This window comes from Budorcas taxicolor, chromosome 20 (genome assembly GCF_023091745.1).
Source record: "Budorcas taxicolor isolate Tak-1 chromosome 20, Takin1.1, whole genome shotgun sequence".
NCBI classification, from domain to species: domain Eukaryota; kingdom Metazoa; phylum Chordata; class Mammalia; order Artiodactyla; family Bovidae; genus Budorcas; species Budorcas taxicolor.
In genome coordinates, this window is record NC_068929.1 from 35,008,078 (window position 1) to 35,080,166 (window position 72,089).

Sequence of the window (72,089 nt, forward strand, 5' to 3'; positions counted from 1 at the left end):
GCCCTCGCTTACCTTGGTGGCGAGCTCCGCTCGCGGGCTCGGCTGCGCGGCGCCCGGCCGGGCTCTCTGGGTGGTGGGCGCGGGCGGTGCGTGGGTGTCAGAGCGCAGTGGCCGCGCCAAAGGCTCGGGAGCTGTCAGGGGCGGCAGTGGCAGACCCCGCCCACCGGCCGGGTCCGGGCTCCGCGGACGGGACTCAGGCGCCCCGCAGCGTTTCCCGAAGGACCAATCCCGAGCGGGGGGCTGGCCCGGGGGAGGGGGGAAGGGGCGGCCGGAGGGGCACCAGGACGAGGTCCTGGACCTCGTAGGCCGGTTTCTATGGCAGCCGGAAGGGAGGGGCTGAAAGGAGGTGGGGGCGGGGGGGCGCGCGGCGCGGGGACACCCATCGTACACACTGGAGCAGGGGGGGTTGGCCCTGCCGCAGAGAGGAGCGCTCCTGGAGCAAGGATGGCAAGAGGCGACACGGCTCCCATCAACTCCCGCTGCGTGCCGAGTCGCTCCAGCCTCTTGATAAAAAGGGTTTCCGTGTCCTTGAGAGACCCAGTAATCTTCCTAACGGAACGGGGTTTTCTAGCAAACCACCGTGACAGCTCCTTCAGGTGAGTCTGGGAGCGTTTAGGCTTTGCAGAAATAAGTGCTAACGCCACCCTCAGCCTGGATTCCTCGAATACATTAGGCCTAGTTCCCTGGGTGCCCCTTGGGCAGTGGATCCCCAGTGTCCTGTGTACTCCCCGGCTCATGGTGGGGGCCAAATGTTCTTCCAGTTTACAAGCAAGGAAAGAACGCGATTCACTGAATACTAAAGAATAAAGATGATTTATTGAAGCTCACGTCCTTCATTTTACAGAGGAAGAAATTGAAGTCGGAGAAGTCAGTTAACAAGGGCCACGGGGCTGGTTAATGGCAAGCCCTGACTGGGGGCCCTAAGTCACAGCTCTGTGAACAATCTTTCCACCTCCTCATGTGGCTGAATCCTCCATAATTGCTAGGGTGTATTTACAAAAGCGAAAGAGCTAAGGGGAAAATAAACTGAGTTTAAAGCCCTTTTATGGTAGAAATTAGGGAATCCAAAGATTCCTTATTTTGCTACTTGCCAGTAACTGTTATAAATACTTTCACAGAATGACTGGTTAAATCCTCACATTAACCTTTTCAGTTAGGTGCTCTGATTACCACCCCTGTTTTGACAGAAGAGGGAACTGAGGCCCAGAAATTTACTTGGCTTGCTCAAGGTCACACAGCTGTCCAGTACTGATGCTGGGACTCAGACCTGAGGGTCTGGCTCAAGTCTGGTGCTCTTCCTCAGTAGCCTGTGCTGCCTCTTTGTGTGATGATTAAAGGGGCCAGAACAGGAAGGGCAAGAAATAAAACCTTGGACAGCTCCACAGACTGACCACTGGGATTGGCAGGAAAACCAAGAGAACCTGGAAAAAGTGCTTTCTTGTTTTATAAGAGTGGTTATAAAGATTCTCTGTGAGAAAAGTGTGTCTTTAAAGGGAGGCCTTCTTCTCAAAGACAAAAGGACTTTTTTTTTTTTAAAGGAGTAATCTTAAAATAGTACATGCCATCAGTCTTTCTAAAACAATGAAATACAGGATAAATCATTGCATATTTTAAATACAAAAGACTCCTTGAATTCTACGACATGACAATCCACAGAACAAGAATTCATAAAGAAACAGCCCAGAAACTTCCCAGGTGACGCATACTCTGACATAGGTCATCCCATGGTGCCCCTGTAGAGCAATGCTTGGCAAAGCCAATCCTGGATTCTGAAGAATTAAGAGGTTACTGAAAACTTTAGGCTACCGTAGAAAAGGAAAACTTAAAAGTCAGCTTCAGAAACCACTTCTAAAGTCCAGTAGCCAGACTTTTTTCCAGGAGTCACCCGCAGTCCTCTTGCAGAGACTGCTAGGGCCTGCTCCGTTTCAAAATATAAACCCTTCCTTCATGCCTTCCTTTCCCTTGGGGGTCCTGGGATACTCAGCCATACAGGACTGACCTCACACTGAATTTCCTTCACTTGAAAAAAATGTTTTTCTCCTAGACAGGGTCATTCCACAATAGGCTAATTACAATGTAACAGTATATAGAAAAGTTAACATTTTTGTTTTGAATAGTATGGGGAAATACTTTCAACATGTTAAGTGAAAGCAAAAGTTGCAAAACAGAATGATACAAATTTGTGATATGTATAACTGGAAGGAAATATATCAGACATTAGAAATACTTTTTCATTATCTTGTGGAACCTCAGGTGATCTAAACAATGTTAATATTTTCCAGTGTTGTTTGCATTTTCTACAATGGGAATATATGTCAGAAAAAAATTTTAATGTCAGAAAAATATTATTTTCCAAAAGAATTGATGAAACTAAAAACTATAAAGACAGTATAGTTTCACGTTATTGGAGAGCTCATTAAAATTTAGTGTATTAAACCCTGCTCCCTTTTGTTAGCAGTAGCCAAGTACATTCTTAGAAACAACTAACTATTAATAGAAGAACTGACTCTAAAGCAGGAGGTCCTGTTCTATACTTTAAGAAGTACCGACAGTGGCTAAAAGTTTAGAGTTTTGACTCATAAAGCTACACCCTGCCTCTTAGCTCTGTTCTTTACTAATTACATGACACTCTGGTTTCATGTACCTTCATCTGTTCTCTCATCTGTAATCGGGGAGTTGTGAAAATTAATGAGACAAAGTTTCTGGTAAACAATGAGCTAGGTTTTCTTAACCTGGAGTCCCATGGGCTTGGATGATTGGCAGGAGGCTCCCCCATCAACAATGTATTTGTCTACTCCTTTCTTCACAGTCTCTAAGTAGTTGGGGCCCAAATGTCAGAACCCCCTAGATAAATGCTTAATAAATGGTAGCATTATTATTTCAAGTTCTGACATATCTTCCCACCTTTAGTGCTGTTCTAGGGAATATAGGCACATTCTACTCTAATTTTAAGTTACCTGATACAGAACTTCCCTATTGAATGTGAACCTGGGCTATTCGTGAGGTTTTCCTACCTCTGCTTTTCTTCTTCCTCTTCCACTAGCCACTGGCTAGTGGAACGGAGGGATATTTGGAGGGATATGGAAGGGATATTTGACAAACGTCAGGGAGAGGACACAGAGCAAAAGTTTTTAAGACTGTATTGCTGCAGAGTTGAATCTATAACTCAAAAGGCATATCCTGTTCCAGGAAATTTTATTTATGCTGTTTAGATTCTAAATGCTACCTCAATCTGAGACTTCATGTCTTTGAGACAATTCAGAAACATTCTCAGACAATATCTCTTTGACTATGATCCCTGTTCCATGTTTATCTTTCGGAAATTCCAGTTGAACATTATGTGTCAGACCTTCTCATTTTATCTCGTCTTTCTTGTGTTTTCCAGATTTTTATCTTCTATTTACGTTCTTTCACATTCTGGTTAGTTTCTTCAGATCTATCTATTTCACAGATTCTCTCTTGTACTCCAGTTAATCAGCTGTTTAATCGGCACACTAACCTCACGAGACTTGACAATGCAAGTATAATTAGAACACCAAATTGAATCACAACAATTAGGATTTATTAAAATCTTTTTCCTTAATTTTATAGGCACTTTTAAAGAACCAGCAGGAAAGAAACATTTATTTGAGGTTTACCCATGTATTGTTTCCCTTATTTCTATTAATTTCAAGCAATATTAAACCAAAAGAACTAAGACTAGTATGGTAATTGTTTTTAAAAGTTTTCTCTCATGTGTATGTGTATGGAGAGATATTCATGTAATATTAGCCGTAATTATTTCATTAATGAGCTTTGAACTGTGGTGTTGGAGAAGACTCTTGAGAGTCCCTTGGACTACAAGATCAAACCAGTCAATCCTAAAGGAAATAAATTCTGAATATTCATTGGAAGGGCTAATGCTGAAGCTGAAGCTGCAATACTTTGGCCACCTGATGCAAAGAGCTGACTCATTAGAAAAGACCCTGATGCTGGGAAAGATTGAAAGCAGGAGGTGAAGGGGACAACAGAGGACGAGATGGTTGGATGTCATCACCAACTCAATGGACATGAGTTTGAGTAAGCTCCAGGATATGGTGAAGGACAGGGAAGCCTGGCATGCTGCAGTCCATGGGGTCGAAAAGATTCGGACACAATTGAGTGAGTGAACAACAAATGAGTCTTGGAGTGGCTTTTAACTTTCTTATTTTTCTAAAATGCATGAATCTTTTTTGTTGAGCAAGTATAATTTAACAACAAAAACAACAAAGTAGAAAAAAAGGTTGTACATTTCAGTGACTGGGTAAAGTGCCGCTACTTCCCCTACCAAGTCAGCTTAAATTCTGTTGATATTCTGGGTACTTTAATTCACTTTAGACATTCCTGCCTCATCATTCAGTCGTTAGTGTTCAATACTTAGCTTTCTTCCTAAAGGTAAAGTACAATGAATAGAGGGGGTAAAAAAGAGAAAATAACCCAAATTGTAATCTTGAGACACTTTCATTATAAAAGTAATTTTCATTATTAAATTTGAGTTATTACCTGAGATTCCCACGATAATATTAATAGCAACTGTACTCCAAACTTTTCTTGAGTATGTAGCCAAGTATAGCAATGTGCTGTGCGGTGGTTAGTCACCCAGTCATGTCCGACTCTTTGGAACCCACCCCATGGACTGCAGCCCTCCAGGCTCCTCTGTCCACTGGGATTCTCCAGGCAATATTGGAGTGGGTTGCCATGCCCTTCTCATGGGGATCTTCGAACTCAGGTCTCCTGCATTGCAGGGGGATTCTTTACTGTCTGAGCCACCGGGGAAGCCCAAGTATAGCAATAAGTGTGATATTTTCTTAATAATCAGCACTTGGGTATGATCTACAGTTGAACAATGAACAGATGAAGGCTCTGGGCCCATTTATTCTTTGCCGAAATTATCTCATGAAAAGTTTTAAGAATCAAATAGTTACTTTTGTTTGATTTTTATCTTCAGTTTTTAATAAGCACCATTTCAACTGGACTAGGGTTCTGAATCTGTTATTCCCTCCATAATGTTTCATAGCTGTATCTAACAGATAACTATTATTTCACAGGATACAGTTACTGCTCTAATACACCTCCAATAAAGTGGTCTACCAGGCCACAGAGTTAATGATCAGCTCTTCTCTTAGGTGAGTTCATACACTGACATTTGCTCCTCAGCTGATATAAGCCATCGTTTTGTCTCTAAAGTGTATTTGAGTTACCCAGTGGAAGCAAAAGTATTCAATTATTCTGATTTTCCAGTTTTTATTTTACTATTCTCTAACAGATGATGTCTTTGTGGCATTTTCATTTCAGAAAGATAAAAGCAATTCATTACTGAGAATCAGTAGAATGTTCTTGATTAATATGAAAAAACAAGACCATTGTCTTAGTCCAGTGACTTACATGAATAGTCAACATGGACAATAAATAACAAGATATTTTGAAAGTAGCACCTGACTACCTCTAAAAAAAAGAGACCCTCAAAATGTTCACACCAACTGGTTAGTCATCTGTGCTTCCCATAAGTACTCGATGTCAGCCATTCTCCAGGTGTGGCTCCAGGACTATCAGTATTTTACCTGGGAATGTCAGGAATGCAAATTCTCAGGTCCTAATACTAACCCAGACCAACTGAATTGTGTTTTAGCAAAATGCTGTTGCACGCTGTTGTTGAACCATTGCCTAGACGGTGTGGTCTCTAGGCAAGGAGCTATCAGAAGGCAATTTGCTGTGAATCTCTTGCTATCTTTTCTGATCTACTGTTCCCCGCCACCCCAAACTCATCAAGGGCTGAGGTAAATTTCAGAAGGAAAATGGCTGTTTTGCTTATGCTCTGTATAAGCCAACGCTGTCAGCCACAAAGATCTCATACAGAGGTGACTGGAGTCTGTGAAGTCAAGCTCTCTGGTTTCACTTTCCACCAGCTATTTCTCATCTCCTCGTCTTAGTTTCCTCTATTTGTAAAATGACAGCTAATAACGTAATTACTTCAGGAGGTCATTCAGATTAAACGTAAAGTGCTTGGCATAAATGTGATTCATAAATGATGCTATCATGTTACAAGGTTCCTCTCCTGCGCTGTACTTTGGTACAAGTATCAAGGTGGGCATCACTTCAGTTGTATAATTACATTATATTTAGTGTCATATTAGGTGGGAAAGTTAAGAAAACAATTATGAATTCACATGCTGCCTTCCTACATCATGTCAATAAAATTAAGGAAGTAACGTTTATAGAACATGCAGTAGTTAACATTCAGCTTAGGTTTCCCTCTCCTGATGTAACAAAAGTTGTGTTAAATTCAAACCTGCTATCTCCAACAGAATCAGGCTGAACTTTGAAGGTCATTTACTTGTAATTTTACATGATGATTATAAAACTGTTTCCATGTGAACACTGTCATGACCATCTGATCGTTTAACACAGTAACAAATGTTGAAGATGTGCATTAAAATCCACTCAATTTACCAGTGGACATTTTATCACATTCAGGCCAGTCAATGCTGTTCACTTACTCAAAGTATAAAGTGGGTAATTAGCCTAGAAGAGTCTCATAGACTTTTTAAATCTTGAAATATTACTTCAAAATTTAATGTAGTAGGATCAGAAGCACTTACCTCTCCATGAAAGTATTTCTACTTTCAATATTAGGAAGAGAATTGCAGCCTATTTTTAATGGTAGGACTGTAAGATCCTTGTTTTTGTACATGTTCAAGATTTCTAGGTTTTAAATTTATTGACATTGGGGTGCAATTAGTTTCCCTTTGAATCCCAGATGATACATGTGGTATAATAAAAAAAATAAGTATCTGCTTCCTGGCAATGAGCTCTTAAAACACTTGCAATTTCCTGAGTGATATCTTTTGTTATTCCTAACAAGCCTCTACCTGAGTTTATGTAATGCAGTGACTCTTAGCTCCAGTCACTAGTCATCAACCATATGGATTAGAGGGCTAGAACTATCAGCCAACCCCCAAGGGAAGTAAGTAAACAAGGTTAAGGGAGCATCTGGGTAAACACATCCACGTGCTGGGAGGGTGGAGCACCAGGCTGGGACAGGGATGTGCTGTGCACCCCCATCCCCACCTCACCCCTTTGCCCTATGGATCTCTGTCTCTTCCTGGTTTGTATCCTTTACAATAAACTACACTCCATAGTGCTTTCCTGAGTTCCAGATCATTCCACTGAATTATTTAACCTGGGAGGGAGTGGGAACACCTAATTTGTAGTTAACCAGGCAGAAGTGTGGGTACCCTGGGGACTCTTGGTGTCTGAAGTGGGGGCAGTATCATGGACGTTCAGTTGCCAAGTTGTGACCCTATGGACTGTAGCATGCCAGGCCCCTCGGTCCTCCACTATCTCCTGAAGTCTCAAATTCATGTTCATTGAGCTGGTAATGTTATCGAGCCATCTCATTCTCTGCTATCCCCTTCTCCTTTAGCCTTCAATCTTTCCCAGCATCAGGGTCTTTCCCAATGAGTCAGCTTTTCTCATCCGGTGGCCAAAGTATTGGAGCTTCAACTTCAGCAACAGTCATTCCAATAAATATTCAGGGTTGATTTCCTTTAGGATTGACTAGTTTGATCTCCCTTCTCACTTTCTGGAATCTATGTTAATTCCAGGTACTGTCAGAATTGAAGGTCAGCCAGTTGCTGTTTAGGAATCAAACTGCTGTTGAACAGTGTAGGGTAGATAGGAGAGGCTCTCCTATCATTTTCCAGTGCTCCTGGGATTCCTGTGGGTGACCAACATCTGGTAGTACCACCCATCTGTCACACTGTAGACCTAGCTCAATACTCCAGGAGTAAAGCGAGAACAAAATATCCAGTTCAGTACTTTAATATACATTATCATTCCCTGGTGGCTCAACGGTAAAGAATTCACCTGCCAATGCAGGAGACTTGGGTTCAATCCCTGGGTTAGGAAGACTCCCCTGAAGAAGGAAATGCCAACCCACTCCAGTATTCTTGCCTGGGAAATCCCACGGACAAGGAAGCCTGGTGGACAAAGAAGTCTGTGAGGTTGCAAGGATCGTGCAAAAAGAACATGACTTAGTGACTAAATAATAACATGCAAAATGCTTTAGGAACTGCAAGGTTTACTACCAGCGGTACCTTTCCTTGTCTTCTGTGATAATCTAATTCACTGGCATTTGGAGCACACATAGCCTTCAAATCTTTGGGGAAAAGTAAATGAACTATATCTGTCCCTCAAACCTGCTTTGAAAGGCCTTGCCAAATCTGAAAACTTAAATGATAATTTTAATGCTTTGCTGTGCCTTTGTGCCTGATCTCTACATTGCAGTCAGGGCTCTTGAAAAATTATGTTTAAAAATAAACCTTGTTTCATACCTTGGCTTAAGGGCACAGCTTGAGTTATTTTCAGCATTCAAAATTCACTAGATACTAACTAGTAATTTATATGCTTGAGACCACTGTCAGGAATTTAAACATTTTTAAAACTATAACTCAGGAACATGGACATCTTAAGGCAAACTGAAAATTTCAGTTAATTCTATCATCAGTATTTTCCGACTTCAAAGAAAAAAAATATGTCTATATATATAAAACATAATTATGCCTTGTAGCATTATGCTTTATAGCATATACCCAACTATCAAAGAGAACAGACTTGGAAATGTTCATACACCTTGATTTAAAATAAAGACAGTCTCCTAATTCCTCTTATCTCTAAATCCATGACTTCTCCAGTTATGGAAAGCCATTCTCTTCAATATACTTCATAAATGTTATAACCATTTAACATCAGGGTTACCAAAATGTGTTACGTGGAACTGACCTTTTAAATTTAACACACTAGTAAGTGCAGAAAGGATTTTTAAAATAGGCTCTACTAAAATTCCACTGGTTACTGTGTCCCACACCATGTAAAACAGCAAATATCAACCTCTCCTTACTTTCTTTTGAATTGATTTTTGAGGATTGGAGATATATACTGAGAATGTTATATCTCAACTCATGTATCAGTCATATTTGTACAGATTAGAAGACACCTCTGATCGCAAACCAAATTAAACACTGGTTAAATTGAAAAAAAAGAGTCAAACACATAATTTTAAAGTTTACTTTAAAAATGTAAATATCTCCCAATATTTAACAGGTAAAGAAAATAGCATATTGGTTTATTTTCTGTTTTTGTTATATTTTATTTACCAAGTAATACTGATTAAAAATATTTACACACCTACTTTAAAGTCCACAGTTTAGCACTCTTATTTGTATGGCTTTAAAAGTTATAGCACAAGATCTTTACATTAAGGACTGGGGGAAAAGATTCATTCAAAACAAAGCCTGATATATTATATACATGTTTTTCTCTGTACTTTATTTTAAATACATTAATTTTTAAATGATGCTCATCTTGCTTTCATCTGGTGGTAAAATATTAGTGCAACTTTTCATCAAAATAAAGTTTACCACAGATATAAATGAATTTTCCCAATTGAAAATGGCCCTTCAGCTGCCATTAAATGAAATTTCTCAACCTAAGTGAAAAAGAATTGGTAGCTGTCATTATAAGAAAAAATATATAAAGTACTACAGCATCACCTACACTGCTTACAACACAAATTTTAAAAGAACTAGAGATGCTTTATAGGAGTTTAGTTGGTTTTGAAAAGGCACATGGGTGTGTGTGTGTGTTTTTAAACATTCTAGCAATTTGCCACCACCACTGTTTCTGTTGCAGAGATGACGTCTATGACCATCAATCAGGGCAGACAAGAATGTTGTTCGAACTAAAGGAAGCCAGAAGCCAAAATTTAACTGCACAGTAACAATGCACTTTTCTTCATGCAGTCTTGTTTCCTATATATTCAAATTTTCTAACATGCATCAGAATACATCAACTTGTATTCTAATGATTTTATGTTTGATTTTACAACATGGGGGGGCGGGGAACTTGAGGAAGGACATGACCAGGGAAAGAGAGTAAGAACTCTTACCACAATGAAAATATACATTCGTACCCAACTATATAGTAAGAATATAATCCATTTAAGTTTTCCAGAAATATACTTCTCAAAGCTTCCCATTCACTTCTGGGAAAGATCCCTCCTCTGTGGCAAGTGGGGGGAAATCAGTCTGTTTCCACAGAAACAGTTCAGCACAACAAGAAAGAGTTTAACTTTGGTCCACACGTCTGTTAGCATAAGGACAGTCACACTGCCCATCATCAGTTCAAAAACCCAACACATAAATTTAAAAATATATGCATTTGTTATTTCATTCTAAAACTGGCACAGGTGTTCTGTTCTCATTTCCTGCCTTTTCAGCTTGGGAATCCACTGTTGATTTGGTCTCTAAATCCTCAGCATCTTCGTGTTCTTCTATAGCAGCCTCGGCAGCATCTGCTTGGGTAGGCTCTCTCTCCTCTTGGTTCATGATTTCAGGGGTCACTTGATCCAAGTCTGCTTCTAGAAGCTCAGTTTGTACTTCCACTGGCATCTGATTTACCCGTCCAACATGCAGCTCCTCTACATGGACTTCAGTACCTTCTTCAGTCTGAATTCGCCCCACTTCTAGATAACTTACCTGGACCTGCTCTGGAAGCTCACTCATGTGTGACTCGTGCACTTGGCTGTCTTGGAGCAGATCTGGATGGACCTGTTCCACAGTTACTTGTGCTGAATCCACCTGAACCTGGAGCAGTGGTAACACATGCACCTTCCCAACCTGTTCTATAATAGTCATTGACGTCACAGGTTCAGTTTGCACACGTGTTTCTACTGAAAGAACTTCTTCAGTTACCAGGCGCTCTGAAATATTGTGAGTATCACTGAGATGCCTCCTTAATTCATTTCCTTGCATAAACCACAAGTCACACAGAGTACAATGGTTGGGTTTATCTCCAGTGTGTATCACCAGGTGATCTTTGAACTGGTCCCAGCTGTTAAACACACTATTACAGACCTGAAACAACCAATTAGTTAAGTGTTAACAATTACATTCAAACTGAAAGAAATATGGGATGCATTTAATCTGTGTAAGGAAAAAGTTGCAGATTTTTCTGAATATGTTATAAATATAACATCTGTAATATAGTCTAAGGGATTTCATAAATCTTTTGTTTATTTGACCTTTTAGCTGTTGTAGTTAACAACTTAAATCCTTTTTGGGAAACATTTTAATATTTCCTTCATTGTTTAAATGTCATAAATTCTAGGAATATAAACGTAACACTATTATACTTTCTTATATAATATCAACATTAAGAATAATCTCACCATTTGGAATAAAAACACTAACCAAGGAGGAAGAGCCCATTACAGCTGGTCTGCCTCTTTCACCCTACTCCAGAATTCCAATGACAGCTCTATGGTTAAGAATAACCATAGTTTCACACTACTTGTTACTTAGGACATAATGTTAAGAACATTGGTATCATCTAGGATTGGGTAAAAACAACAGTTTCCCTTATAAAAGCAAGACAATTATGTTCTTTACTCTTATCTCTTTCTGAACTGTCAGCGCCATACTTTTGGTCTAGGCTTGTTACTTGTCACTTCTAACAATTTCCAACACAGACTTCTTTGCTCAGGACAGGGTACACCACATCCACACATACCTGACATTCATAAAGCTTCTTTCTCCCCTTTTTTGCTCCCACTCCAGTCTGGCATGCAGTCAAGTGACATTTGAGGGTACTATTTCTAGCAAATCGTTCATGACAATTTGGACATTCAAAAGGTTTTTCACCTGTTAGAATACAAAAAAATATTGACAAGTCAAGAAAAACAGAAAATGCAAACCGTCCTTTTCTTTTTAGGTAATTCTGATAGGACTGTCTTGAATGGAGGAGCAGAATTTATAACTTGGATGTTTCCACCACATCTAAAAGACTATTCTAAGAGGTGGAAATACAAGTCTTTAATGATTCTTATAACTGTGCTCTGGCAAAGAAATAAAAATTTGGATCTGAATGTTGTTCCATGCCTTTGCATTTCTTAAAACACTGTCTATTTTCCCTTAGATAAAAATCAAAGTCAAATTCCTTTTCGGGGACATGCAGCCCTCTCCATTCCACAGCAATTTTTGAGCACTTATTGTATTGTCAAACCATGTGCTAGGTAATGAAGATAAATTGTCTTTATTTTTAAAAGTTTCATATCATAGGCCACGGTATTTCAGGAAGGTGAAATACATGGACATAAACAAATGAAATATACCACAGAAAGCCTGTTACAGAGAAGAGGGCAATGAGAAATGGGCTGTAGTAGCACAGAGGAGTGATGAATTCTGCCTAAAATGGACTAAGAGAAGTTCAGCAAAGAAAGTTTATTCCAGGAGGAGGCACAGAGGTGTAAACAGTATGGCGGGTGAGGAGTAAGACGGGAGGTATCATACTGACTCCCAGATCGCTGGTTTAGAACACCAACCAGAATAAAGAACAGAGATGTTTAAGGAGGTGTGGAGTAGGGTATGCTGGGGAAGATTATAAATTCAGTTTTGAGTCTGGTGAGCTTGAGGTACTCAGAGAAAAGTGGCAAAATCTGGTAGACAGAAAAACACTAAGGAAAATTAAGGAAGAATTTTCAGGAAGATGAGGTAGTAAACCGTGCTGAACCAGACAGAAACGACAGGTAGGGTACCAACAGGGGTTTGAGGTATGCTAGCAAGAACACTGAGTGGTATGGGGCAATCAGGAGCCACACTACAGTGGGGGTAAGGGAGAGTGAGTGAGGAAGTCAATGAAAACAGTCAGTACAGAAATTCTTTCAAGAAGGCTTGGAAGTAAAGAGAAGTGGCTCAATGGGGACAGGTCAATAAGAGGTTCCTTGAGCCAGAAAAGAATCATTACTTATTTGCTAAGGGAGAAGGAACCAGTGGAGAAGGAGAGAGCAGTAGGAATGACAGGTGAAACATGGTTTTGGAGGAGAAATTGAGATGTGGGATTTAGGATTGGCCTTGAAAAACAGGAAAATATCTTTCTCTGTAATAAGAGAAGGAGACCATGAAGGAACCACACAGATTTCTCCACAGCTAAGCTGGGATGTGGACAGGGGCTCAAGCACTGCACTGAAGGTCTAGAATGGCAATTAGGAAAGGAAAGATATAAACCAGAAACCAAAAGGCCTAACTTACTGGTAAGAATTTTTGCCAGAAGTGCTCAGCAGGGAGCAGAAGTAAATGACTACAATAATTCCAGGATGTAGGGTTCAAAAGCCAAGGAAATGTGCTTAGAGTACAAGAAAAAGTGACTCAGGAAGTATACGATGAGGATAAGATGAAGTCAAAAACAGGGCAACAAATGAGGTTTAAAGGATACAGAAGGACACGGCGGCTAAATGAGGTTAAATGAGGTAGAGTCCCACAGCCAAAGGAAGGAAAGCAGAAGAGAAGTCAAGAGAAAGGATGATGCCTGGAGCAAACAAGACTAAGATTTCAGAGGTGGAGCCTCAGTGATGACCAGGTCCCAGACGTGACCCTCATACTCACGTGGACCTGACACAGTCAAGGAATAACTCTGAGTGTGTTTTTTCCCTGAAAAAACAACTATAGCTTATTTTTTATATAATTTTCATAAGATGAAAAAATTAATGAGAGAAAAGACCTAATCACCTAGAATTACTGTTGGTATAGAAACTCTTTTACAACTCCGCAAATGGTGGACTATTGCTAACTAGAACGGTTTTAATAGTGTATAATTTTTCACTATAAAATGAAGCCTACAAAAATTGTTAACTTCTTTAAAGGGCAATTTGATAATATTTGCCAAGATTTACAATGCACATATCCTTTGACTTGGCAACTCTGTCAAAAATTGAGTTACTTAAACATGTACACAAAAATTATGTACAGGTATGTTTACTGCAGCACAGTTTGTCATGAATGGCAAAAGACTAGCAACAACCTAAAACTGTATCATCATGAGTGATGAAGTAAATTAGGGCATGCCTGTAACTGAAATCCCATGTAGTCACAGTGGAAAAAAAAAGTACATTTATGAATGTTTCACATATTTAAAAAATTTCAAAATAAATGGTGTAACACTGTACTGTATGCTCCTGTTTGTCTTTCTTAGTCTAGAAACAGTAACAGATTAATTATACTTTAGATGTGTAAAAAGTACAATCTTCAAAGTGCTTTCGATTTCTCTTATTTGTCACAACCCTGTACAGTAGGTGTCATTATTCTTATTTACACAGATAAGGAGAGAGATCCAAGGATAAAGAGACAAGTCAAGTTCATCAGGCTGACAAATGTCAGAAATGGAGCCTGGGAATTCCCTGGCAGTCCAGTGCTTATGACTGTGCTTTCACTGTGGGACCTGAGAGTCAATCCCTGGTCAGGGAACTAAGATCCCACAAGCTGCACAGTCAGGCCAAAACAAATAAACAAAAAAAACCTGGAGCCTGAATCTAACTCTGGTTTCCCAAACCCACATTTTTTCCTAGAATTCCATATTACCTCCTTGGAAAACTAGGCAACAATCATTTGAAAACATGGCTACAGGTCATCTTTAGGTTGTCTTTCACACTGGGTACAGGTACAGCTGTCAGTATATCTGCTCTCTCCCCTCATCCCCCAATTTTACCCTTCTCTATTTTTCTAACTTAATAAACTTTTGATCACTAAGCCACCCAAATCAGAAAGCTGGGATTCACCTTCTCTTTTACCCCTTACTTGCTCAGTCATGTCCGACTCTTTGTGATCCCATGAACTGCAGCCCACCAGGTTCCTCTGTCCAAGGGATTCTCCAGGCAAGAATACTGGAGCAGATTGCCATTCCCTTCTCCAGGGGATCTTCCCGACCCAGGGATTGAACCCAGTCTCCTGCATTGGCAGGCAGATTCTTTACTGTCTGAGCCACCAAGGAAGCCCCTCTTTTACCTCCACGTCTCACCAATCACCAAACCCTGTTGACTCTGCTTACTTCACATTACACCTTCAAGCCTTTACTGTATTACTGCCTTTATTCAACCCCTCATCCTTGTTTAGATTACTCAAACAACTTCCTAACTAGAGTCAGTAGGCTTCACCCACTCCAATCCTGCCAGTTCTCTGTCTCTAAAGCATAAATTTAATCAGAAATTTCCCTGGGTTAAATTTCTTAAAAGTGACCCAGTCTTCCAAGATAAAATCTAACTCATTTAGCGCATTTATCTAAGATAACTACATGATCTTAGCCTCATCTCCCATCACTTTCTCTCTCCTGTCCTTGAACCACTGGCAGATGATCCATGATGCCAAAGTGCATATCATTCAGTCAGCCCCAAAACTCTTCAGCTGCATCTCCTGGTGTTCCTCTAATTGGACCCAATTCTCCAGCCATAATAACCTGCTAACAAGTACTCCATATGAATGACTTTTCTCTCCTCATGTCTGTACACTTAGCTTCTTTTGCCTGGAGGGCTCGTCTCCTGGCTAACTCCTTTTCCTTGAGAATCATCATAGGATAAACCCTCTAGGAAGCAATCCTTGTCTTCCACCATAAACAGCATAAGCACGCATTCCCATACTGTGCTTACCTCTATCAGCACTTAGCTGACTGTGCCTGCTTGTCTCTCTTCACAAAACTTTGAACTCCTTGAAGGTAGGTACACTAAATCTCCATGACCTAAAGTACAGAAACCTTACCCTTTTCATCTCCCTGGCTGTCCACCAGTCCTGACATGTTTGCCCTGGAGAGATGAGGGAGATGGGCAAATACTGCCTACCTATCCGCCAGGTCAAAACAGATAAGCAAATGTTCGCAAAGGTATAAACATGGTTGGGATTGTTTGTAAATGTATTCATCTATGTAATGTGTTAACATAAGGCAGATAAAAGTAAAAAACAGTTAACAGTGAAGTTTCATATAATTAAAATTTCATAATTAATAATCTTTAATAATGATTACAAACAGTGCTTATGTTTATCTTTTAAAAATACAAAAATTGGCAAGGTGTTAAGAATGACAATTAACTTCAAAGTTAATACTGATTTTGCTTTGATAGCATCAATATCAACAAACTAGTATTATAAAAACACTGTGCTCAGCCTACACATTAGGAAACACACAAAATGGTTTCTATACGCTAAAAAAGAATTTAGACACTCAGCTTAAAATGAGTGTGGAAAAAAATAAACTTCTAATATAAAATATTTGTTCCTTACCTGTATGTTTTCGAAGATGCTCTTTAAAATGTCCAAAGTGGTCAAACTGCTTCTCACAGTACTGACATATGTGTATTTTCTTCCCAGTTCTCTGCTTCTTACTGACTCCACCTTCTTCAAGGTGGTAACAACTGAGGTGCTGTTTCCATGCGCTCTCCCGAAGATACCTTTTATTGCATATTTCACACTTGAAACTCTCAGTGGAGTGTGATTTCATGTGTTCCTTAAAATGGTAAAACAATTTAAATGAACGGTTACATTTCTCACAATGGAACAAGTCCTTCACATGTGACAGCTGAAGTTCCACAATTTCAATACCTTCTACCTGTTTGCTTGTGGGGTCAGATGCACAGCCGTCTTCATCTTTAATCTGTCCTTTTCTATCGCCTTGGCGGTACTTGCTGGTAATATCTGCCAACAATGCCAGAGCGGAATCATCAGAGGAACCTGTGCTCTGAATGTACTTTATGGACTGCTTGGCAGAAGCCACTTCCTCCAACGTTTCGATGCCTTCATCTTCCACTTCGATTGTGCCTTCGGCAATCTCCACCTCAATTTCAACAGGTTCAGATTCTGCAGATGGCAACGACTCAGTGATAACATTTGAAGTTTCTGCAATCTTTCTTTTTTTTGCTTCACTTTTCCCTGTGGTATTTTCCTCTAGTGGAGCTGAGTTTTCTTTGTTTCTGAAATACGTAACACAGGGGTTTAAAAATTCTCTAAGACCAATCAACCCAACTAGGCTTTTTGGAAGAAATTGATAAGCTGATAATAAAACTTGTATGGAAAGGCAGAAAACAAGATTCCTAGACTTATACTAGCTGATATCAAGACTTATTATAAAGCTACAAAATTTAGACAATCTGACTGGCAAAAGGATAGACACGGAGATTAACGCAACAAAATAAAGTTCAGAAATAGACTACATGTGTATAGTCTATTGATTTTTGAAAAAAGGTTCCAAGATAATTTAATGGCGAGAACATATGACAGTAGTGTTGGAACAATTGCTATCTATATAGGAAAAATAAACTTTGTCCCTTACTCACTTAACATACACAAAAAAATTAAAAATGGATCATAGACTTAAATGTAAGAACTATACACTTCTAGAAGAAAACTGGATAAAAATCTTTGCAACATTGAAAGATTTCTTAAGTAACACGCAGAAAGCAAAAACTCTGAGTAAAAATTGGTAAGATGGTTTTCATCAAAATTAAACACTTTGTCCTTTGAAATACATAGTTAACAGGAAGGCAAGCCACAAACCAGAAGAAAAATATTTGCAAACATATTTGTCAAAGGTTTTATATAGAGAATATAAAAAGAATTCTTACAATTCAATAAACTCAATCTCTTCAGACAACTGTTGGGAGATAATTCCCCATGAGTCCCTCGTGTTTCTGCATATCTTGTGAAGACAGCTTTGGTTCTGGACTATTTTTCAAAGGTGTTTGCAGAAAGGCCAACAGCCTGGGAATACAGAGTGGCTCCTCTGGAGAAGACAGCTTTACTTACTGTCCATATAATAATGTCCCTGCTATGGGACAAAGGTCAGGCAGGTTTGTCTGCAGCCCATTCTAAAAGACTTTGGTTTCCCAAGCTGGGGCTTCTTCATCTGTGATGAAAACCAACCACATGCAGGCCACTTTATGTCACCTCTGGGACTTGAGGAAGAGAAAAGTGGCACAAATAGAGTGATAAAGTCCTTTTTTCTGACCTACGAATCCTGTTATCTTCTATCAGCATCCGTGAAATCGTGGCAGGATAATTTGCTGGCTTGCAAGTAGGGTAACATCTCTGATCCCTCACAGATCTTGCCAGATATTGGCAACCAAGAACAGGATGCTGAAAAAGACAAGACTTTCTGGAACAGGAAGGATGAGACCTCACAGAGCAAATGGAATTTGAGGAAGTCTACTGGAGCTGGCATCAAACATGTTTACCAAATTGTATGGTCAACTGGGCAATAAATGGTTCTCTACTTACTTGCCTACTGCTCTGAGTTGAACTGTGCACCCTCAAAAGATATGATGAAGTCCTGACCCAATAACTATGAACGTGACCTTATTCAGAATGTCTTCGCAGATGTAATCAAGTTGAGGTCATCAGAGCAGGCCCAACACTATGTCCTCCTAAGAAGGACATTGGACCCAAAGAAGAGAAGGCCATATGAAAACACTGAGAGAAGATGGCAATGTGAAGATGGAGGCAGAAACTGGAGTTATGCTGTCACAAACCAAGGAACACCTGGGGCTACCAGCCTACGAGAAAGGAGAAAGTCAAGTCACGGGAAGGAAGGATTCTCCTCTAGAGGCTTCCAAGGGAATGTGGCCCTACCAACAGCTCGATTTAGGACTTCTAGCCTCCAGAACTGTGTTAAGACATGCAGTGTGTGGTACTTTGTTATGGCAGCCCCAGGAAACAAAAACACCTATGAATAAGGAAAGGTATAATCTTTTGAAAAAGCCATCACTGCAGAAGTCAAGTCTCAGTCAGTTCAGAGGCATAAACCACATGGCCCCAAGTGGAAAGCAATGTGGATGGGGCTTGTTGAATCAAGAGAATGCCCAAACAGACACTGATAGGGTCTGCAATGACCTTTCTGCCTGACACAGGGCTTTGAGGGGAATGAAAACACTGGAGGTTTGTCTGGCTGAGCCACTCGCAGCTCAGGTGCTGCTGGAAACCAAAATGTATCTTGCTCACTGGCACAGTCACTTTCTCTCTCCACAGCACTTCCCCTTCTACCTTTTCCCTTTGCCCCTAACTTGACTTAACCTGCTTGGAGAAGGAGAATTACAGTTGAAGCCAAAGTTTCCCTGCTCTCAAAGGCAAATAGTGAAGACACTATACACATCCAAGCATGCTGAGGAAAACTCAAGGATGGTAAAGACACAAATTGCCACAGCTCTGTTATAGTCCACAGATGTCCAACTCACCATTCCATCTCTCATCCTCAGAGAGGAGGTGCTTGCATTCAAATGTTGGGGTTTGGGCAAGGTTACAGAAGGAAAGGGAGGCTGTCCTTAAGGGTGGGGCTGATGTTACAGAAAAACTCGAATAAACATTGCGCCCAACACGATATATACTGTCATTGTTTTGACATCTGAATGCACAGCAGGATTGCTATGGCATGGGCATTTACTACTTTCCTGTAAGTACCAGTGATGGACCATCTCAATCGAGAAAAGCCACATGTAGAGAAGAGACAATGGAAGAAACTCCCCTAACATTAGCCACCAGTAGCTGGGTCAGGATTTAGCACAAGCATCTCTATCTCTTGATGTATATATTGCTGATATCCTATTGACTGGCAAGCCCGAAGTCTCAGTCTGAAAAGTCCTGACTATAGTGTCACGACACTTCTACCAGCAGAGACTGCTGCTAAGTGATTAAGTGAAACTCGCTCAGTTGTGTCCAACTCTTTGTGACCCCAAGGACTGCAGACCACCAGGCTCCTCTGTCCATAGGATTCTCCATTCAAGAATACTGGAGTAGGTTGCCACTTCCTTCTCCAGGGGATCCTCCCGACCCAGGGGTTGAACCTGGGTCTCCTGCATTGCAGGCAGACTCTTTACCATCTGACCCACCAGGGAAGTCCAGAGACTGCTGATAAATCCCAACAAAATTCAGAGGACTGCTCACCAAGTAAAATTTCTTGGGACTAGATAGGCAGATTGACAACATTCAATTCCCTCCAGCAGTTAAAAACAACAACAACAACAGCTTCTCCACCTCCTCCCTCTTCCCTCCAAACATGAGGCCCAGTATCTCACTGGATTTTTAGGTACTAAGGAAAGCATGTGCCTCACCTGGGCACTCTATCAGTACTTTTTTCTGAACATCAGTCAATCTGCAAAGCAGCACCTTTTAAGTGGGCTCCAACCAACAGGCTGCATTTGAAGTTTCCATCTAACTGTGGCACATTCCCTACCTTCAGGGACCCCCCAGTCTAATGACCTCTCTGAGCTCTAAGTCTCTGAGACTGACACTTTTTGCAGATTACAGCTTCTGCTAATGGCAGGCTGTCTCCCCAGAGTCAGTCCTTGGATTTTGGACTTGCCAATTCCTTGACATGGCTATGAGGTGCACTCACTTTGACAAGAAAGGGTTAGGTGCTATTTGATTCTTGTTAAAAGTGATGCCTGATCCATGGAAGCTTTGAGGCTCTCCAGCCTGATATTGCCATTCGGGAGTGTTAACTAAAACTTAATAACTATCAAGGTAAAAGGTGCCCAAACAAGTCTCACTGGTCACAAAGAAATAGTTACATTCAAGAAAGCAGTTGAACTCTTGGCTTTACATGAAAAAGTGGTAGCACCCCTGCTGCCCAAAGAAAGCCACTAGATCAATGGGGTTTTTCATTCACTGGTAGCCTAGCTAAGCTGAAGGCTGATGGTATTCACTGGGTGGCCAGATGCTCAGTACCAACTCTGCAAAACCAAAAGTGGTTGCTCAACTCAGAAGGCAGAACTCAAGGCTGTATTTGTCACTCTGGATGACACTCTCCACAATGAACCTTGAGATATTTTTACTGACTCCTGGACTATTGCAAATGGCCAAGCTGTCTGGGAGACCTGGAAATCTTGGCAGATTAAAGACACCCACCTTGAGGGTCAAAACTATGGAGACAAAGAGCTGTTGATCCAACCATCTGAGTAAGTAGTTTAGATACTCATGGTAAAGGCCTGTTCTCTAATGATACCAACTGGAATCAAGTTGCTTATCAACCTACACTGCCCAGACTTCCATCCCCGTCGCCTAAGTCCCACGTTATTCTGAACATGGGGACACACCCACCATCAGAGACTGAGTAGAAAGTCAAGGGCCCTATGCTTCTGAGGGAGCATGTCAGACCTGTGACACTGGCCAGCAGTTGGCCTGTCTTATGGTGAATGAGGCCAAATCATACAGGGCATTGTCTCCAGCTGTTCCTGGCAGACTGACTACACTAGACCTTTTGACCCATCTCAGGGCTATATGCCTCTCAACTACTGACACTTTTTCAGGGTATGCTGTTGCTCTTCAGGTCTGAGCAGCTGGTTCTGGCCACACCATAGGGCTCTTGAAACTAAGCTGTGTCATATGTTTAGCTTTCTGGACCACGTGCAGTCTGATACTGATGCACCAAATGCTACTCAATCGGCTGTTAGTCAAGGTATTGTTAAACCTTTCAAGTTTTCTACCATCCAGATACTGGTGTTGTAGAGAACTGCAGCAACTTTCTCAAACATTGACTCAAAAGACTTTCTGACTCCACTTCCCTCACTTCTGCCTCGTCCAAAAATCCAGTAAGGCAGTTTAGTCATCAAATCCCACTATCCCCAGAACCATCTGTTTTTGGCTGCCTCCTGGGTAAACGATCAAGGCAAATGGAGTGGGAAGTTACATAAACCTCAGTGGAAATGCAGGGTCTGCTGTGACCATTCTTAGACATGATCTTCTTCCTTCTGCCTAATGGCAACCTGGGGCCAGCCTGGTCAAAAGTGGGCCTAGCAGATTTAAACTTAGTTCCAGCTCATCTATCTGGATTCTCTTATGGAATGGACATCATCTTGGATCCTAAGCATAATGACTACTTGGTTGAATATACTGCTTGCCAAGTGTTCTTAGATTGGTCCTCATGACCAAGGTAGAAGACATAATAGCTATCTTAAGTTTTATAAAATGTCCTTGTCCCTAACCATTCCAGATGAAAAGTCTGGGTAAGAGAAGGAGAGAACTGGAAATGGGGTTAAGTTACAGCTACTAGAATGGCACACACTGGTTTTGTGGGGGTAGAGGGAGAACCACCACCCTGGAACCTGCACAGAAAACCTTGTCGACTCCAGGAGGTACAGGGGAGGAAGGGACATTCGAGATCTCTGTCCTTCAGGACTGCTCTGAGTCTTCCTCAGGTAGGAAAAGGCTCTGGTCAGGTTTCCTCAAGTGCTGCAACTTGCAACTCCTCAATCTGTCATCTCACACCGAGGATTCTGACAACTCAATCACCACCTCAACTTTATCAGGAAGGATTCTGCAAAGAGCAGGGGATGGCCAAGACTTGTATGTCCCATGCAAAACCACCAGATGTTTGCCCACTGCCGTTACCAAAGCTGAGGCTCAGTTCATGAGGCACCTGACTGCCACTCAGCTGGCATTCAGGTGCTCGTGATAAACAGAACGGATTAAACTGGCTGCCCTTAGACATTCTCTCCAAAAACAAAGCCTAGACACAATCATTGAAGCTGAGCTGGGAAAAGGAGAGGCCATGCTGGTGACAACATCAACCTGTGAGCAAACTGAAGAAGGTCATCCCACTTTGGGGGCACAAAAAAATTGTAAACAACACTTTATTCCAAAAGCACGTATGTGTTCCAAGGACTGTACTTCTTGTATGAAGTCAGGTACTAACTTCCTTCCCTCCCTATAAATGTCTTGCAACTCTCAGTGGGAAGAAGACACCATCCAATGTTTAGGGAAACACCACTGGCATTTCAATTTAGTTCTCAGATGACCATATATCTCTCCAAAATGAGGAGGCTACTCAAATAAAAAGGTGGTACAAAATTTGTGCCTGACTCAACACAATGTGATCAATGATACCACCTGGGCTCTGGAAGGTATTCATTTTGGCCTCAAATCACTAGCCAAGGTTATTACAGAGGTTACACTTGCCCTAGATGTCCTCCCTGTGGACCAATAATGAGACTGTGCAATTGCTAAAACATCTCGCTATACTCAGATTAATGCTTACAGCTAAGTGGAAAAGCCAATACAGAAACTAAAGGAGAAAGCCACCTGGCTTTCTAGGGATTTACTCAGTCGGCTTAGTGCAGGACCTTAGAGGAGTGGGTGCACAGTTAAGCTTAGCACTACAGGGTGGCCATATCCTGCTACTTGGAGTTCTGCTGAAACAGCTGTCTTAATTAAATCCAGTGTGAGAAAAACTGAATGGATTTGGTCCAAGTCCCCTATTGGTCAGATTAATCCAAGTGGCTATTCAGCAGCATACTCATGAGAAAATTCACCAGAAGCTGAGTGCAGAAAAACCAAATTGTGGAAGAAAATTCTCCATGGAGCCCTCAGATTTCTGCATATCTTATACACAAACATACGGCCAGTCTTGTTCTGTCTTCCAAGTGGTCTATATAGCAAATTACCTTACAAAATAGAACCTTTCTACCTCCAGAATGGAGGACAATTATTTATTGTCCAGAATAATAAAGATAATGGCCCCTCTGGGGAAAAACCTGGGCAGGTTTGCTTGCAACTCGTTATAAAAGATCTGGGTTTCCTAAAGCCCAAAGTTTCTCAACTGTGATGTAAATCACTGAGAGCACAGTACACACTAAGGTGACTGCATTATTCCACAAGTGACTCGGGGTATGGAGGCAAGAAAAATTGATATGAACATGAACTTCAGGCTGTTCTGTATGCTGTAAGAAATAAAGTCCTTTCTGACTCATGAGTTTCATGTCTTCTGCCAGCATCCATACTTATAGATGGCATGCCAACTTATTAGCTTGCAAATAGGGTAAAATCGCACACCTGTCACAGTTCTTGACAATATCCCAACTTTAAAAATGGGCAAAAGATATCCCAAAGAAGATAAACAGATGGCAAAAGAGCACATGAAAAAAGGCTCAACATCATTAGTTATTAGGGAAATGCAAATTAAAACCACTATATACTTACCAACTTGGCTAAAATAAAAGTCTGATTGTTATCAAGTATTAGGAACGCTGTGGAGCAGTTGGAACTCTTATACACTATAAGCTGGAATGTAAAATGGCTCATCACTTTGGAAAACAGTTTGGCAGTTTCTTAAAAAAAACTAAACTAAACAGATCCACCATACAACCCAGCTATTCCACTTCGAGGTATTCACTGAGAGAAATGAAACCATATATACAAAGACCTACAAATATTCATAGCCATTTCATTTGTAACAGCCAAAAAATGAAAATAAACTCTAAATGTCTATCAACAGATGGTGTATGTTAGTCGCTTAGTCATGGCTGACTCTTTGCAACCCCATGGACTGTAGCTGGCCACGCTCCTATGTACATGGAATTCTCCAGGCTAGAATACTGGTTGGAGGTTGCCATTCCCTTCTCCAGGGGATCTTCCCAACCCAGGGATCAAACCCAGGTCTCCTGCACTGCAGGAAGATTCTTTACCATGTGAGCTACCAGGAAAACCCAGATGGTATATTAATACAATGGAGTAATAGTCAGCAATAAAAAGGAATGCACAACAACATGGACAAACCTCTAAAGCATAAGGCCAAGTGAAAAAAGTCAAGCATGAAAGACTACACAATAGAGGAAGCCATTTCTACGACATTCTAAATAAGATAAAGCCACAGTGATAAAAATCAAGATCACTGGTTGCCTGGGGCTGGGGATCAGGGCTGATTGCAAAGTCATAAGAAAACATAGGGAGATGGGAATGTTTGTGGTGGTGTACAATTAACAAACTTCAAACTTTACATTAAAATAACTGACCTGTATTATGTGAATTATATTTCAAACAGCTGAGAAAGAAAACATCTATAAGGCAACTGCTGTTTCCTAACAAGTAACAGGAAACTTCTCATACAGTTTTAAATAAAAACAATGATGCAATTTCAGCAAAATAAGATCTGAGAATCTTCTCCAGTGCCATTCAAAAAGTTTACCATTTATTTCAAAAATACATGCATACTGCAAATGCTAGAAGGGCATTTATTCACCTTCTCTATCTGCAATAAGATATACAATAAGCAATAGTTATACAATAAGCTTCTCAACATAGAGTTGCCTTCACCGGTTGACTTAACACAACTAAATTATGCAATTTTATTCCTAAATTGTATAATATTGACATACACATAACCTATTAAAAACAGCCAATATGTAATACTGCTATCTTCCTGAAGAACTCTTCAGACTATACTGCATGTATAACTGGTTCATCAACAATTCAACATGCCAACATATTTATCTCGGCAAGCGCTGATCGCTGTAATTACCGTAAGGACCTCAGTCTTATAATAAATCCTCTAAAAGGTTCTGAATGGCTGTACCCAGCTGTTCTTACCCTTTGACTAGACACATAAACTAAGATAAATGCCTCCCAAATCCAACCTTGTCCATTGTCAGAGAATATGTTCTGATGTTCTGCTACTCAGGGCTTTCCCTATAGTGAGATGCTACTCACTACCCCAAGCAGCAAAGGGACCACACAGAACTTGTTTTCAGAGAGTTTTCAAACAGGATTTAACCAGAAATCTGATGCTGCCAAACCTACCTCCACTTTAACACAGTATGATCTAATCAGGTACATACCTACAACACACCTTTATTTTTGCCATCCAGATCTCAGCTCTCTCTGCAGAAGAATGCTGGCCTGGTTTTAATCACTCATAAATGTTTACTGGACACAAACCATGTGCCAGATGCTAGTCACCAGAGAATATATACACACCAAGCTCCTATCAGAAAGTCTAATCTTGAACTCTGTCACCAAACTAATTAAAAGCTTATTAGGAAAAAAAGTATTTTTGGATAACTACAGTTCAATTATTTCTAAATTATTCTAAATTATATCTAACTGAACCACATCAGGGAGTCAGACTAAATCATTTTGTCCCATGTGAAACTGATTTTTACCAAACTTCACCTTCATGTTTTACCAATGACCTATATCGAGGGTCCTAGGAAACAGAGCCAGGAGCTACCACCAATACTACATGCCAGACTCCAGGCTAAGCACTTTACATTCATTCATTCAACCCTCACAAATAATCCTATGTAGAAAGGTCCTTTATTATCCCCATTTGACAGATAAGGAAACTGCGCAGCTGACAGGAGGTGGAGTAATTTCATTAAGGCCACATAGTGGCAGAGCTGGCATATTTTCGAGGCAGCCTGTCTCCAGAGCTCTTGTTCTTACTCACTCATTACAGTGCCACTACTCATTATGTAAGATGTTGAAGTATTTATTCATGATACCACTTAATGTCTTCCTAATAATTTCCTAAGAGAAATTGTGTGTTTTAATACCAAGAATGGCTCCTAAGCAAATTAATTTGTTCTCATCCTATAACCATAAATAATGTAACTGAGATTCAGTCATGTCCAACTCTGAGACCCCATGGACTATCAAGTCCACGGAATTCTTCAGGCCAAAATACTGGAAGTGAGTAGCCATTCCCTTCTCCAGGGGAATCTTCCCAACTCAGGGATTGAACCCAGGTCTCCCACATTGCAGGCAGATTCTTTACCAGCTGAGCCACCAGGGAAGCCCTCTTTTATACTAGATGCTTCAGAACTCAGAGCTACATTTAGCCTATCTGGCAAGTACAGACTCAAATGGCATGTATTTTTGCCACCGTATTTCTAATGTCATTGATTATCACCTCACCTGGCCTATTTCTTGTATCTTCACCAACTTTCTCACTTATTTTTAAACAATACCATGTTAATCTTTGTAAGCCAAGCATTTTTTAGACTAAGTCTTGGTACAAATAATTAACAACTTGACTCCACAGAACAGTGTATAGGAACCCAGAGAACTCCTTAAAAATTGCCTAGCCCTCCTTATTTTATTGGGGCTTTCCAGGTGGTGCAGTGGTAAAGAATCTGCCTGCCAATGCAGGAGATGCAAGAGACATGGGTTCAATTCCTGGGTCAGGAAGATCCCTTGGTGGAGGAAATGGCAACCCACTCCATATTCTTGCCTGAAAAATTCCATGGACAAAGAAGTCTGGTGAGCTAAGGTCCATGGGGTCACAAAGAGTCGAACACGACTGAGCATGAGCATGCCTTATTTAATTAGAAATAAAAGATGCTGCCTTTGTTAATATTAGGACAGTTTTTACTGTAAGGACAAGAAATCAACTGTGAGGGAAAGAACAATCAGTAACCAATAAAACTAAGTGTGCTAAATCGCTTTAGTCATATAATACTCTTTGCAACCCTATGGACTGTAGCCTGCCAGGCTTCTCTGTTCATAGTATTCCTCAGGCAAGAATACTGGAGTGGGTTGCATTTCCTTTTCCAAGAACTTTACAGATCCTTAAATATATTCCTGATTTCAAACTATCAGTTCTTTATGACATGACACATATGATAAATTCTTGACTAAGTCAGGGTGAACATGACTGAAAGTAACTATCTGCGCCTCATTAAGGAAATAATTACCTGACTTCAAGGGCTTTGATAGCTTCTAGCATCTGTAGAAATTCTGCTGCTTTCCATACATCATTGGCTTCTTCTTCTCCTTGTATCATTAACTTTGCTGTATATGTGAACTCAATCAAATGACGAAAGGCCATTTTACTAACACCTGTAAAAAGGATGTGCATTAACATGTATTCACATTGATTCAAATCTTATAGCACTTAGTAATGGGAATAAAAAGAAGCCCAGTGTTTGAAAACTGATTAGCATTTGTCATTTTAGAAGACGACTTCTTGGTAGAATTCTTATTTACAGCACAATATTGTAGCCAAATTCAACACTAACTAACTAGCAAACTACTTTAAGATCTTTCCCAAAGATTTCCTAATGCTCTTACAGAACAGTAAATCTATCACTCAAATACACAAATGGGCTAACTATTACATCAGAAGTTCCCCTCCTGCCAGGGAGCTCTGTGTCAACTCAGCTCCAAAATCATCAATAGCTTTCCACAGGTTAGCAAATAATGTTCAGTACCATTCTGCCTTTATTTCAAGGTCCTTTACATTATTTTTCTACTTACCACTACTTTTCCCTTCCAAATTTTAAAATGTATCAAACAGACATTATATATTGATTCTCAAACAAACCCTTCACTTTCTAAGCACTTCCTTGCCTTTAACACCCTCCTTTCCTGAATGCTTAATCACTTTATTTCTGGACAAATTCTATGACCCTTGAGGGCCCAATTTTAATGCCACGTCTTTAATGAACCTTCTTTAATACTTCCCTCAGGCTGAACTCTGAACCTAGTCTGAGAGTTAAAATTCATAAACAACTGTTGACTGCAAGTTACTTGAGAATTTCTAAATTCACCTCACAGTATCTAACACAAAGCTTCCTAAAATGAAAGCACACAAATTTGGTATAAATAAAGGCTAAAGCCGTTTTTAGAATTAAGCTTCCATAATTCCAAGCGTTCTTTACAAGCTGTGTTTAGATTTTGGCCCCAAATGATACTGTACTCCCCTGAGCTCTTCAATGCTGCGTAATACTGTTTCAGTCTGCTAATGCAAGGTATGAAAAGCTGCTGACAGGAACAAAGAGAAACCTCTTCACAGGCTTTTTATGCTAAGAAATGCCTTAAGACCAAACTGCACACAATATGCACAATTACAAAACAAGAATGTCCTCCAGCAGTCCAATGGTTAAGACTCCCAAGATTTCACTGCCAAGGGCATGTGTTGTTAGATCCCTGGTCTAGGAACTAAGATCCCAAAAGCCACTTGGCGCAGCCAAAAAAATATGAACATATTTTTATGTCCTTTCAATGCAATTTATACACCTGAATGTAGCCTTCCAGATAACAGTAAGAAAGCTGGTGGAATATCTACCATCCTCTATCTGTGTAAGGAAAAATTTCACTCAGGAAGTCAGAACTTTCAAGTTTTAGTCTAGGCTCTCCATGACTTGTGGAATGTGGGACAAGTCAGAACCTCTGAGAGAAAACTCATCTTCAAATTGCCTGACAACAATATGAATACTGAAAAGCACTATAGAATACAATGTAACTTCACCAAGTTACATGCTACCAAATAAGCAACTAAAAATAACTGGATTCACTGAAGGTTAATTTTATTTGGGTCTCCTAGTCTTTTTTGTCTTTTTTTTTTTAATATTTAATTGTGGCACACAAGATCTTCAATCTTCATTACGAACGCAAGCTCTTAATTGCAGTATGTGGGATCTAGTTCCCGAGCCAGAGGTTGAACCTGGGCTCCCTGCATTGGGAGCACAGAATGCTAGGGACTAGACCACCCAGGAAGCCCCTCTCCTGGCTGTCTTTTGACCATGTTATTCAAGAACAGCCTGAGGAACAGACAACTCGATTTTGCTTCCTTTTTTTTAAAGATGTTTTGACCAAATACTTAAAAGTGAATCAAAAATTTTTCCTATAAACGTGTATATTTTTCCTGAAGTAGAATGAAATTTTGGTTTTTAAATGCACACACTATATACATATATATACTATATATATCAGGCAGGCCTCTAAATACTTTACAAATTATCAACTGACTTAATCTTTATAACAACCCTATGAAGTACTATTATAATCTCCATTTTAAAGAAATTGAGGCACAGAAAAGCTAAGTAACTTGCCAAAGTCACACAGCTATTAAGTGATAAAACTATAATCAAATCCAGATGGTCTGGCTCCAAAATCCACGAGAAAGATTACTGAACAGGATGATGCTAAGGAATATTCCTGCTTGGAAGAATCTGAATATCCATGGTCTCACTCACTACGGGACTGCAATCTCTTACTCATACTTACAAAGTCCCCCACATCTCTTAAAATCAAGTTTCCAATAAATGTGGCAGCAAAATTTGATCTGAACTAACATGAGGCTATTTATAATCTTTATCCAACTTACAATAAATTTTAATAAGCTATGTTGCTTATTAATAATACATTGGATTATTATTATTTGGTTATAGGATACTGCCCCAGGCCCCACTGGGAGTACTGCGGCATACACATAGTGGATTACCTTAGGAAATTCTAAAAGTTAGTAATTTTAAGAAACATTTGACCTTCAGGGATTTGTGGATTTAGCTCCCAATCTTGGTTAATCAGAGTCACCTGTGACTTAAGCACGGGTTCCTCATCTCCAGAATCACAACTAGGGTAGTGAACTGTTTTTTTATAAGCACCAAGGTGCTTCTTACGTGGCCAGTTCAACACTGGTCCTAGGAATAAACCACGGACCTGACTAATTAGTTAACAGGAGCCAAACTTACAACACCTAACACCTGCCCAGGTAAGTGAACGGTTGGTAGGTAATGCACAGCCCTGCAAAAATATTTTATACTCTATCAGGACTAATAGGCTAACTTTCAAATTTCAGCCCATTTTTTCAATTCCTTACTCCTTTCATAATAAAAGTGTGCAAGAGAAGACAATTTTTTTAAACAAGGTATCTCAGAAAAATGTTAATACAAACACCTTAACCTGGGTCATTTTTCCGAGGGGTGGAGGGCATTCTGGAATTTCTTTAGTCTTATAGAATTCCCCAACTAGTGGAAAACTCCTACTCAAATAGGATGAATGAACATGTCCTTGAGCGTTTCATTGTTGATATTAGGAGCTAAAATTTTGGACAGAGTTGCTGTTTGAGAGAAACTAGGTGCTTATGGATCTGTGGTTTCAGGGGAAGTAAAGAATGGATTTGGAAAATTGGAAGCTCGGTTTAGGAGAAGGCTGTTGTGTTCCAAACAAAGAAATCAATGACTGTTGAAGATGTAATATGGTGTGAATCTAAGTCACAAAGCTTAGCTGGGATGCTTCTCAGTTGAAAAAACAATTTTAAGTCAAAGGTGAACCTGTAGTCCTAATCAAAGATAACTCACTTCACCAAAGACAGAAAAAGCAGAGAAAGAGCTGGCTCAACTTGCATCTATGACAGTTCATACTCATAGAACATATTACAATTTAAATTCCCTTTATATAGGCTGGGCTTCCCTGGTGGTACAGAGGTTAAAGCGTCTGCCTGCAATGTGGGAGACCTGGGTTCGATCCCTGGGTCAGGAAGATCCCCTGGAGAAGGAAATGGCAACCCACTCCAGTATTCTTGCCTGGAGAATCCCATGGATGGAGGAGCTTGATGGGCTACAGTCCACGGGTCACAAAGAGTAGGACACAACTGAGCGATTTCACTTCACTTCACTTCACTTTATATTAGGCTTGCTTTTACAAAACCCTAAGGCAGTGGTTCTCGACACTAGCTGCATACTGGACTTATCCTAGGGCAGTGCTGCCCTAACTCTGCTGTTCAAAGGAGTCATCTGAGGATTCTGTTCTGATTCAGTAGAACTAGGGTAGAGCCTGAGAGTTTACAGCTCTCACACGATGCCATGTATCCTCAGACCATACCCTGAATGACAAGGACCTAGAGAACTTTGAAAGACAGATGCTTGGACTTCAGCCCTCAAAGAGTGAACTCATCTGGAGAAAAACCCTGGCTATTAGTACCTGCAAAAGCTCCTCTGGTGCTTCTAATGTGCTGCTAAATATAAGAACTATCACTATTTTACAGATAGGAGTTCCAGTTTTAGCTACGATGAAGAAAGCATACTCCATCCTATCTTGTCCACTGATACAACTAAAGACCCTGGACAGAACATCTAACACAAATATAAAAGGACTTTGAAGAAAAAATAGAAGCAAAGAGCCTGGGGAGAGAAAAAGAACTCAAAGAAGAGCAGTGAATTTCCTGTTTTATATTTTTCCTCCTCCATAGCACAGCCTGAGGACAGTAAAACTCCCATAACTGGGTAGTAGGTGCTGACAGAATAAGTTCCAAGAGAACTAGAGAACCAGGAAAGGAGATGGAGCATGTGTGGCGGTGGGGAGAATAACCGGATTTTATTCCTCTCTCAGCTGTTCCCCAGTTAGAATGCTGCATAACTGTGGCTAGCTGCCACCAAGCAGGCACCTAAACTCTATGACAAAGTTCCTCTGGCTGAGAACTAGGAAAGAGACAATCATCTGAAGAGACGGAGAATTCTTGTTATTTTCCTCTCTCACCATTTTACCCAGGAAATGGATCCTATCACAGAAAATGTAGGAGACCACAGAGAGGCTAAATTCCCAGTTTTCCAGCCAGAGGACCAGGAAAGGGAGCTCTGGGGAGATAAAGTATAGAGAAAATCAGGAGGGGGAGCTGGTGAAAAGTCCTTTAAGCCTGTGTATGCAGTCTTGAGCATACTGCCTAGCTACAATAATGGGAGGTAGCACAGCAAAGGCTCTGAGAATTAGACTGTGTGTGGACTACCACCCAGGTGGGCACACCTGGGGCCTAAACAGAACAAAGGTGTTAAGAACTAAATTGGAATTGGATTCGCAGCCCATACAAGGCAGTTTGAACCTAATCAGGTTGACTGCCAAAACAAAATAAACCACAATCAAATCAGTAACAGTAACAAAAACCAAAGCATTTTCCAGAGATTCTAACAGATTGCAGAGTGTTAAAATATAATATTCAAAATGCCCATGACATCATCCAAATTTACTTGACATATTTGCAAATTAAAAGAGAAAAAAAGGAAGATGTTCAGTGTTACACAACTAACAAACAGTAAAACTAAGACTACAACCCAGGTTTTCTAAGTGCATGCCCAGGGCTTTCTCTACAGCCAGGTGACCTAGCCAGATAGTAGTAAAGCAATTTCAAAGTTAAAGGCTTAAGAAGACACTGAGCCAAATTGATTCTTTAAACCTGGATCTGACAAATAAAAACAAAGAATGTTTTTACATGTCTCCTTCTTACTTTCTATAGTTTAAATACTGAAGATTGTGTGTCCTGTACTATAATGGATCCTGACCCAAAGATCAAACCCAGGTCTCCGGCATTGCAGGCAGACTCTTTACCATCTGAACCATCAGAGAAGTACCTATAATGGACATGGCACATCAGAAATATAAGAAATAATTCCAAAGTGATTACTCTTGAGAAGAAAAGACCCTACTACTTCAGGTAGGTCAGTATTCCACACTCCACCAGCAATACATATTCTAGCCCTGGCCACTTAGTTTTTGACTTAGGATTCTGCCCAGAAGTTGTCTCCTCTGTGAAATTCTTCCTCTCTCTAAGCTACTAAACCACTCATCCTTCTTCTTCCCTTCTTACACCATTCTGCAATAAAATTCCCTGCAACATTTTTTTTTTGCACTCTTCTACCTGTTACCTACCCATGATTAAATTTGGAAACTCTCTTAAGGGTTGTCTTTTTAATCAATTTCTCATTTCCTGGATCTGGCATGCTATTAACAGGTATTAAATTTGATAAATAGCCCCAATTTAGTCAACTTCGGCAATGCACCAAACACTACTCCAGGCACTCTGCACATGTTAATTCAATTAATCATTAGTACAAGCTTACTAACAATCACAATTCTCAGATGAAGCAGCAAATATGCAACTGAGGTAAAGTAATCTTTCTTGGGTCTCGTACCTCAGGTGAATATCTGGATGTAACTTTGCCTTGTAATAGAAAGAAATACATATAGGATCCTGGAGTCTCACTTTAGTATGTTTTGAGGATTTCTGTTATGCCTGTGCTCTCTCCATCACAGATATCAAAAAATAATCTATCTATGGATATCAGTTAGAAGTCTAGATAAGCTGGCATTATCAAAGTTAAGAGGATCTTTTAACTCTTAGTCTTCTTTACTCCCCTAAGCACCAAATTTTTCCAAGGGAATACTGTTTCTAGCTAACCCATTCATAACAGAGAATATATCCATAGTGAAAGGGATACAAAACCAAAATTCAAGAACCCCATATTTATGTAAGAAAGCTGATTTATTTCCTACAATTTTGGATTGGGGGTAGAGAGCTAAGTATTATAGTAGCAGAAAACAAAAGCATGGGAACAGCATAAACTGAATCCCTTGCTAGGTAGGCAACCTTAGGTAAGTAACGTTTTAGAGCCTGTTCCCTGATTTGTAAATTGGAAATAAAACAACTTACTTCAAAGGATAGCTGTGAAACTCAGAAAATGCACACAAACAACACAGCATAATACCTAGCACTTGGTGGACTATTATTACAAAAAAAACAACAACAAGAATAACAATTTCTATTTTAGGACATTATGTAGTGGATGACCCCTTCCATTCTAGACCTTCTACAACCACTTGAACTTCTTTTAAATGTCACTTTAGTTCATCTTTCCTAGCCTTTTCCATATTATAGCAGCTCACTTCACACTGTGCATGTCACGCTAATACAGAGGCCTGCAGCATCTTGATCAGTCTAAAACATAAGGCCACTAAATAAGATGGAAATTCACTTTTAATACATTTTCAAAAGACTGTGACCACTGGTTTTAGCAATGAAAAGGGCTCGTTTAAAGAGACCAACAAATACCATTTAACCTAAGTTTATCCTGGAAGATCATTTTACCAAGCATGTTACTAAAACTAAGAATTCTCAGGTGTCAAAAGAACAATTTATCCAGTCACCTAACAGGAACCATTCGTACCTATTTCTCATGGTATTTTACTAAATTACTGTCTAAAAAACTTCATCAAATTATAATGTTTGCTAAATAATGTATTTAAAACAAGCATTTACCTTCTATCTCCACCAAAGGTTCCTGAGTAAACTCCTGAAAGAATTTATAGAAGAACTTGCTGCAAGCAGCCAAAACAGCCTTGTGGGCCTTAAAATGGTGTCCTAGAGAAAAAAAACAAAATCATCATGTTCACAAAAATCAAGCATAATAAAACAAGTTAAAAAATTAAAATCTTTCTTAATATAATTTTAAAAACTATATTCTGGGCAGCTATCTTGACAAATCTGAATCTCGATTAGACATGAAGCCAGATCTTTACTTCAGAGGCCTTACTTGTTAAGTCAGTTTTATAAAGGACATCTTACAACATTTCAGGAGGTACCACTTTAAGTCAAAAGCATATCCTATTCAGTTGAAACTTCTAAATAGAAACTTAACTCAAAAGGTTATATATCATCGGAAAAGAGAAGAAAAAGCCACAGAATAAGCACTAAGCTGGGTGTGTTTGCTATGAAAACCGCTTTAGGATGCCTAATATTAGGAAACTCAACTGACAGCAGACCTATAACAAAGATTAGCTTGCCTTAAGAAGTCAGTTTTCACTAAATGGAAAAGACACCTAAGCTGTGTTTGTCTCCACTGTAATGACAACTCTCAAGACTGGTAAATACCCCATTCTATTTTGGGGGTTATCAAAGCGGGGTACCAGTGCTGCAAAGGAGTCTCTCACATTCTACCGCCAAGACCATTTGGGAAACTAGAAAGAATCGACACTTCGCAAATAACTCCCTTGAGTGACTGCTCAAAGCAGCTTAGCAGCAGATATCTACTAACCAAACATTCAGAGACATCCTCCCTAACCCACGCCCTCATCCTGCACTGAAGTGTGCAATGAGAACACTTGAAAAGGCTGCAAGAAGTTAAAATGCCATGATTACGTGGAAAGCGTGACCAGCCTTCTGCAGCATGGTCTCTGTTAAGAGATACTGTTAAGTGTCCTCAGGTCCCAGAGCGCACCCTCCACAGACTTTCGATAGGTAGTCTACAGAAGGTGGGTAAAAAAGGCATGTGGGGGAAGGGAAGAGATCTGAAGGCACAAACTTAGCTCCTCAGCCCACCACCCTGCTCACCGTCGACAATCAGGGTGATGTCAGTAAACCGGTCCTGCTCTCGCTGTTCATTCAATCGGTCCAGGATCATTTTATGATGTTCAGGGAACTCCTGAAGGCATTCCATCGTCTCTTCGGCCTCCATGGCCGTCCGGTTGCTCTACAAAAGAGGAGCATGATAATGTACACCCATGAGCTCGGGCTGAGGAACAAAACCCCTAAAGCATAAAATAACAACAAAAAAACAAAACCCCAGCAACGTGAAAGAAGGGGGGAGGGTGAGGCAAGAGGAGGAAGGCGAGGGAAGAAAGAAAGGCGAGCCGGGCGGCCGCCGCGCGTTGGGGGCCGGAGCCGCGGCCGCGGGACTCCGAGCCTGACCTAATTGGAGTCGGGAGACGCGAGCTGGAGCGGGGTGGGCACAGCGCCGGAGGCTCCGAGCGCCGGGGCGCGCAAGTCCGGCAGGGGAGGAGACCCTACAGCCGCCGCGGCCCGCTAACGGCCCGCCAAGCCCCTCGGCCCGTCCCTGGCTCCCGCCTTCCCGGGACCCGGTCCGGCCCGCGGCCCACAACGACTCCCGGGTCGCCTCTCCCTCCCCCTCCCTCCCTCTTCTACCCCTCCCCGACCGGGCCGGCACTCACTCAGGGAAGGAGGAGCGGCCCGGGCCTGCGCGTCACTTACGTCGACGTGCTGCGTCAGGGCGTCGGACTCCGGCTGACGCGGACGCCTAAGCGCAGACTAGAGAGCGGGAGGGCCACGCCCCCGCCCGCCCTCCTCTAATGGCAGGGCGGAGCTAACCGAGAGGATTTGGCGCTCGCGAAGCCTAGGCCGCTCGCGAAGGGAGGAGGGAGTGCAGCTGAGGCGGGGTTAGGCCGGTTTACAGCCTGGCTTTGTCGGGGGTGGGGCTCCACCTTCTACCCACCCGCGCCACACTCCAGGTGTGAAGACTTCCGAGCCGGACCTCAGAATAAACTCGCAACCGGTTCCGGGTGTGTTTTATACCGCTGCCCCCCCCCCCCCAACGCCCCGCCCCGTCCCCTTTCCTCCCGAGGCCTAAGTCTGGCCGCCTTACCTAGCTCACGATCCTCCCTCTCTCCTCTCAGTCCTGAAAGCTTTTCCTTCTCTGCTCTCCCCTCTCGGGGCGAAACTCGCCCCGCACTTTTCCCTACCGCTGAACAGCGCCTCTCCAGCCATTTCCTCGCCAGTGTCCGGGCGCTCCCTCTGCTTGGGTCCGGCCGGCGCACGTGCGCTCGCTCCGACACCCGGTCGGCCGCGGCGCGGGCAGCGGCGGCCACGGGCGCGAGCACGTTCCGGCCGCCTAGGATCTTCCTCCCCGGTGCCCGCCCTCTCTGTGAACGGCGGGCAGCGCATGTTTGGTAGATTTAGGTCCTGTGGCTGCTCGGGTTATTACACGTGGTGCTGTTAACTGCAGCTCACCACTCCCCAGATCCCGCGCTTAAAGAGGCCAGTGACCCATAGTCAGCCCCACGTGACTGGATCATTCATTCGTTCCTTGAGGGGGTGGGCGGGGAAAGACTTTTTTGAGAATGAGACAGTCAAAATTTACTCATTCTTTTCTCTCAAAAGAGAGGTTAGGATTAAGCATTAGGGAAGGGTTGAAATAGCTGTCTGCAGGGGTAAATGTCGCTCAGTCGTGTCCCACTCTTCGGAACCCCATGGACTGTAGTCCATGGAATTCTCCAGGCCAGAAGAGTGAGTAGCCGGTCCCTTCTCCAGAGGATCTTCCTGATCCAGGATTCGAACCGGGGTCTGCTATACTGCAGAGGGATTCTTTACCAGCTGACCTACCGGGGATCTGGGCTTCCCTGATGGCTCAGACGGTAAAGGATCCTCCTGCCAATGCAGGAAACACAAATTAGATCTCGGGGTTGGGAAGATCCCCTGGAAGAGGAAATGACAACCCACTCCAGTATTCTTGCCTGGAGAATCCCATGGACAGAGGAGTCTGGCGGGCTACAGTCCATGGGGTCACAAAGAGTCAGATGCGGCTGAGAGACTAACACTTTCAAGGGTAAATGTAATGATTATTTCAGCAGACATTTATTAAGAGCCGACGTTGTCTTAGGCACTGTTTAGTGTAGGTCGCTCAGTCATGTCCAACTCTTTGTGACCCCACGGGCTGTAGCCCACCAGGTTCCTCTGCTCCATGGAATTCTCTCCAGGCAAGAATACTGGAGTGGGTTGCCATTCCCTTTTACAGGGGATCTTCCCGACCCAGGGAATGAACCGGGGTTTAGAGCCACCAGAGAAGCCTAGGCACTATTTAAGGGACTAGGAACTCCAATGGTGAACAAGGCATATGTGGTTTCTGCCTTCCTGATCTTAGTATGATAGAGTAAATAGACATTACTGAACAATGAATTTCCTGGGTGCTGACTGCTGAGTGTTATGAGACAGAACAAGATAATCTGGAGGTCAAGGAAAACTAGTGACATATGTGAAGTCTGAGTGTTCTTAGTCAATAACATGCTGAGGTATGGGAGAGACTAAAGCTCTCCGGAACTGAAGGAATGTTGCTGGGCAGACCCACAAGGGCCTTGTAAACAGTGTAAAGGCATAGAGTTTCTCACGATGGCGAAGGGAAGTCTTGAAGATTGAGCAGGATAGTGACATCATAAATTTTACTTTGTAAAGAGAATTCTATGGAGAAAAGATTAAATGGGATGAAATAGAAGTAGAGATTAGTTGGGAGATTGTTAGTAATCTAGCTGAGCACCGAAGAATTGATGCTTTTGAACTGTGGTGTCGCAGAAGACTCTTGAGAGTCCCTTGGACTGCAAGGAGATCAGCCCTGGGATTTCTTTGGAAGGAACGATGCTAAAGCTGAAAGTCCAGTACTTTGGCCACCTCATGCGAAGAGTTGACTCATTGGGAAAGACTCTGATGCTGGGAGGGATTGGGGGCAGGAGGAGAAGGGGATGACAGAGGATGAGATGGCTGGATGGCATCACCGACTTGATGAACATGAGTTTGAGTGAACTCCGGGAGTTGGTGATGGACAGGGAGGCCTGGCGGGCTGTGATTCATGGGGTCGCAAAGAGTCGGACATGACTGAGCGACTGAACTGAACTGAACTGAATGTTAGTAATCTAGATGAAACCATGGTGACAAATGAGATTAGAAAATTGACAGAGGGAATTGCCTGGTGGTCCAGTGGTTAGGGGCTTGCCCTAGTGATAACCTGCCTGCCAGTGCTGGAGACATAAGAGATCTGGGTTTGATCCCTGGGTCGGGAAGATACCCTGGAAGGGGAAATGGCAACTGACTCCAGTATTCTTGCCTGGAGGATTTTGTAGACAGAGGAGCCTGATGGGCTACCATCCATGGGGTTGCAGAGTTGATTGCAACTGAGTGACTTCCACTAACTCAATGCATTGGTTAGGACTCCACTCTTCACTGAAGGGGCTGTAGGTCTGATCCCTGGTGGGGCAATTGAGCTTCTACAAGCCACCTGGTGAGGCCAAAAAAAGAAAAAAAAGGACAAGGAAGGCATTTTACATTTGGATCTGTATAGAGCTGGGAGGAGAGAGCTAACCTTAGAGATCTGGAAAATTTTAGCATAAAATGGCTGTTGAAGCCATGGGAAATGATGAGATTGTTTTAGGCGAATCTGTGGGAATGATGGACTAGTGAGCGGATTGTAGATTAACTTGAACTCCTGGTGTTTAAATATTATTATCATCATTATTATTTACAGAGTTTTTAAGATGAAGAAATTGCACCTAGAAATAGGCATTTTAGAAATTCCAATCTATATGGCTGCTTTCCTATAAAACAACAACTGCTAAGTCACATCAGTCGTGTCCGACTCTGTGTGACCCCATAGACTGCGGCCCACCAGGCTCCTGTCCCTGGGATTCTCCAGGCAAGCATACTGGAGTGGGTTGCCATTTCCTTCTCCAGTGCATGAAAGTGAAAAGTGAAAGTGAAGTTGCTCAGTCCTGTCCAACTCTTCACGACCCCATGGACTACAGCCTACCAGGCTCCTCCATCCATGGGATTTCCCAGGCAAGGGTACTGGACTGGGTTCCCATTGCTGTCTCTGAAAACAACAACTAGTGCCGGGAGCCAGCACGGGAGATGCCACCCATGACAAGGTCATGCAGAGAGGCCTGATGGGCAAGGCAAGTCAGGTCTCAAGGGGTCCTCTGTCTGAGCATCTACCCCGAAACCAAAATCTGTCTGTTTACTGTCTGCTATACTATACTCTTCTAACATTATCACCTTTTCTCTGGAAAGAGTTAATTCAGAGCTCCAGTTAACAGTCTCCTGCATATAGAAAGAATGTCTCAGCTTAAACCCCCTTTGATGGCTTTCTAACCTATTTGACCGGTCTGCTTGACAACTTGTGGATTGTTTACAGCCCCCAGCTGTGAGAGGCATGAAGCTCAAAACATCTTAAAGATATAGAGCTTTTTAGAGTTAAGAATTAGTTTGGTGAAGCGTTTGTTGAGTTAATGTTTGCTGCCAGGCCTCCATATCCTTTATCTTTTAGGCACCTGGGAGGATATTAATCAATGTAATCGGGATGCAGAAATAGGAATATAGTAGTTTTGATGTTAGCAACACTAGAATTTTGAGTTAATGAATTTTCTCTTTGTTATAAATCACTGTACTTCTTTCATTGTTATAAATTATTGTATACTTGCTATGTAAGAATGTAACTTTATTTAGTGCTTTCTGAGAGTGGCAACAGACTTTGGGAAGAACAACACAAATAAGTCTTCTGGTTGACAAACCCTTATCAAAAAAGGGCCATAAAATGTTAATTGGCCTTCTGGCCAAAAGATGATGTAAATCACCTAAGACTTGTGTATACAACTAGGTATGCAGAAAGAAAGCCTGGTCTCGATAAGAGTCAGGGCTGCTGACGCTGCATAATTTTATATTATCCATTGATCCCTATGTACAAAAAAAGGTATAAAAAGCCTTTACAACAATAGAGGATGCGCAAGTCACTGGACTGGTATCCCCCGTGTCTTTACTCTATTTTCTGACTGAATTCCCATCTGGAGCGGGGAGGCTCACCATGTCTACTTACTTGCCCCGGCTTCTAAGATCCATGAGAGAGGGAGCCAAAGGCAGGGAACTCTCCGCTATTCAAACAGACGCCGGTGGCCTAATGTAGATGGTGCAAACTTCTTGTCCTGAAGTTTTATTGGCTTTCCCCATAAACCAAGTTATTCAGCCTCTTTTCTCCACTAAATTTTCCTACTACACTATTTCTTCCTAATCTCTCTTTATATTTCTAATTAAATAAATACATTTTCCTCGCCTACACCATCTCCCTTTTGAATTCCCTGGATCCACCGGGGCAAGACCCCAGCAAACTAGATTAAGCCAAACAGAGATCGCCATTTCTCCATGGAATTTGGACTACCCAGTTCAACACAGCCCCCATCACTTTTTAGAGTCTTAGACCCAGTGAATGTCATTCCTTTTTATCTGCCTTTTTCTTAAAGCATTTCAATTTGGACTTTTGGCCTACAGGGTCAGAATGGACATGGGTGAAGGACTTTATATCTAAGAAGTATCAATGTTTATAGGCTTGGCAGTAAAGAAAAAACCTGAAAAGACAGTATGGCAGCTGGAGAAAGGAAAAGCAGAGGAGTATGACATCAAGTTGAACGGTTCTATGAAGATCTACAAGACCTTTTAGAACTAACACCCAAAAAAGATGTCCTTTTCATTATAGGGGACTGGAATGCAAAAGTAGGAAGTCAAGAAACACCTGGAGTAACAGGCAAATTTGGCCTTGGAATACGGAATGAAGCAGGGCAAAGACTAATAGAGTTTTACCAAGAAAATGCACTGGTCATAGCAAACACCCTCTTCCAACAACACAAGAGAAGACTCTACACATGGACATCACCAGATGGTCAACACCGAAATCAGATTGATTATATTCTTTGCAGCCAAAGATGGAGAAGCTCTATACGGTCAACAAAAACAAGACCAGGAGCTGACTGTGGCTCAGATCATGAACTCCTTATTACCAAATTCAGACTCAAATTGAAGAAAGTAGGGAAAACCACTAGACCATTCAGGTATGACCTAAATCAAATCCCTTATGATTATAGAGTGGAAGTGAGAAATAGATTTAAGGGCCTAGATCTGATAGATAGAGTACCTGATGAACTATGGAATGAGGTTCATGACATTGTACAGGAGACAGAGATCAAGACCATCCCCATGGAAAAGAAATGCAAAAAAGCAAAATGGCTGTCCGGGGAGGCCTTACAAATAGCTGTGGAAAGATGAGAAGCAAAAAGCAAAGGAGAAAAGGAAAGATATAAGCATCTGAATGCAGAGTTTCAAAGAATAGCAAGAAGAGATAAGAATGCCTTCTTCAGTGATCAATGAAAGAAATGAGGAAAAGAACAGAATAGGAAAGACTAGAGATCTCTTCAAGAAAATTAGAGATACCAAGGGAATATTTCATGCAAAGATGGGCTCGATAAAGGACAGAAATGATATGGACCTAACAGAAGCAGAAGATATTAAGAAGAGGTGGCAAGAATACACAGAAAAACCATACAGAAAAGATCTTCACGGCCTGGATAATCACCATGGTGTGATCACTCATCTAGAGCCAGACATCCTGGAATGTGAAGTCAAGTGGGCCTTAGAAAGCATCACTACGAACAAAGCTAGTGGAGGTGATGGAATTCCAGTGGAGCTATTTCAAATCCTGAAAGATGATGCTGTGAAAGTGCTGCACTCATTATGCCAACAAATTTGGAAAACTCTGCAGTGGCCACAGGACTGGAAAAGGTCAGTTTTCATTCCAATCCCAAAGAAAGGCAATGTCAAAGAATGCTCAAACTACTGCACAATTGCACTCATATCACATGCTAGTAAAGTAATGCTCAAAATTCTCCAAGCCAGGCTTCAACAATACATGAACTGTGAACTTCCAGATGTTCAAGCTGGTTTTAGAAAAGGCAGAGGAACCAGAAATCAAATTGCCAACATCCACTGGATCATGGAAAAAGCAAGAGAGTTCCAGAAAAACATCTACTTCTGCTTTATTGACTATGCCAAAGCCTTTGACTGTGTGGATCACAATAAACTGTGGAAAATTCTGAAAGACATGGGACTACCAGACCACCTGATCTGCCTCTTGAGAAACCTATATGCAGGTCAGGAAGCAACAGTTAGAACTGGACATGGAACAACAGACTGGTTCCAAATAGGAAAAAGAGTACATCAAGGCTGTATATTGTCACCCTGCTTATTTAACTTATATGCAGAGTACATCATGAGAAACTCTGGACTGGAAGAAACACAAGTTGGAATCCAGATTGCCAGGAGAAATATCAATAACCTCAGACATGCAGATGACACCACCCTTATGGCAGAAAGTGAAGAGGAACTCAAAAGCCTCTTGATGAAAGTGAAAGAGGAGAGTGAAAAAGTTGGCCTAAAGCTCAACATTCAGAAAACGAAGATCATGGCATCTGGTCCCATCACTTCATGGGAAATAGATGGGGAAACAGTGGAAACAGTGTCAGACTTTATTTTTTGGGGCTCCAAAATCACTGCAGATGGTGACTGCAGCCATGAAATTAAAAGACGCTTACTCCTCAGAAGAAAAGTTATGACCAACCTAGAGAGCATATTCAAAAGCAGAGACATTACTTTGCCCACTAAGGTCCATCTAGTCAAGGCTATGGTTTTTCCAGTAGTCATGTATGGATGTGAGAGTTGGACTGTGAAGAAGGCTGAGCGCCGCAGAATTGATGCTTTTACACTGTGGTGTTGGAGAAGACTCTTGAGAGTCTCTTGGACTGCAAGGAGATCCAACCAGTCCATTCTGAAGGAGATTAATCCTGGGATTTCTTTGGAAGGAATAATGCTAAAGCTGAAACTCCAGTACTTTGGCCACCTTGTGCGAAGAGTTGACTCATTGGAAAAGACTGTGATGCTGGGAGGGATTGGGGGCAGGAGGAGAAGGGGATGACAGAGGATGAGATGGCTTGATGGCATCACTGACTTGATGGACGTGAGTTTGAGTGAACTCCGGGAGTTGGTGATGGACAGGGAGGCCTGGTGTGTTGCGATTCATGGGGTTGCAAAGAGTCGGACACGACTGAGCGACTGAACTGAACTGATGACATCAAGGAGGTCAATGTTTCAAAGAGATGGTATGATCAGCATTGCTAAATGCTGCAACGTGCTTAAGCTGAGTAAAGATTAGAAACGTTCCATGGTGGGTAGGGGAGTATAGGAATAACTAAGTAGGTTAAGGAATAGTTTGGAAAATGAATTGGCAATGATCAAACTATCTCTAAAAAATGAGAGAGGAAAGAAAGGACTACTTGCAGAAGGTGATATGTCAAGCCAGTTTTAGTTTTTGTGTTTTGCTATGAGAGAATCTTAACATAAATGCTGATAGAGAAGAATCTAGCTGAGAGGAAGATGACAAAATATATGAAAAACCCTCCTGAGATGCCAGAGCCCCAGGAAACGTGAGTTCGATTCCTGGGTTGGGAAGATTCCGCTGGAGGAGGGCATGGCAATCCACTCAGTATTCTTGCCTGGAGAATCCCATGGACAGAGGAGCCTGGTGGGCTACAGTCCCTGGAATCTCAGAGTCTGCCGTGAGTGAAGCGGCTTAGCACACAGGCACCTTAATTAAAAAATAACTTTGTTGTTTTAAAAATATTGATCATCTGACATCTCAGGATTATCACAAACCTTAAGCTTATTATTATTTTTTAATTATCTGAAATGCAATAAAATGAGGTATGCCTGTCCTAGGAGGTGTGATCATTGGAAGCAATCTTAGAAGCTTCCTACTACAGAACAGAATGGAAAGATTTGAAATGGATCTAGGGCATAATATCACAGTAGCATCAGTGGGATCTGGTAGAAGTTCGTGACTTTGAATTTATATGATAGCAGTTTCTCAGACATTGAGATTTCCTCCAGAAGCGTTTAGTAATCAGGCACCTACAAGGATAATAAGATTGAAGACCCAAGAATGAAGTTAGTGTTAAAACACAGTTCTCTGTGGTACAGGTTTTGTGTCAGTTAATAATTATCAGGTGTTCTCTGGAGTGAAAACGGATTGTTCAAACTTAAGGAGAGCTGACAAATTCAGGGTAGTTCTGGCTACCATATCCCTGTGTCTGTTTTAAGGCAACATTGGAAAGGAGATAGTCTCGTGGTTAAGACTTTGGTTTGAAGATAGCCTGGGCTGCAGTCTTAGTTCAACTTAATAGTGGGGTGAAAGTAGCTCAGTCATGTCCGACTCTTTGCGACCCCACAGTCTATACAGTCCATGGAATTCTCCAGGCCAGAATACTGAAGTGGGTAGCCTTTCCCTTCTCCAGGGAATCTTCCCAACCAGGGATCAAACCAGGGTGACTTTGGGCAAATTGTTTAACTTCATCAATATTCCATTTCCTCACCTTTAAAATAGTGTTGTTGTGAAAAGCAAATGAGAAAATACATAGGAAGCACTTATATTAATATTAGTACCTGTACACAGCAAGCTTTCATTACATGATCTTCATTATTATGCCCCAGTATAAAGTTTATATTCCATTTGCTAGCTGCTAAAAATTTTTAAAAACTACTTATGGGTCAAAAAATGAAATCTTTGGAAATTCCCTGATGATCCTGTGATTAGGTCTTGGCACTTTCATTGCTTGGCCCTGGGGTTCAATATCTGATCTGGGAACTAAGATCCCACAAGTTGCATGGTGCAGCCAAAAACAGAGAAATTGTTTTATGGTTACCGAAATGAACTCAAACTCTGGGATATCCCCAGTGAGCCCACAGATACAGCAAGCTGAAATAGGGATCCTGACAAGTCCAGATTTTTCAGAGGGGCCTTTAATACTTTACATATGCTATAGATAACTAGAGTTATTTCCTCCTTTTCTTCCTTCAGGCAATGTGTTGGAACCAGTATGATAGTATGTACTTGAGAACAGTTACTTAGTTGCTTCTCAGCTTGTAGATGATGGCCTTGATTCTTGCAGTAGTTAAACTCTAATGTTGGCTTGGAAACTTTAAACTAGGAGCATACTCAGTCATTCCTGTGGAGCTGAGAAAGAAGACAGGACAGCCTTAGGTGGCAAAAATCCCAGAAGATAGCAGGCTAAGCAGGGGATGACACACCAGGTCTAGAAATTTCTTTTCAGCATTATTGTCCCAAGTGGCTGCTAAATCTTGAGTGTTCAAGTTTAACTCTGGCCCGGTCTTGGAATAGCAACAATATGAAATGTATTAGCATGCAGATGTGGAAGTGGTTACTATTCTCCCGGAAGTTGGAGAAACTCCTGAATGTTTATATTGTCAAAGGGTCTTTTAGGATCCAAGGGTTGCTGCTCTCATTTTTAAATTTTTCTTGCAAACAAGGAACTTTCTGAACCCTCCCTGGTCTCACTGTGGATCTTCCTCTTTTCCTTAACTTCTTAATGTTGGAGTACCCCTGTGTATTACTTAGTCATTTTAATATATTTGGAATTAAATCTATTATGGTAACATTTGTTTTCTATTTGTCTTATTCTTCTATGTTACTTCTGTCTCATTTCTTACATTATTTTGGATTAATGTTTTTCTCAATGATTCCAGCCTCTATGATGACTTCCAAACAGGACTGGGAGTAGGATAAGGTGAAGCAGGTGATTGCCTAAGTTGCCAAATTTAAGAGGGGATCAAAACTCAGAAATCAAGATAAATAATATTGTTACACATTGTTTTTAGAAAGCATAATGAATGAAAGACTTCCACTGCCAGAGAGTAGATGTACCTTTCACTATTTGTCTCACTAAGCACAACAACAACAACAAAAAACCCTATACCTTATGTAAAAAACAAACATAAGAAGACTCTGAAAGAAAAACAGAAGAAAGAAGGCTGAGTTGGGATCTCAGAATCTGAGAAACAACAAACTGGTAAATTTCTAGAATTTTCTTTTGGCCTATATATCCCAGATTTGTAGGCAAAGAACCCAGCAAATCAGAGGTGCCAGTGAGCCTAAGGGAAAAAAAGCCTGCTCAACAAAACCCTGCTGTCTCTAGTTGAAGCACCAAGAAAGGGGAAGCTTCACAAGATTCTTAGGAAAAAGTCTTCATAAAGTTTTCATAAAACTTATAGGAAAAAAAAAAAAAAACTGCTCTATTGAAGCCAAAACATCACAGGAAGGAATATGGTCCCAGCCCTACCCACAGCAGCAAAGCTGAGTGAGGAGCCTAAATGTCTGCCATCTCAGAGCCATAATGAGGAACCCCAATTCCTCTTCTCTGATGCGGTGGTGTCAGAGAAGGCCAAACAGGGGCCCAGATTTTTATTCACACCCAGCAGTAACAAAGTCCCCCTAGCTCTTTCCCTGGGGTGATGTCACAGGAGGCCTAGTGGAGCATCAAGACTCTCACCATTATTCAGCAGTAAGAGGCCACCTCCATGGCCTTGTCAGTAAAGACCATGTAGGGAGCCAGAACATCTGTCCCTGCCCAGCAGTGACAAGGATCAATCTCCTCCTTGGGTGCCAGTGGAGGCCAAGTGAGGAACCTGGACTTCTACCTCCATTGAGCAGTAATAAGGTGCTCTTTTCCTTTGCAGGAGCTGTGTCATTAAAAAAATAAACAAACAAACAGTCGAAACAGAGGATTTAAATAAAATGCAGAGTCTTATAACTTGTAAAATATCCAAGTTTCCATTTTAAAAGTTATTCATCCTAAGGAAAAAAAAATAACTTATTCTACTAAGCAAGAACCAATAGATTTCAAACTATTTTCAATCAATAGGTGCCAACAAAAAGAAAACAGAGATGTAAGAATGAGTAGACCATTTTATCCATGCTGAAAATGTTTCAAGAAGCAATTATGAACATGGGTGAAATAAATGAAGAAAATTACAAAGCCTCAGCAAAGTAATAGAAGATATAAAGAAGAACCAAATGGAAATTTGAGAACTAAAAATTCAATAACTGAAATAAAAAGCTCTATGGATGGGTTCAGCAGAACTAAGAGTACAGAGAAAAGAATCAGTGAACTGAAAGATGGAAGAATCAAAAAATACCCCAATTTGAAGAACAGAGAGAAGAGGGAAAGTTAAAAAGAAGAAAGAAAGAGAGAACAGAGCTTCAGGAATCTATGGGGACTACAGCAAAAGATTTAACATTCATGTCAGCAGAAACCCAAAAGGAAAGAAGAAAGAGTGAGGCTAAAAAAGTATCAATACTTGAATAACTAAATGGCTGAAAACTTCTCAAACTGGATAAGAGGTGTAAACATACGGATTCAAGATGATGAGCAAACTCCAACCAGGTAAGTCAAAGGAAATCAAAATCAAGATACATCATAATTAAACTTATGAAGCCTAAAGACAAATTCTTAAATGCAGCCAGAAAAGAAGTAAAAGCTTATAAGAGAAAAACAATTCAGATGACCGTAGACTTCTCATTAGGAATCAGAATGTCAGAGGGATGTGGCACAATACTTTTCATATTCCTTCTGTTCTATTTGGTGGCTCCTTTTGAGTTTCCAAATACGTGTGTATTAGACGTTCTATTGGCATTTGCGGTGTTTTTTTTCTTTTTTTAACCTCTTCTGTATTTGCCATCTCTTGCCTTTTCTGCTTGCTTTCACATGGACATTTTCTTCTGATCTTGCAGCTCACTGATTCTCTGCTCAGGTGTGTCTAATCTTTTAACTTATCGAGTTCCTAATTTGGTTGTTATTTATGTTTAGTTATTTTTACCTTTTGTTACCATTTCAAATTCTCTCCATTTCTCGATCTCGTCTTTAATTTTCTTGTACACATTAAGAGTGGTTATTTTACAGTCTATATCTCATTGTCTGGAGATTCTGTTTCTTTGTTGCTTTTCTTGTGGGTTTTTTTAATCATGTTTTATTTCCTTATTTCTTAACTATTTTTTCTTGAATACTGATATTATGTGTGAACATTTTAATAAATAATTTGAGGCGTACAATGACTTTATCTTCCTCCATGAAGTGATTTACTTTTGCATTTGGCAGGCAGCTAGGGACATTGGTAACTGGGATAAGCTTTACCAGTGTTAGAGACAGAGGTGATTCAAACTTCGACTTCTTGCCCTTTGAGGAATAATCTACTTCCTGTTCTCTTTTTTCTAGGGTATAGGTTCTTCTGGTGGCTCAGATGGTAAGGAATCTGGCTGTAATGTGGGAGACCCAGGTTCCATCCCTGGGTCAGTAAGATCTCCTGGAAAAGGGACTGGCTGCCCACTCCAGTATTCTTGCCTGGAGAATTCCATGGACAGAGAAGCCTGGTGGGCTACAGTTTGATTATGTATCTTTGGTAAACTTTGGGGCTTCTGTGGTGGTTTAGATGGTAAAGAATCAGCCTGTAACACAGGAGACCTGGGTTCGATCCCTGAGTTGGGAAGATTCCCTGGAGGAGGGCATAACAACCCACTGGTATTCTTGCCTAGAGAATCCCATGTACAGAGGAGCCAGGTGGGCTACAGTCCATGGGGTCACAAGGAATCAGAAACGGCTGACTATGCACAACATAGGTTCTTGCTGCTGCTGCTAAGTTGCTTCAGTCGTGTCCGACTCTGCGACCCCATAGACGGCAGCCCACCAGGCTCCCCCATCCCTGGGATTCTCTAGGCAAGAATACTGGAGTGGGTTGCCATTTCCTTCTCCAATGCATGAAAGTGAAAAGTCAAAGTGAAGTTGCTCAGTCGTGTCCGACTCTTCAAGACCCCATGGACTGCAGCCTACCAGGCTCCTCCATCCATGGGATTTTCCAGGCAAGAGTACTGGACTGGGGTGCCATTGCTTTCTCCACATAGGTTCTTAACTCACATCAAATCCTCTTCTTTGTTAGTATGCAGATTTGTTCTCACTGCTCGTTTCTGGAATGTTATCACCAACCACGTATACGTTATCATCAATGACTTCTTTAAATATTCCATAACTGTCTATGCTGGTAATCTTTTGTCCTTCCTTGAGCCAGACAGAGTTAAATGGGAAGTAATGCCTATGTCCGGGCTACCCTGATGATGATTGTGATAAATGAGAGCTTTTCTTAGGTCTAAGTGAAAACCTCAGAGTTAGAGTAAGGGCACATGGGTTTACTGTGAGACTCCCTCAGTCGCCACCATGTGGTACTTCCTTTTGTAAGCTTCAGAGCCCAGAGCTTTATTTTATTGATAAAGACAGCACTTTCTTATATGTTCACTGATTTCTTCTGAATCTTTTAAACTCCTATTTTGTTTTTTTCTCTTTGAGGATCAAGCAAACAAGAGTCCAGCAGTTGATGTCAGTCAAAAAATATACATATACACATATATAACATTATAGTGGGTATGAAGAAAGACATTGAGGATTGTGTTGTGTGACCAGTCCGTTTACAACCTATAGTAGGGAGGAGACCTGGGATGGTCATTCAGTTCAGTTCAGTTCAGTCGCTCAGTCGTGTCCAACTCTTTGCGACCCCATGAATTGCAGCACACCAGCCCTCCCTGTCCATCACCAACTCCCGGAGTTCACTCAGACTCACATCCACCAAGTTGGTGATAGCCATCTCATCCTCTGTAGTCCTCTTTTCCTCCTGCCCCCAATCCCTCCCAGCATCAGAGTCTTTTCCAATGAGTCAACTCTTCGCATGAGGTGGCCAAAGTATTGGAGTTTCAGCTTTAGCATCATTCGTTCCAAAGAAATCCCAGGGCTGATCTCCTTCAGAATGGATTGGTTGGATCTCCTTGCAATCCAAGGGACTCTCAAGAGTCTTCTCCAACACCACAGTTCAAAAGCATCAATTCTTAGAGCTCTTAATTTGGAGGTACTCCCACCCAAATAATTTGTCTTTCCCCAAAATACTCATGACTGATAATTACACTTCATAAGATGACATTAACTAGAAGAAAAGTGATAAAGTAACTGTTTCAATACATTTTGAACTTTTATTGAAATAAAGTGATAGGAGTAGCAGAATGGGACATGGAAATTAATTGAAAACTGAACAATAAATGGAGTGAAAAAATTTAGCATTTTTCCCCTGAGCACTAAAGTACTTCAATTTAGTATTTGTTACTGGCCAAACCATTGTTGTTGTGGCCATTGGTTTCTTTCGAAAGATGCACATGCTGGGCTTAAGAAAGCTTCAGTTCAGTTCAGTTCAGTTCAGTTGCTCAGTCGTGTCCGACTCTTTGCGACCCCATGAATCGCAGCACACCAGGCCTCCCTGTCCATCACCAACTCCCGGAGTTCACTCAGACTCACGTCCATCCAGTCAGTGATGCCATCAAGCCATCTCATCCTCTGTCGTCCCCTTCTCCTACTGCCCCCAATCCCTCCCAGCATCAGAGTCTTTTCCAATGAGTCAACTCTTCGCACGAGGTGGCCAAAGTACTGGAGTTTCAGCTTTAGCATCATTCCTTCCAAAGAAATCCCAGGGCTGATCTCGTTTAGAATGGATTGGTTGGATCTCCTTGCAGTCCAAGGGACTCTCAAGAGTCTTCTCCAACACCGCAGTTCAAAAGCATCAATTCTTCGGTGCTCAGCCTTCTTCACAGTCCAACTCTCACATCCATACATGACCACAGGAAAAACCATAGCCTTGACTAGACGGACCTTAGTTGGCAAAGTAATGTCTCTGCTTTTGAATATGCTATCTAGGTTGGTCATAACTTTTCTTTCAAGGAGTAAGCGTCTTTTAATTTCGTGGCTGCAGTCACCATCTGCAGTGATTTTGGAGCTCCCAAAAATAAAATCTGATACTGTTTCCACTGTTTCCCCATCTATTTCCCATGAAGTGATGGGACCGGATGCCATGATTTTCGTTTTCCGAATGTTGAGCTTTAGGCCAACTTTTTCACTCTCCTCTTTCACTTTCATCAAGAGGCTTTTGAGTTCCTCTTCACTTTCTGCCATAAGGGTGGTGTCATCTGCATATCTGAGGTGATTGATATTTCTCCCGGCAATCTTGATTCCAGCTCGTGCTTCCTCCAGTCCAGAGTTTCTCATGATGTACTCTGCATATAAGTTAAATAAGCAGGGTGACAATACACAGCCTTGGCATACTCCTTTTCCTATTTGGAACCAGTGTGTTGTTCCATGTCCAGTTCTAACTGCTGCTTCCTGACCTGCATACAGATTTCTCAAGAGGCAGATCAGGTGGTCTGGTATTCCCATCTCTTTCAGAATTTTCCACAGTTTATTGTGATCCACATAGTCAAAGGCTTTGGCATAGTCAAGAAAGCTTCAGGTTCGCCTAATACTGAAATAGCCTGTTAATGTGTCTCTGTCTTCTCTTAGGTTGGAAGTTTTTTGAGGATTGAGACTATGTCTTCTCTGTGGGCTCTCAGGTATCAACAGGGCACAGCCTCTCTCATTTTTGGAGGTTTCTGGCATATTAGAGCATCAAGAAATCCTGAAACAGGTTTCCAAAAATGGTAGCCTTTTTAAAAGTGTTGATTTAACAAATTTCTGATTTTTGCAAATTAAAGTATAATATAATATAGTTATGCATTCCCCACCCCTTCTTTTTTAGAAAGAAGATTATTGATAGTGCCAAACAGGGATAAAAAGTTAAAGTTGTAGAATCACCATCTTGCATTCCTGTCACTGTATCTCTGTCTCTGAGGCCTTGCAAGTATATGAAGTCTGAATTCAGATGGACCTCCTGCTTCCTCTGACTCCAACTCTTGCATTGGCCTTGGTCTTATTCATCTTCGTACCAGGAGCCTATCACTCTTTGTGAACCTATGGACTCTAGCCTACCAGGATCCTCTGTCTGTCAGATTCTCCAAAGTGGGTTGCCATGCCCTCCTCCAGGGAATCTTTCCAACCCAGGGACGGAACCTGCATCTCCTGTGGCTCCTGAATTGCAGGTGGATTCTTTGCCATTGAGCCACTGGGGGTCACCATTTCATATATAGTAGTGTGTGTATGTCAACCCCACTCCCCCACTTTGTTACTCCCTACTCACTCCCTGGTAACTGGAAGCTGGTTTTCTATATCTGCAACTCTATTTCTGTTTTGTAGATAAGTTCATTTGTACCCTTTTTTAAGAGTCCACATATAAGCAATATCATGTTATCTTTCTCTTTCTTTGTCTGACTTACTTCACTTAGTATGACAATTTCTGGGTCCATCCATGTTGCTGCAAATATCATTATTTTGTTCTTTTTTTTTAATGGCTGAGTAATGTGTATGGAAATGTGAAAGACCATGAATAGGCAAACTAATCTTGAGAAAGAAAAATGGATCTGGAGGAATCAGGCTCCCTGACTGCAGACTAAACTACAAAGTTACAGTAATCAGAACAGTATGGTACTGGCGTGCATGCACACGCACGCGTGTGCACCCACACCCACACACACACACAGAAGTATAGATCAATGGAACAGGATGGAGACCAGAGATAAACCCATGCACCTAATTATGGTCACCTGCTCTATGACCACCTGACCTGCCTCTTGAAAAATCTGTATGCAGGTCAGAAAGCAACAGTTACAACTGGACATGGAATAACAGACTGGTTCCAAATAGGAAAAGGAGTATGTCAAGGCTGTATATTGTCACCCTGCTTATTTAACTTATATGCAGAGTACATCATGAGAAACTCTGGACTGGAGGAAGCGCAAGCTGGAATCAAGATTGCTGGGAGAAATATCAATAACCTCAGATATGCAGATGACACCACCCTTATGGCAGAAAGTGAAGAGGAACTAAAAAGCCTCTTGATGAAAGTGAAAGAGGAGAGTGAAAAAGTTGGCTTAAAGCTCAACATTCAGAAAACGAAAATCATGGCATCCGGTCCCATCACTTCATGGGAAATAGATGGGGAAACAGTGGAAACAGTGTCAGACTTTATTTTTTGGGGCTCCAAAATCACTGCAGATGGTGACTGCAGCCATGAAATTAAAAGATGCTTACTCCTTGCAAGAAAAGTTATGACCAACCTCGAGAGCATATTCAAAAGCAGAGACATTACTTTGCTAACTAAGGTCCGTCTAGTCAAGGCTATGGTTTTTCCAGTAGTCATGTATGGATGTGAGAGTTGGACTGTGAAGAAGGCTGAGCACCGAAGAATTGATGCTTTTGAACTGCGGTGTTGGAGAAGACTCTTGAGAGTCCCTTGGACTGCAAGGCGATCCAACCAGTCCATTCTAAACGAGATCAGTCCTGGGTGTTCTCTGGAAGGACTGATGCTGAAGGTGAAACTCCAGTACTTTGGCCACCTCATGCGAAAAGTTGACTCATTGGAAAAGACCCTGATGCTGGGAGGGATTGGGGGCAGTAGGAGAAGGGGACGACAGAGGATGAGATGGTTGGATGGTATCACTGACTCGATGGACATGAGTCTGAGTGAACTCCAGGAGTTGGTGATGGACAGGGAGGCCTGGTGTGCCGTGATTCATGGGGTTGTAAAGAGTCGGACACGACTGAGCAACTGAACTGAACTGAATCTATGACAAAAAAAGCAAGAATATACAATGGAGAAAAGATAGTCTGTGCAATAAGTAGCACTGGGAAAATAGAACAGCTGCATAAATGAATACAGTTAGAACACTCCGTAACACCACATACAAAAATAAACTCAAAATGGATTACAGACCTAAATGTAAGGCTGGATACTATGAAACTCTTAGAGGAAAACATAGGTAAAACTGTCTTTGACATAAGTCACAGCAAAACCTTTTTCAATCCTCCTCTTAAAGTAATGAAAAAAATACAGAAGCAAATTAAACTTTAAAGAGTTTGCACAGCAAAGGAAACTATAAACAAAACAAAAAGAGAACCCTCAGAATGGGAGAAAATATTTGCAAAAGAAGCAAACAACAAAGGATTAATCTCCAAAAAATATACAGCTTAAGCAGCTCCAAAAAAAAAAAAAAAAAAAAAAACCACCCAATCAAAAAATAGGCCCAAGATCTAAATAGACATTTCTCCAAAGAAGACATACAAATAGCAAACAAGCACATGAAAAGATGCTCAACATTACTAATCATTAGAGAAATACAAATCAAATCTACAGTGAAGGGGATTGAACACACTGGATTCGTGTGGTCCAGTGGATAACAGTTTGCCTTCCAATGCAGGGGGTATGGGTTCAATCCCTGGTTGGGCAGCTAATATCCTCATGCTTCAAGGTAAATATATATATATATATATATATATATATATATATATAAAGAATATTATAACAAGTTCAATAAAGAGTTTAAAAAACTACAATGATTTATTACCTCACATTGGTCAGAATAGCCATCACCTAAAAATCTATAAACAATAAATGGTGGGAAATGTATGGAGGAAAGAGTACCCTCCTACACTGTTGATGGGAATGTAAATTCCCTATGGAGGAGTGTAGATTCCCTATGAAGCCACTATAACGAACAGTGTGGAAGTTCCTTAAAAAGAAAATAGACACATAATGGAATATTACTCAGCTACTAAATAGAATGGATTTGAATCAGTTCTAAAGAGGTGGAAGAAACTGGAGCCTATTATACAGAGTGAAGTAAGTGAGAAAGAAAAACACCAATAGAGTATATTAACACATATATATGGAATTTAGAAAGATGGTAATGATGACCCTATATGCAAGACAGCAAAAGAGACACAGATATAAAGAACAGACTTTTGGGAGAAGCATTTTTACAGTCTTTTTTTTTTTTTTTTTTTGCTGCTGCATGATATTATTTTATTAAAAAAATTCGAAGGAAGCTAGTGGAGCTCTGTTTATCCACCCCCAGGCCTGGACCCGTGCACACATCCTCCCACAAGCCCTCACATCTGGGTCAGTTCAGAGTACAGCTGTGGCTCCATCAAAAAGCGCAAGGCCCAGGCCAAGAGCTGGGGAGGGAGCCTGGCAGCCTGGACCTGGGCACACAGGGAGGGGCAAGGTGGCTTGTATGCATCCTGGAAGGCAGAACCATCAGGATGCCTCTCTGGGGGGTCCCAGACACAGCTGGACTCCAGGGCTCCCTTGGTGGTTCTTGTCCTTGGAGAATGCTGCCAGGTCTTGGGGGGTAACCCAAGCTCTTTGAACTTCAGGCTAGGTTTCTGGGCACTGCTTACATGGGCCTGGTGTATACTGGGGGCATGGCCAAGGCGTGACAGGCTTGAGGTGCAGCTCAGGAGTGGGGCATTGGGTACACTGCTGGGGTGTGGGGACCCGGGGGGGCAGGGAGCTGTGGGCTGAGCAGATGATTGACAGGGGCTGGGAGCTGCCCTTCTGTACTGGGTCTGGAGCAGCCAAGGGCAGAGGAGGTAGAAGGCTGACGCTGGCACTGTTCTCCTTTGACAGCAGGTAGCTGGGTAAGGCAGGGGTTCCTGAGGAACTGGGTGAGGAAGGAGGGGAGGAGATCAGACTCAGCGACAGGTCCTGCAGAGTCAGGTGTGAAGGGGATCGCTCAGGGCCCTGTGCCCTCTGACTTGGGCCCAGAGAGCTCAGGATTTGCTGGTCATTTTCAGGGATGTGCAGCCATAGGCTGGAGACAGTGTACACAGCTTCTCCCGTAGCTCTGCAGCGAGAGGCAGCCCAGGGGGTGATGGGAGAACAGGTCTGTAGGAGAAGGCAAGGGTGGAATGATTTGAGAGAATAGCATTGAAACATGTATATTAGCATATGTGAAATAGATCACTAGTCCAAGTTTGATGCATGAAACAGGGCACTCAAAGCCGGTGCACTGGGACAACCCTGAGGGATGGGATGGGGAGGGAGGTGGGAAGGGGTTCAGGATGGGGGACATGCATACTCCCATGGCTGATTCATATCAATGTATGGCAAAAACCACTATAATACTGTAAAGTAATTAGCCTCCAATTAAAACAAATAAATTAATGTTAAAAAAAAAAAAGAAAAATAGAGCTACCACATGATCCAGCTATTCCAGTCCTGGGCATATATCTAGAGAAAATCATAATTCAAAAAGATACATGCACCCCAATGTTCATTGCAGCACTATTTACAATAGCCAGGACATGGAAATAACCTAAATGCCCATCAGAGAAGAATGATTAAAGATGTGGCACGTATATACAGTGGAATGTTAGCCATAAAAAAGAATTAAATTTGTTTTTAAATTGTCTTTAAACTGACTCATTTTGACTTCTGAAAGTTCAGGTACCAAAATATGAATTTCACATTCCACTGCTAGGACTCCCAAAATTCCATTTTACACATAATTTTGCAATAATGCAATAATGTTTCTAGACTTTCAGTGCACAATTTTCCCTTGTACTTTCCTATCATGATTAAAAAATCTTAGCTGGAAAAAAAATCTAAGCTAAATTTAAAGAATGTATAAGCATGTGGAGGGAAAGGGAAGTAAATAAAATCTATACCTCAATTTTGACCCCATAAGCCAATTTGATTAGGGATATACCCAAGGGATAACTCAATCAGGGAACTCCAGAGACATCTTAAGTGAATGTCAGAGTAGATGGAAACTCTAGATTGTCCTAGAAATATCCCACCCATCCCAGGATCCCCCAGACTGGAGAGTCCAAGGCCAAGTCTCTGGGACAGTGCAAATTCGCTGAAACTCAGCTTTTATCTTCCTTTTATTCTACACACTCTAGCTAGGTGATCTCATTCTTCATCTGCTTAATATAAAATCCAGACCCAAATCTCCAGCTCAGACATTAATGTTCAGCTCTAGGCTGGTGGCTCTGTTGGGATGCCCATAGGGTACCTCAAAACCATATTTTTTGCATATGAAATTTACTCCTTTTACTGAACTTTATTCTTGTGTATTGATCTCCACATCTGCCTGTTAGTAGAACAAGTCATAAATCTGAGAAGCATCCCTTTTTCTTTCTCACCCACTTTTCTCTGTCTTTCATACACACATACATCTAATCAATGTATTACCAAGCTCTGTTTATATTAAGCCCCTAACAACTCAGATCATTGATTAACAAAACTCCTGGAAAGCCATTTGACAACTTTTATGAAGAGGCATTGACAGTTTCATATCCTTTTACAAACTGTATAATGTTATGTAAGTCAAGGGTACAATAAAATCCCAAATTTTAAAACTATATATATGTGTGAATGTAGGCATCCCCTTCATGGATCACAGCCTCTTCGTGGGGAAGTGGCTTTCAGTCCCAAAGAAGGGCAATGCCAAAGAATGTTCAAGCTATTGTACAATTGCGTTCATTTCACATGCTAGTAAGGAAATGCTCAAAATCCTTCATACTAGGCTTCAGTAGTATGCGAATGGAGAACTTCCAGATGTACAAGCTGGGTTTAAAAAAGACAGAGGATCAGAGATCAAACATTTGCTGGATCACAAAGAAAGCAAGGGAATTACAGAAAAACATGTACCTCTGCTTCCTTAACTATGCTAAAGCCTTTGACTGTGGATCACAACAAACTATGGAAATAACAGACTACCTTACCTGTCTCTTGCAAAACCTGTATGTGGGGCAAAAAGCAGCAGTTCCTTACATGGGATTACTGACTGGTTCAAAATTGGGAAAGGAGTCCAACAAGGCTATATATTGTCACCCTGTTTATTTAATTTATATGCAGAGTGAAGGTGAAAGTGTTTGTCCCTTAGTCGTGTCCAACTCTTTGCAATCCCATGGACTGTAGCCCACCAGGCTCCTCTGTCCATGATTTTTCAGGCAAGAATACTAGAGTGGGTAGCCATTCTCTTCTCTAGTGGATGTTCCCAACCCAGGGATTGAACTCAGATCTGCATTGCAGGCAGATTCTTTAACATCTGAACCACCAGGAAAGCTGCAAAATGCTGGGCTGAATGACTCATAAGTTGAAATCAAGAATGCAGGGAGAAATATCAACAACCTCAGATATGCAGATGATGCCACTCTAATGGCAGAAAGTGAAGAGGGGCTAAAGAGCCTCTTTATGAGGGTGAAAGAGGAGAGTGAAAAAACTGGCTTGAAATTCAACATTCAAACAACTAAGATCATGGCATCTGATCCTAACATTTCATGCAAATAGAAGTGAGGAAAGTGGAAGCAGTGACAGATTTTATTTTCTTGGGCTCCAAAATCACTGCAGACTGCAGTCATGAAATTAAAAGATGCTTGCTCCTTGGAAGGAAAGCTATGACAAAACTAGACAGCGTATTAAAAAGCAGAGACATCACTTTGCCAACATATGTCCCTATAGTCAAAATTATTATTTTTCCAGTAGTTATTTACAGATATGACAGTAGGACCATTGAGAAGGCTGAGTGCTGTAGAATTGATGCTTTTAAATTGTGGTGCTGGAGAAGACTCTTGAGAGTCACTTGGAAAGCAAGGAGATCAAACGGGTCAATCCTACAGGAAATCAACTCTGGATATTCATTAGAAGGACTGATGCTGAAGTGGAAACTCCAATACTTTGGCCACCTGATGCTAAGGGCTGACTCAATGGAAAGGACCTGGATGCTGGGAAAGACATGATACAAAAGGAAAGGGAGTGACAGAGGATGAGATTGTTAGATAGCATCACCAACTCAAAGGACATGAATCTGAGCAAACTCTGGGAGACAGTGGAGGACAGAGAAACCTGGTGTGCTGCAGTTCATGGGGTCACAAAGAGTCGGACATGACTCAGTGACTGAACAACAACAATAGGCAAAGCAAACAAAATGAACTAAAACTGCATCAAAATGTTAAAAACTCACTATCTTTTGTTGGTAGAGCAATAGACACTTTTTCTTTTCTTCCTTACAAGGTTTAGTATTTTCTAATGTTTTACACCAAGCATGTGCTATTATCAAATGTAAGTTCCATGAAGACAGATGCATTTTTTGTTCCCTTATGTATTTGAAGTGCCCAGAACAGTGTTTTGCATATAGTAGATGTGTAATAAATAGTTTTAATTAACTAATTTATTTAGTTTTGGCTATGCTAGGTCCTCGTTGCTGTGCATGGCCTTTCTCTAGTTGTGGCAAGCAGGGGCTACTCTTCATTGCAGTGTTTAGGCTTCTCATTGTGGTGGCTTTTGTTGTTGCAGAGACAGGTCCTACCCATGTGGGCTCAGTAGTTGAGACACATGGGCTTAGCTGTTCTGAGACATGTGGAATCTTCCTGGACCACGGATCAAGCCCTTGGTCCCCTGCAATGGAAGGCTGATTTTTAACCACTGGACCACCAGGAAGCCCTTAATAAATATTTTAAAATTAATCTTTATAATGTAAAAAATAAAATGAATGGTAAATATATTAAAATTCCATTTATTGTTCTTTCTGGATTGTATATAATATTCGTCCCTTCCTTCAAACCACCTGTGGCTAAAATGGTCAGCAGTGGTCATACCTGCAAAGTCATACCTAGCTCTTGATTTTATTTTTCTGCTCAGCTTTACAAAGACTTGCCTTCTATTCTTTCCTTTCACCTCTCCCAGCAGACATTGATAGGAAGACTGGTACAGAGGAGTTTCCAGAAACTGGTATCACAATCATGGTGGAATAAGATGTTTCTTGTTTTTGTCTTCCTCATCAATAACATTAGTTTGACATCTGTTTACAAACAAAGGTGTCTTTGTGGGAGTTGTGGGATACAGCACCATATGTCAAGGGGCTCAGGAGAAGTCTTTCTCACTGTGCATCAGGCAAAAGGCATTTAAACCTTGATTTTGGCAAGGACCCTGCAGTGATCTGTGATCTAGCTCCAGCTTCTCTTGGTTGAGGCCCAGGAGACCCTGGAAAGTGCTGTCTTAGAAGATCACCAATGAATGACAAGAGCCTTTTGTGGAAGTCCAAATTTCCAGAGAAGTTCTAGCATGTTACTGGATGGGGAAAATATGTGTGTGTGTGTGTGTGTGTGTGTGTGTGTGTGTGTGTACACTTACATGAATTTAGATGTTTCAAAAGGGATAAGAATACAGCTTGACTTTACTTGCATCTCCCATCCCCCAAAGTAGCACAGTAAGGCCAAGAGAGGTCTTTTTGGTCTACGCTCTTTTTTGAGGGAATAAGAGCCTGTGAGTGAACACTGCTTCCCCAGCTTTTGAGATACTGACAGAAATGCTCTCTCCCACTGTGGCAGAAGGCGCTTTGGCAGATGTCAAGTGAGCATGCGTGGAACACCTGCCCAACTTGGCATGCCAGTATTTGTCCAAACTTGAGCTTGAGTGCAGCTTTGGGAAAACCAAAGAGGGGCAGTCAGCCCTAGGCCAGGTTCATTGCAGAATCCAGTTCAGTTCAGTTCGGACACTCAGTCGTATCCAACTCTTTGCGACCCCATGGACTGCAGCACGCCAGGCTTTCCTATCCATCACTAACTCCAGGAGCTTGCTCAAACTATTGTCCATTGAGTCAGTGATGCCATCCAACCATCTCATCCTCTGTCGTCCCTTTCTCCTCCCTCCTTCAATCTTTCCCAGCATCAGGGTCTTTTCCAATGAGTCAGTTCTTTGCATCAGGTGGCCAAAATATTGGAGTTTCAGCTGCAGCATCAGTCCTTTCAATGAATATTCAGGACTGATCTCCTTTAGGATAGACTGATTGGATCTCCTTGCAGTCCAAGGGACTCTCAAGTGCCGGGAGCCCGCACGGGAGATCCCACCCATGACAAGGTCATGTGGAGAGGCCTGATGGGCAAGGCAAGTCAGGCTTCAGGGGTTACCCCTGGGTTTTCCTAACATCTACCCCCCAAAACCAGAGTCTGCCTGCCTTATTGTACTGTGCTTTTCACTCTTCTGCCTCTAAAAGGAATTAACTTAGGGCTCCAGTTAACAGTCTCCTGCATATAAGAAGAATGTCTCGGCTTAAACCCCTTTGATGGCTTTCTAACTTATCTGACCGGTCTGCCTGACTTTACAATCTGTGGATTGTTTACAGCCCCCAACTGTGAGAGGCACGAAGCTTAAAACATCTTAAAGATATAGAGCCTTTTGGAGCTAAGAATTAGTTTGGTGAAGAGTTTGTTGAGTTAATGTTTGCCGCCAGGCCTCCATATCCTTTATCTTTTAGGCACCTGGGAGGATATTAATCAATGTAATTGGGATGCAGAAATAGGAATATAGTAGTTTTGATGTTAGCAATACTAGACTTTTGAGTTAATTGATTTTCTCTTTGTTATAAATCACTGTACTCCACTTTCTTGTTATAAAATGTTGTATCCTTGCTATGTAAGAATGTAACTTTATTTAGTGCTTTCTGAGAGTGGCACCACACTTTGGGAAGAACAACACTATTACCCTTATCAGAAAAGGTCTGTAAAATGTTAATTGGCCTTCTGGCCAGAAGATGATGTAAATCACCTAAGACTTATGTATACAACTAGGTATGCAGAGAGAAAGCCTGGTCTCGATAAGAGTCAGGGCTGATGACACTGCATAATTTTGTATTATCCATTGATCTCTATGTACAACCAAAAAGTATAAAAAGCTTTTCAAACAATAAAGGATGGACCAGTTTCTCAGACCAGCTTCTCGAACTAGTTTCTTGGAAATCTGGCTCCCCCCGTGTCTAATCTCTCTCTTTCTCCCTCTCCCTCCCTCTCCTTTTCAAGCTGAATTCCAATCTGGAGCAGGGAGGCTCACCACGTCTACTTACTTGCCCTGGCTTCTAAGATTGTGAGAGAGGGAGCCTAAGGTGGGGCACCCTCCGCTATTCAAACGGGCACCAGTGGCCCAACGTAGATGGTGCAAATCTCTTGTCCTGAGGTTTTATTAGCCTTCTCCGTAAACCAAGTTATTCAGCCTCTTTTCTCCACTAAATTTCCCACTACACTATTCTTTCCTAATCTCTCTTTATATTCCTAATTAAATAGTCCTTTTCCAGACTCCGACTCCGTCCCTGCTTCGAATTCCCTGAATCCACTGGGGCTGGACCCTGGCACTCAAGAGTCTTCTCCAACACCAAAGCTCAAAAGCATCAATTCTTCGGCGTTCAGCTTTCTTCACAGTCCAACTCTCACATCCGTACATGACCACTGGAAAAACCATAGCTTTGACTAGACAGATGTTTGTCGGCAAAGTAATGTCTCTGCTTTTTAATATGCTGTCTAGGTTTGTCATAGCTTTTCTTCCAAGGAGCAAGCATCTTTTAATTTCATGGCTGCAGTCACCCTCCGCAGTGATTTTGGAGCCCCCCCCCCCCAAATAAAGTCTGTCACTGTTTCCGTTGTTTCCCCATCTACTTCCCATGAAGTGATGGGACCAGATACCATGATCTTAGTTTTCTGAATGTTGAGTTTTAAGCCAACTTTTTCACTCTCCTCTTTCACTTTCATCGAGGCCCTTTAGTTCTTCTTTGCTTTCTTCCATAAGGATAGTGTCATCTGCATATCTGAGGTTATTGATATTTCTCCCAGCAATCTTGATTCCAACCTGTGCTTCATCCAGCCTGGCATTTTGCATGATGTGCTCTGCATACAAGTTAAATATGCAGGGTGACAATATACAGCCTTGACATGCTCCTTTCCCAATTTGGAACCAGTCCATTGTTCCACATCTGGTTCTAACTGTTGATTCTTGACCTGCATACAGATTTCTTAGGAGGCAGTTCAGGTGGTCTGGTATTCCCATCTCTTAAGAATCCAGAGAAGGCATATAAACTGAAGAATTCAACCACAAGAGAGAACAAGAAGAGTGGAGTAGGTGTGCCCATAACCTGGCTGAGAGAGCCTCCGAATCTCTAGGGGGGCTGACAGAGACATTTATCTTCACAAAGTAAAGCCTGGTGGAGGTGATTGCTGTTTCAAATGAGAAGTCAATGACGTAACTTCAAATAACATGGAAAATCTATGAGGAGCATGAAAACCTGAGAGCACACAACACACTGGGGAAGGTTAGTATATAGTCAAATTCAGAATACTCTAACACTGTAATTTGGTGGTGTCTTAACCACTTAACTCTAGAATAAAGTTTAAAGGATAAGAGTGTTAAAAAATAACTATAGCTACAATAATGTGCATGAATACGCAGTATAAAAAGAGGTAAATTGTTAACAACATTAAAGGGGTGGTAAACGGGTAGTTTATGTATGCAATCAGTTATGTGGCTATAATCATAAAAGACTGTTCTGTCTATAAGATGTTTTATGTTAAGCCTCTTGGTAGCCACAAAGCAAAAACCTACCGTAGATTCACAAAAGATAAAGAGAAGCAAATCAAAGCATACAACTACAAAAAAAGTCACTAATCCACAAAGGAAGGTAACAAGAGAGGAAGAAAGGAATGAGGGAACTTCAAAACTGCCATAAAACAATGAATAAGATTGCATTAATAAGTTCTTACCTATTAATAATCCTCTATTTGTAAATAGATTAAATTCTCCAGTCAAAAGTCATAGTGGCTGGATGGGAAAAATAAGAACCAACTCTATGCTGCCTATAACAGGCTCACTTTGGATTAAATAACACATATAAGCTCAAAATGAAGAATGGAGAAATATATTTGATGCAAATGGAAACCAAAAGAGAGCAAGGTGAGCTATACTTGTATCAGGTGAAATAGACCATTTAAGCCAAAAGTAATGACTAGAGACAAAAATGGTTATGTAACCATAAAAGTGTCAATTCGTGAAGTAAATAGAACAATCAACACATACCTACCTAAACATATTATTCAAATACTAACAGATCTGAAGGGAGAAATGGACAGCAATTCAGTAATAGTAGAAGACTTCAATACCCCACTTTCAACAATGGAGGGATCCTCCAGAGAGAAAATCAGCAAAGAAACATTAACTTGAACTACTGCAGCCATGAAATTAAAAGACGCTTACTCCTTGGAAGAAAAGTTATGACCAACCTAGATAGCATATTCAAAAGCAGAGACATTACTTTGCTGACTAAGGTCCGTCTAGTCAGGGCTATGGTTTTTCCTGTGGTCATGTATGGATGTGAGAGTTGGACTGTGAAGAAGGCTAGGCACCGAAGAATTGATGCTTTTGAACTGTGGTGTTGGAGAAGACTCTTGAGAGTCCCTTGGACTGCAAGGAGATCCAACGAATCCATTCTAAACGAGATCAGCCCTGGGATTTCTTTGGAAGGAATGATGATAAAGCTGAAACTCCAGTACTTTGGCCACCTTGTGTGAAGAGTTGACTCATTGGAAAAGACTCTGATGCTGGGAGGGATTGAGGGCAGGAGGAGAAGGGGACGACAGAGGATGAGATGGCTGGATGGCATCACTGACTGGATGGACGTGAGTCTGAGTGAACTCCGGGAGTTGGTGATGGACAGGAGGCCTGGTGTGCTGCAGTTCATGGGGTCGCAAAGAGTCGGACACGACTGAGCAACTGAGCTGAACTGAACTGATACTTTACCCTAAATGAGGCTCACAGACATATACAGAGGACTCCAACCAACATATTCTTCTACCTGGGACATTCTGCAGGACAACTCCTATCCTAGGTCATAGAACAAGGGTTAACAAATTTAAGAAGATTGACATTATACCAAATACTTCATTATCACAGTAGTATAAAACTAGAAATGAATACCAGTATGCCAACTGGAAAAATAATAATATGTGGAAATTAAGCAACATACTGCAGAAGAACTAATGATCAAAGAAGAAATCAAAAGAGAAGTAAAAATATCTTAAAACAAACCAAAATGAAAAAACAACATACCAAAACATATGGGATACAGCAGAAGCAGTTCAAAGCGGAAAGTTTATAATGATAAATGCCTTCATTAAGAAAAAAGAAAGATCTCAAATAAGCAATCTAACTTTACAACTTAAGGAGCTAGAAAAAGAAGAACAAACTAAGCCCAAAGTTAGCAACAAAAGGAAATAAAGAACAGAGCGGAAAGAAAGACATAGAGAGCAGAAAAACAATAGAAAATAGAAAAGATCACGGAAACTAGGAAATCTTTTTATTAAAGATAGAGAAAATTGACAAACTTTTAACTAGACTAAGAAAAAAAGAGAGAAAAGGAATAAAAAGTCAGAAATTAAAGAGGAGACATTACAACTGATACCTCAGAAATACAAAGAATCATAGGAAATTACTATGAACACCAACAAACTGGATATCCTAGAAGAATTGGAAAGTTCATAGAAACATACAACCTACCAAGAATGAATCATGAAAAAATAGAAAATCTGAACAGACTGATAATGAGTAAGATTAAACCAGTAATCCAAGACCTGCCTAAAAAGAAAAGCCAAGGACCAAATGGTTTTGCTGGTGAATTCTACCAATCATTTAAAGAATGATTAACACAAATCCTACATAACTCTTCCCTCCAAAAAAATGAAGAGAAGGGAACACTCACAGAATCATTTTATGAAGTCAGTTTTACCTGATACCAAAGCCAGATAAGGACACTGTTAAAAAAAGAAAACTACAGGCCAATATCTCTGAGAAATTCAAGTGCAAAAATTCTCAACAAAATTCTAACAAACTGAATTCAGCAGTACATGAAAAGGATCCTACACCATGATCAAACAGGTTTTATCCCTGGGATATAATGATGTTTCAAGATACACAACTCAAAACATGTGACACACCACATTAATAGAAGATAAGATAAAAATTATTAAATAATTTAACAGGTTCATATAATAATTTGACAAAGCCCAAATCTTTTTATGACAAAAACTCTCAGCTAATTTAGTATAGAAGGAAATGCATATAATCTAAGTTGCTTCAGTCATGTCCGACTCTTTGCATACCTGTGAACTATATAGCCCACCAAGCTCCTCTGTCCATGGGATTCTCCAGGCAAGAATACTGGAGTGGATTGCTGTGCCCTCCTCCAGGGGATCTTCTCAACCCAATGAGAGAACTCTTATACCTCCTGCATTGGTAGGTGAATTCTTTGCCACTAGCACCATCTGGGAAGCCCACAGAAAGAAAATACATCAACATAATAAAGGTCATATATGACAAGCCATCGGAGAAGGCAATGGCACCCACTCCAGTGCTCTTGCCTGGAAAATCCCATGGACGGAGGAGCCTGGTAGGCAGCAGTCCATGGGGTCGCTAGGAGTCGGACACGACTGAGCAACTTCACTTTCACTTTTCACTTCCATGCATTGGAGAAGGAAATGGCACCCACTCCAGTACTCTTGCCTGGCAAATCCCATGGATGGAGGAGCCTGGTAGGCAGCAGTCCATGGGGTCGCTAGGAGTCGGACACGACTGAGCAACTTCACTTTCACTTTTCACTTCCATGCATTGGAGAAGGAAATGGCAACCCACTCCAGTGTTCTTGCCTGGAGAATCCCAGGGACGGGGGAGCCTGGTGGGCTGCAGTCTATGGGGTCGCATAGAGTCGGACACGACTGAAGTGACTTAGCAGCAGCAGTAGCAGCAGCAGCATGACAAGCCATGCTAATATCATACTCAGTGTTGAAAGGTTGAAAGCTTTCTCTGTAAGATTAAGAACAAAACAAGATGCCAGCTTTCACCACTCTTAGACATATAGTGCTGGGAGTTCTAGCCACAGAAATCAGGCAAAACAAAGAAACAAAAAAAAACAGCAATAAATATCCAAACAGGAAAGTTACAAGCAAACTTTCTTTGTCTGCAGATGCTATGATCTTATACATACAATCCTAAAGTCACCACCAAAAAAATTGTTAGCACTAATCTACAAATTCAGTAAAGTTGCAGGATTAAAAAATCAACATACTGAAATCAGTCGTGTTTTTATACACTAACAACAAATGACCTGAAATAGAAATAAAGGAAATAATCCCATTAACCATAGCACCAAAACCAATAAAATATTTAGGAATAAATTTAACTATGATTGTGAAAGATCTGTATATAGAAAACGATAAAATACTGATAAAAGAAATCAAAGAAGACACAAATAAATGGAAGAATAGCCAGTGTTCATGGATCAGAAGAATTAATATAGTTAAAATGTTCATTGTATACAAAGCCTTCTATATATTAAGTGCAATCCCTAACAAAACCTCATTGACCTTTTTCACAGAAGTAGAAAAAAGTCCTAAAAATCCTAAAATTTGTATGGAATCATAAAAGACCCAAATAGCAAAGCAATCCTGAAAGAGAAGAACAAAGCTGGTGGCATCACATTGTACTACAAAGATTCAGTAATCAGAGCAATATGGTATTGGCATAAAAGAAGACCAGTGGAACAGAATTGATAGCCCAGAAATAAACTCAAACGTGCACAGTCAGCTAATATGTGCCAAGAGATCCAAAAATACTTAGTGGGGAAAGGATGGTCTCTTCAGTAAATAATGTTAGGAAAAATAAATAACCACATTCAGAAAAGTGAAACTGGATCCTTATCTTACTTACACCACCCTCAAAACGTCCCTTGATTCCTGGTCCAGGAGGATCCCCTGTGCTGTGGGACAACTAAGGCCACGTGCCACAACTACCGAGCTCACGAGCCACAACTCCTGAGGCCCGCGTGCCTAAAGCCTGTGCTCTGCCGCAAGAGAAGCGGCTGAAGTAAGAATGGAGCAGTAAACGGTAGAACAGCAGCCCTCGCTCACTGCTGCTAGAAAAAGCCCACGTGCAGCAATGAAGACCCAGCACAGCCAAAAACAAATAAATTGTTTCAAAAAGACTTAAACAGAAAACCTGAAACCTTAAAACTTGTCGAGGAATAATAGAGGAAATCTCCTTAACACTGGTCTTGCTAATGATGATTTGGCATGACACACAAAAAAACAAGCAACAAAAGCAAAAGTTAGTAAGTGGAGTTATATAAAAAATAACGCTTCTGTATCGCAAAGGAATCAGTCACCCAAATGGAAAGGTAACCTATAGAATGTGAGAAAATATTTGCAAATCATATATCCTATAAAAGGACTCATATTGAAATACATAAAGAACTCATAACATAATAGCAACAAAATCTAATTAAGAAATAGTCAGAGGAATTGAAAAATTTTCTTTCCTAAAGAAGACATACAAACGACCAACAGGTACACGAAAAGATACCAACATCACTAATCACAAGGGAACTCTTAAACCCAACCACAATGGGATAGAACTTAACCCCTGTTGGAATGGCTGTCACCAAAAAGACAAGAGGTGACAAGCGTTTGTGAAGAGGTGGCTGTGCACTGCTGATGGGAAGGTAACTTGTTGCAGTTACTAGGGAAAGTAGTATTTACTGGAGGTTCCTCAAAAAGCTAAAAATGGAATGACTACATGATCCACTCATCCCCTTTCTGGGTATGTATATCCAAAGGAAACAAAATCAGGATCCTGATGAGATATCTGCACTCCCATGTTCATTGCAGCATTATTCATAATAGACAAGACATGGAAACAAACCTGTGTCAGTCAACAGATGACTGGACAAAGAAGACGTGGTGCATGCATGCCTGGGCTAAGCTGCTTCAGTCACAGCCAACTCTTCGTGACCCTATGGACCGTATCCTGCCAGGCTCCCCTGTCCATGGGATTCTCTAGGCGAGAATACTGGAGGGGGTTGCATGCCCTCCTCCAGGGGATCTTCCCAACCCAGGGATCAAACCCGTGAGTTTTACATCTCTTACACTGGCAGGCAGATTCTTTACCATTAACTCCACATATATATATACTCAGTGGAATACTACTCAGGTGTGAGAAAGAAAGAAATCCTGCCATTTGCAGCAACATGGGCAGACATTCAAGGCATAATGCTAAGTGAAATGTCAGAGAAAGACAAATACTATATGGCCTCACTTACATGAGGGATCTAGAAAAGCTGAACTCATAGAAACAGAGAGTAGAATGATAGTTGCCAGGGCTGGGATGTGGGGGAGAAGAAGAGAGGTCAAAGGGCACACTGTGAACTTAAGAGGTGCCAGGAGAGTAGATCTTAATCAGGAAAAGAAATGGTAATTATGAGATGTGACGAGGTATTAACTAATGTTCCCATAGCAATTGTTTCACAGTATATAAGTATATTAAAGTAATACATTGTATACCTTAGCTTACAAAATATATGTTCATTATATATCAATAAAGGTTGGGAGGGGAACAAAATGTTTTCACTTTCACTTTTTGGTGGCTGAATTTAGTTAATTGGTTAATCCTCTCAGGATTGAGCCTGTAGCTTTAGGCCATTGCAAGTTCTAGGTTTGCCCCTGAACTACAGCGTTTGGGTTTGTGTCAGGGATAAATCACAGTATTGACGCCTCAACCACCGTAGAGCCTGGCTTGCTGCTGCCCCCTAGTGGTGAGTGGGTGGCAAAGGCCCCACTGCTTTCCTTCCGGAAGGAGGGAGCCCCAAACATCCAGCCTGGAGGTTAACAAAGGCTGAAATTGGCTAGACTACTGAAATCTGTCACACCCCGTCTCCTCCCCCTAACCCTCACCAAATAATTACCTCAGGCAAGAGGAAGGGTCAGGCCCGGCCCTGGGAGGGTGGGCTGAGATGGGATCCCTCACCTGAGGTGCTGGATCTGAGCCCTTTCCTAGTCAGTACCATCTCCCTACTTGCATGGATGTGAAATGAACACAACATAGAAGGTGGACAGAGTGGATCTTCTGGCAGGAACCCAAGTCTAAACTGTGTGGGAAATTTGTGGGAAAACAAAAATTGTTTTTGTTCTACTCGACTTTTGCAACTGAATTTTGTTGGCTGTCGGTTTTAGAGGCAGTGACTCTGGTGGACAAAAGTGCCTCGTAGTTTGGTTCGACTCTACAGTCTACAGGATTTTTTGGCCCAAAAAATCCTTTTTGTGGTTTCCTTTCCTCTCCCCTTTTCTTTCTTCCAACTTACTTTTCTTCTCTGCATTCTCCTGCTCTGATAGCTCTGAACCTCTGCGCCATCGTCATATTTTCTAAGCCTAAAACCAAGACCCTTGTAGTATTTGAGGGATATGGCATAAATGTTGTTTAGTCACTAAGTAAAGTCCGCAATCCTATGGACTGTAGCCAGCCTGCCTCTTGTCTGGATTTCCAGACAAGCATATTGGATTGGGTTGCCATTTCCTCCTCCAGGGGATCTTCCCCACCCAGGGATTGAACCTGAGTTTCTTGCATTGGCAGGTAGAAGAGGGAAGAGGGAAGGGTTGACTTGAGACTTGGGGGGAAAATTCCATGATCTGAAGCTGCTAGAATTTTCTGAGAGTCAAACACTACTTTTTTATTTTCTTCCTCTTGCACTATCTTGTGTTCCCCTTCTTCTCTTTTCTTCTCCTTCTTCCCTTTTCAGGGAGCGTGAGTAAATGAGGAAAGGAGATTAATCATGAAGTCTTTGTTTCTCTGATGATTTTCCCTCTTGGTTTAGCTAAGGAACTGCACTTTGGTCTTTAGTTTCAGGGTCCTTGCAACTGTCCATGTTCACTCCACCACTAGGCTCAGCCCCTCATCACATCACATTCTGGATGCCCCAATCTCTGGGCTACTTCAGTGCCTACCAGGGGTTGAGCAGCTCCTTGCTCCTGCCCCAGGATCCCTGTGTTTAAAATATTAAGGCAAACGAAAGACATTTAAATATCTTTATTAGAATGGTTTATTTAATTTGTGGTGGAAAGATGTGTGAGAAAGGAAAGATGTAAAATTTCAAGATAAGGTGTTGAGAGACAATTTTCATCTTTTATCCTTATGATCTCATCTAAAAACCCTGATATAGGGACTTCCTTGGTGATCCAGTGGTTAATAATTTGCCTTGCAATGCAGTGGACATGGATTCCATCCCTGGTTTGGGGCAACTACTCAGGCCACACACACAACAAAGATCCTGTGTCTGGGAGACCCCAGGAAAGCAAACAAATAAGCATTAAAAAAAAAAAAACTAACAAATATAAAACAAACATTCTCAAAATATCCTGAAAACAAAAAGAAAAATTTGAATATTTACCCAGTAAGGAAATCTAGATTTATTCCACTATGATTGTTAAACAGATTGCAACAAGTAAATATAATGTTGACTGGTGCCACTGTTGTATTTCTTTTCATGGTTTTTAGGAACAGAAATTGGATACCGCAACCGTGTAAACGTAAAGTAATTTATTAGGGGATAACACATAACTTGTGGGGTCTCCCGCCAGGGCACCACACAGCGGCTGCGAGGGCCTCAGTGTGCAGCTGGGTGCTGCGGAGCCAGGGTGCAATCTGTGCCTGGAGACCCAGAGTCCCTGCTGCCTGCAGGTGGAATACCTGGTCCTGCACCTGAGCCGAGCATCTGCCTACTACAACCTGGAAAACATGCATTTCCATTTAGCTTTCAGCTTCCATCTGAACCTTTGGTAGCCTCATTCATCGGGAAATATGCAACTATTCAGTACTGTGTGAGAACCTCTGTATTGAAAGCTCAAGAGAAAATAGTTGGCTGTTGGGTTTTTTAATTAATTAATTTTTCCATTTTATTTATTTTTAATTGGAGTACAATTGCTTTATGGTGTTGTGTTAGTTTCTCCTGTACAACAGCATGAACCAGGTATATGGATGCCTATCTCCCCTCCCTCTTGAGCCTCCTTCCTATTCTCCCACCCCACTCTGTTAGTTTTTCACCTCTGGTCCAGTTTCACTGAGTGCCAAGACTGAAGGAAAGGGATACTGCAATGGAGAATCTATTCCAATTTACACGAAGTAGAAAATCGTTGCTCTCGTCTGATTGATCCCAAAGTGGCTGTTTTCCAGATGCAGACATACCTGGTCAACAGGAAAACAAAGACTGTGAGGCTGGAGGTGGCCAACGTGACTGGGAACCACATCGCCTCCAGGAGCACCAACAGCTGGAAAGGGAAGATCCTTAGGATTCCGCCAGTGATGCCAACCATCCTGAACTGCTGCAGCATAAAGGG

The 72,089-nt window shown here is 41.4% G+C and overlaps 1 protein-coding gene and 2 pseudogenes across 1 annotated transcript; 1 reads left to right on the forward strand and 2 right to left on the reverse strand.

Annotated features, from left to right (window-relative positions):
• Nucleotides 1-10,244: 10,244 nt before the first annotated feature.
• ZNF131 (zinc finger protein 131) lies at nucleotides 10,245-35,602 on the reverse strand. Its single transcript, XM_052659269.1, has 6 exons — nucleotides 35,479-35,602; nucleotides 34,408-34,509; nucleotides 27,290-27,434; nucleotides 16,119-16,804; nucleotides 11,587-11,717; nucleotides 10,245-10,931 (listed from the first exon to the last, which is right to left on the reverse strand). Exons 1-6 carry the CDS (start codon nucleotides 35,600-35,602, stop codon nucleotides 10,245-10,247), a joined length of 1,875 nt encoding a protein of 624 aa, XP_052515229.1.
• Nucleotides 35,603-55,217: 19,615 nt separating this feature from the next.
• Nucleotides 55,218-59,726, reverse strand: LOC128066011 (adrenocortical dysplasia protein homolog; annotated as a pseudogene).
• A 4,053-nt stretch (nucleotides 59,727-63,779) lies between these two features.
• The window catches only part of LOC128066012 (arrestin domain-containing protein 4-like), an 8,703-nt pseudogene continuing 393 nt past the window's right edge, over nucleotides 63,780-72,089 (forward strand).

What these genes read in the sequence shown, in the direction of transcription:
- ZNF131 (XM_052659269.1), bottom strand. Translation starts at nt 35,602, where the DNA reads ATGGAGGCCGAAGAGACGATGGAATGCCTTCAGGAGTTCCCTGAACAT. An exon ending in ACCTTTGGTGGAGATAGAAG is followed by an intron (nt 27,435 to 34,407) that starts GTAAATGCTTGT and finishes TCCTTTTTACAG; the next exon opens with GTGTTAGTAAAATGGCCTTT. An exon ending in AGAAGCTTTATGAATGTCAG is followed by an intron (nt 10,932 to 11,586) that starts GTATGTGTGGAT and finishes TGGTTGTTTCAG; the next exon opens with GTCTGTAATAGTGTGTTTAA.